Source organism: Echeneis naucrates, chromosome 1, assembly GCF_900963305.1.
Source record: "Echeneis naucrates chromosome 1, fEcheNa1.1, whole genome shotgun sequence".
Lineage (NCBI taxonomy): Eukaryota > Metazoa > Chordata > Actinopteri > Carangiformes > Echeneidae > Echeneis > Echeneis naucrates.
Genome location: NC_042511.1, coordinates 3,916,456 through 3,988,544, shown reverse-complemented (window position 1 = coordinate 3,988,544; position 72,089 = coordinate 3,916,456). Strand labels below are relative to the sequence as shown.

At 39.7% G+C, this 72,089-nt stretch overlaps 1 protein-coding gene across 4 annotated transcripts; it reads left to right on the top strand.

Annotated features, from left to right (window-relative positions):
- The first annotated feature begins 17,547 nt into the window (after positions 1-17,547).
- Positions 17,548-68,724, top strand: mad1l1 (mitotic arrest deficient 1 like 1). Of its 4 annotated transcripts, none has more exons than XM_029504306.1 (18): positions 17,548-17,665; positions 18,111-18,279; positions 18,384-18,524; positions 18,698-18,877; positions 18,972-19,096; positions 19,215-19,296; positions 19,525-19,655; positions 20,491-20,605; positions 21,418-21,479; positions 25,251-25,337; positions 26,053-26,197; positions 29,997-30,137; positions 30,642-30,698; positions 32,199-32,290; positions 32,551-32,641; positions 42,827-43,058; positions 48,164-48,357; positions 66,423-66,572. In XM_029504306.1, the coding sequence occupies exons 2-18, from the start codon at positions 18,136-18,138 to the stop codon at positions 66,570-66,572; spliced, it is 2,169 nt and encodes a 722-aa protein (XP_029360166.1). In that variant the 5' UTR covers positions 17,548-17,665; positions 18,111-18,135. The 4 variants fall into 4 exon arrangements, with proteins under 4 accessions (XP_029360166.1, XP_029360176.1, XP_029360185.1 ...); XM_029504316.1 differs by lacking the exon at positions 17,548-17,665 and adding an exon at positions 17,718-17,814; XM_029504325.1 differs by lacking the exon at positions 17,548-17,665 and adding an exon at positions 17,942-17,952.
- Positions 68,725-72,089: the final 3,365 nt, after the last annotated feature.

The following is a 72,089-nucleotide window of genomic DNA, read 5'->3' as shown; positions in this document are numbered from 1 at the left end:
ATCAGCTGCCTGCCTTCTCTGCTCTCCCTGGGAAAGGCACAGCTTGTGGCCCACAGTTCACTGACATCCCTCAAACTGACTGTGATTATTGCAGGTGACCGGCCTAACTAGCCCTCCCTGGTGCCGGCGTACCAGGAGGATAAGGAAGCTGTCAGTGCCCTCCACGAGCACATTTTGATTCCTTTAGACAGCAGGTGAAGTCTTCATTTGTTCAGGTCTGGTCTGGTTTCAGGAGCTGACTTTCTGACTGAGAGACTTCCATCCCAGCAGCGTCAGGGTTAGCTGTTTTCAAAACTGATGACAGCTGCTCCCCTGTTCTGTATTCTCCTCTCCAGTCTCCCACTCCTCCTCCCAAAGGCACCTTTCAGACCGAAAATAGCACTAATAACAATCACAACAGGATGTGCAGGTGTGTGTGCGTGTTTGTTTTTGCAGATTGGGAAGTCCACGTTCAAAATTTACCAGAGGTGGACACAGTTCATAACAAATGATCGTGTTTTGTGGCAGGATTGAGCGGCTGCCCACTCCAAACTAATCTACTGTAAGTGGCTGATTTTGGCAAACAGGTTAAGAGCAGCTTTAACTGTTGAGCTCTTCCGTGACGGAGCTCCTGCTGTGTCTTTATCAGCTGCGTTTTCTGAATCACTTTTAATGTTTGGACCGTATGAGCTCAACCTTAATCCCCGTTGTTGTTGTTTCACACACTTGGAAAGGAGCTCATCCATCAGCTGCCTGGTGATGGAGGCAGCCAGGTTGTTTGTCTGGCCAGCGCATCACTTCTTTTTCTCCATGTACGTCAGCCTGTGTGTGTTCAGTGAAGTGCCCCCCCCCCCCCCAGCTGTGGTGGACTCAGGCAGTATCATCTTACTGCGGGCTCAGCGTTTCCTCATTAGATACAAAATCCATAAGATGTTATATTACCTTTTTCATGTTTATTGCATTTTTATTTCCTCCCTTCACTTAATATATTCCTTCTCATCTGTTGCTGCAATGCATCTTACTTTTATTATCAAAATATTCATTCATATCTTCATCTTATTACGAACACTGTACGATACGTGTGCAAACATGTTGGTGTAGACATCAAATCAAACACTTTGACAGACACACAGACCAATAAGATGCAGTTGATGTTGTGTATTTTCTCTTCAGTAGTTGTTCTTTGAGCCAGAACTTTGCATTCACTTTTGATTCATGTTGTAATTCTCTGATCTGGTAAATCCCCGTTGAGCAGGAGTAATATATATATATATTGTAGAAGTATTAATATGAATGACAGAGTGTATTGAAAAAGACACGGGTGCTGAATAACAAACAGCTTTAGAGGAAAAAGAGGGCAATGCTACACAACGGGAGACGTGTTAGTTCTGACTGGAAGCAGATTTGTATAACTTGAGAGAAGAAATAAGAAAAGTTAAATACACAAAAGGCTGCTCACTTAAATGAACTCTGGGATTCTGCACCTTCAGCCTTAACACAGCTGCCAATAGCTTCCATTGGCAGCTAAGGTTGGCTAATATTGACAGACTGATGGATGTGCTGACCTTATCACTGTTCTCCAGATGTGCCATTGGATCGTGCCAAAATCTGAAGTTTTAATTTACTTTTAGACCACACAATACATCACCATACGTGTGTGGGTTTTATTTTGTTGCACGCCGCTCAGCGACTTAGCCATCAACTTCCAGCAGGTTATTGATGGAGTGCGTGGAGAAAGGAGGATGAAAACAACTGGGACAAAGCAGAAAAAATCCGATATTAGATTGAGCTAATTTAGGCAATGGCCATCTTGAACTGGAATTTCAAAGAGCAGGCATTGTCTTAAATTGGCTTGAATTCAAACTAATCTTCCTGAAGCTTTTGGCGGCTGGCAGCATGCCCGTTTCCTCATCATTAGATCAGAGAGCATTTTAAAGAATGACTTAAACACAGCATTATTGGTCTCATAATGTCAGAACAAGTCCTCAGTAAAACATTAACTATAATTAATGTGGCGATTGTTTAAATAATAGAATATATAAAATAACGAGTTAAAGGAGAATTCTTTTTTTTTTGGCTCCTGCTAAACAAACAGTGACATAACTACCTTCCTTATTTAGACATCCAGTGCTTACATTTCTATTTCTGGTCAATGATTATTATATGATTATATAATATATGATTATATTGTGGAATTGCATTTTATTTACTTTATTTTAAATCCCCAGACACTCCTGAGGAACGTTGAAAGGACAGCTTAAGCATTACAGTGTGGTGATCATTACACACAGTCATGTGATCCATTGCAGCCATAACAATGCTGATTAGTGGAGCCTCTGATAGCTGATTAAACAAAAACATGCAGGACTACTAAGTAAATTGGAAACAAATCTATACATATCTTTCACTCCTCTTAATGGGATTGCTTTTAACTGCTGGGATGTTGTCCAGAAAAAGCTAAAACACAACAGTTGTCTATTGCCTCGCTCTTGCCTTTAGTATTGTGTTCATGCAGCGTGCGAATCGGACAAAGCTCACCGTGTCGCTGCTTCCTGCTGCTTCCATCTGAATGAGGCTGCTGCCACGTTTCACCTGCCTCATGAGGCTCGAGGTCACAGGGACTGCTCAGAGTCCAGTAAATAGAAGTGTGTTTTTCGCCACAGGTTTGAACTGGTGGCCGTCGTCATGAATCCTGAAATCCGCCACTTTCTCAGCAGTAGAGCTTCTCTCCACAGGTGTACTCAGGAAATCATATTGTGGCCATGAGCCTGATTTTATGCGGAGCACTTCATTTCTAATGTTCTGATGTGGGCTTTTACTAACTTCATATATTAATCCTGACATACTAATGATTAATTCTACTTTCCTGTTCCTGGTCCTCCCTGAGGAACCTCATTTAAAATAAAGGTGACTGGCGTGGCAGGATATGAATATTTGGAGTGTCTGATTGAAAACGTGACCCTTTGTAATAGACTCTGAACCTTTCTGCAACACAATTCTTCTCTTAACCCAGGTAATCCTCCTTGCTGCCCATGCCCACAGAGCGCTCAGCTACATAATACAGCATTCTACCTCAGACTTACTGACTGCAGCCTCTGGGGAAAAGCTACTTTTCTACTCCATACTCTGCACTTTCATCAGGTAGCTACAGATACAGCTGTGATACCAACCAGGCGAAGCAAACACAACTGCAGGTTTCATTCATGTTGTGTGGTTTTTGGCAGTAAAATCCCATTTATATTTACATTTACGCGACACCCTGTCACTCTTTGTGACTTGGCCAAGCGTGTGAGCAGGACGAGTTGGGAATCAGAACTGCAGGGGTCCACATGCTTTAAATGCATTATCATCTTAAGAACCTGTCTTTGTGATGGCTATTGTTGAGGTGAGCTGCGGGCCCCGCCCCTTCCTGTCTGAGTGCGTCAGGTTTCGGCCTGCCTGTCAGCCTGGAGGTGGCAGGCTGTTCAGGGGAACCTGGGGACATACACTCTCACTCACAGGCTTTGGTTTAAACAAGGAAGGAGGAGCAGGTGAGGTTTCATTTACTTCCTGTGTCTCAAATTACAGTTAAATACAAGTTTAAAAGTTTTTCAGCTAAAAGTAATTAGATAATAAATATGATTTATGTGTATTTAAAAGAGTTAAAATCATCACCCAGTCATGGAACAACACTCTATTTTCTTGTTTGAAGATTAATTTTGAGTAGTTAAAAGTCGGGTTTTTAAGTCCAGACTGTATATTTGACTGAATATTTATTCTGGGTTGGACTGGGGTGTCATTCTGGGGAAGTTCTGGATGCTAAAACCTTACAACAGTGAGGAGCAACTTAACAGCTACTGTGTCAAAATCGAGTTTTAACACGATGTGCATTAGCTGATCAATTCCCACCAACTGACCGCTGTGTTGTCAATGCTAAATTTAAGTCAATAAGGTTGGATATGTTAGTAAACAGCAGGTAATTACATGTTCATCCCCAGAGAGCCCCATTAGCATTCATTTAGACGGCCGTTTGTGCCTATCTGATTAATTTAAGTCAGATAGTCACTCTCCTTTTGGCATCATTTCAGCCAGCACTAACTGCTTTACTATATTCATCAGCTCATCACTAATTTTTCAGTCTTCTCTGTTTTCTGCAGAAAACCTGAGCAGCTGCAAGAGGTTAACTGACTCTCACTGGTGTAGCTTCACAAACCTGCCAGAAAACAAACTCATCAGTCATTGTTAAATATATAATCTTTGGAAATACACATTTCTCTCTTCTAAGTTTGCAAGTGTCAACCAGTTCTTTATTATTTCTTCCCATCGGCTGCTGTGATCTTTGTGGTCTTAACTAATGATAGAATCCATTGTGTGTCCAATTTGGTGCATACTCCTCCACTGAAATACTTATTACTACTAATACTTATTTGATTTATTACTTATTTGAACTAATTGATTTCTGAGTTTCACTGCAAATATTTCAGCAGCCCAGTTTCTGAATGACCTGCTGCTGACAGAGCTCCAGGCAGAGGTCTTCATTAAAAAACACATATCTGCTTATGGATGCCAAAAAGTTCAAATAAAACAATGGAACATTGTGAAATGTGTGACCTTTAAAGCTGCTGTCCTGCTGTGTGCACTCCATTGTTTTAATGGGCACTTGGAGGTGACAGGGTACTTAGACAATGCACTGTGTTTGGGAAGTGGAGGTCAGGGGTCAAAAGGGGCCCAACAGGAAACTCATGCCCCAGGGACTCACATCAGGTTGATGCAGCCAGACTCTGCTAAACTCCCAGACTCTGGTTTGGCAGGACATGAATGCAGAATCAATGCCCCTTTCTCTGACAGAAGAAAACAAAAACAGAAGGACAGCGTGAGAAGAGTTGTGAGTGAAAACTGAGGCGTCATGTTTGTTTACTCGCACACTGAGACGGGCATCATCACATTTTCTGCAAACACCAAAATACATTACTTTCACTTAAATTATGAGTTCATTATGAATGTTTTGAGCAAATAAAATGGATGATTGCCTCGCTGTGTATGCACCAACTGCTTATGGGCATCTCCACATTACAGCAGAGCTACAATGGAGCACAAAGCATTTGCACATACATTAGATAGTGACAACACTTAGTGCCAGTGTGTGCATGGCACTGACTATTTATCCCCACTGAGACGAGAGCCTGTTGTTGTTTTTGGAAGTAATCTCATCAGTCTGCCAAAAATGAAGATAAATCTGAAATGAAATAATGTACAGATGGTGCAATTCACAGTTCAGTGCAGCTCATTGGAAAATAAAGACATGAAACAGTTATTTATTCTGGTCATCCTATCCTGCAGCCAGTATTAGAAATGTTTTTTTGGCTGAAGGACACTGGGAATAATTAAGAGATAGAATCTTTAGCGTTCTCAGCCTCTCAAGGGTTTTCAGTAAAATATAAAATGCTTTGAGTGGCCTTTCAGTCCGGCAGTGGAATGCATCATATATTTTGTTGGGCAAGACAGCCTGAAGTAATATGGGCATGCATCGTGCATAGACAGTGGCGGAGGAAATATTTATCTCCTGATAAAAAAGTTACAACACTAAGAGTAAAATGAATTTACAGATCTGATCTAATCAATAGCATTTCAAATTAAAAATAAATTCTCAGTTTGACAAAGATTTTTTTTTTTTTTTTTCAGAGAATTTTTGTGGTGTGTGTGTGTGTGTGTGTGTTTTTGTGGCTTTTACAGTTCTGGGGGAGTCATTATAAACTCTGATAAACTCCCTCTGTATTATCTTCCAGCACCAAGAAAGAAGGAGGCGGCTGGTGAATACAGTGGAGCAGCCTGAAGGTGAATAAAAAACCAGATATTTCCCTCAGCGTTCACCAGGTAATCTAAACATATCGCTAAATAAAGTCTAAAGCTGATACTGCCACCATGTTTATCTTAACTCCACAAGATGATAAATGTCCTACTTTACATCAGCGCCATCACTGTTGTGTTGGCCTGATTGTGTTTAGGTGTTTGTACTTACTTTCCACCGTTGCATCGAATCATTATGTTGTATACTCCCGTGTCAGTGGATGAAACACATATACTGCTTCTCAAATGACAGTTTGGAAAGGCTTCAAACATAAACAGGGTGGATCATACATCTAATTTATTCCCTTTCCAGGTAAAATATTTCTGTCAGGGTTTGAGTCCTTGTAACTTCCTGTTTTATTTTGAAGTCCTGGTTCTGTTGTGTTCCCCGTTACTTTACTTCCTGGTTGCATCCCATGTTGATTGCCTTCTCTGCCCTAATGTGGATCACCTGTGTCTTGCCTAGCACTGTGTTTTTAAGTCCTGTTTTCAGTCTAGTCCTTGTCAGAGTCTGTCCGTGCTTTCTCGTTCAGTTTATGTTGTAATTTTGGTTCAGATAAAAGTTTCTTATCTTTATCTACCTGGTTTCTGGCTCCCGCATTTGGGTCCTCATCCTGCAACACTTTGTCTGCGTTTTTTTCCCGTGACAATTGCACTTTTTTTCCCGTATCAGTCACACTTTGACAGCCTGTCTTTGCTGATTCACCAGCTCCCTTTTGGATATTCATTGGGACAAACAAGCAGCTGAGAAAGTAAGAATAATAAACAGGCCAACGGACCACGTTTTGTCGATTGAGTTCTCACTGCTGCCTTCTGGTCAGTGCCATGACGTGCTCAAACACAAAACAAATCACAATGCAAAGCATTTTATTCCTTCTGCTGTTAAGCTCTTAAAGACAGACCTAGAGTGTAGAAGGCTGAAAACATCATAGGGGCCAGCTTTTGAGTGCTGGCTGCTAAAAATAATCACAAGCAAACTTCAGACTAAAGAGAACCGACATCAGATGATGAGCCGTGTTTGAATCTGTGTGTTTTATAACGAAAGAGAATAATTAAAACAGGAAAAGCTCTAATCTAAAAAAGGAAAAAAACTAAACGTGCCAGGGATAAAATCCACATTTAGACATATTTTAAACTTTCACACACTCAGACACACAGCTCCTAATCTCAGAGGCTGTTTATGCGACCTAGGTCACTCCATCAGACAAGTTTTTTTTTTAATATGCTTTATTTCTCTGATATATTTATATCATGATTCATCTATCTTTTGACCTTTTCATACCATGCATTTCTTTTAACCTACTTAAATAATTGAAGCAAAAGCATTATATATGGCAAATTAGTGTCTCGCTACAGGCCATTTGCTTTGCTAATGTGTGATCCTGGTGTGATGTCCTGATATGTAATAATTAATTCTCAGCAGGCATTACTGCTTTGCATGGATTCACGGAGTGTGAAGTGACAGGAGGTGAAAATGTATAAATCAGTGTCAGAGTAAAAAAAAAAACAAAACCCAAAGGTCTGCTTTTGAAAAAAGTGAGAGTTTCAAATCGGACTGTGATGGGGAAGTGGTTGATGGACTGCTTTAAATTTCAAAGCCAGGCTTTCAAAGATGACTATACTTGTTAACAGGCAAACGTAGGTGAGTGCCTGGGGCCACAAACTGTTGGAGGACCCCCAAAGGGCTGACAAACTTATCTCATCAATGAGACTTTTGTTCATTCCCCATTTATTCCCAACCTGTCACATAGATGTTGGCGTCTTCCACGGGATAATTGGAAACGTCAGAGTACATGCATACACAAATAATTAAGCAATTTTTTACCATTTTTCTATAAATATTTATGTGAGGGCACGTGCACATGCTGGCTTCGAAAATCTCATATTGAATTTGATGTTCAGCCTCCAGGTAAAGCAGAGCTATCTGCACTTAGTGCTTTAATTCTCTTCCCTTTTCACCTTTTTCATATCACAAGAAGATGAAAGAAATGTGAAATTATCACCATTGTGTTGAGAGAAAAGGTGAGTCCAAGGTGCCAAAGGAGGACACATTTATTGAGCTTTTACATCATTTCGCTGGGCTTTTTATTTCACCTTGGCGTTGGAATGTGTAATAAGAGATGAGGAGTGACTGTACCAGGCTGTACTTGAGCTCTTATCAAGCTCTGTAGTGGAGTGCATTGATGGTAAGTGAACTGACTGTTGGGCAGCCAAGTAGTACATCACTCAGAAATAAAACTGCTCTGCCCCCTCACACACAGATTAATTGTTAAACTGGATTTCCTCTGAGACTTCGCCATGCTGATCTGATCAATATGTTTATATTAATAGTGAGTCAAGTGACTATGTAATAAGAGAAGGGGGGTGTCAGTCAGAGTGAATTATAATCCTCTTCTCCAGTTCCCCTTAGTGCTTTAAGCTTCTCAGTCTTGTAGTATCTTTCACCTCAATGTTCTGGTTTTATGATCAGCAGCTCACTATTTTGGTTTGACAACATGGCGAAATAGCCATAAACGCAGATGCTAAAAATTCTCCCCACAAAAGTTGGTGAAAAGCAAAAACAGATGACAGCATATAGGTCAAATGTGTTAAGTAATGTGACACATTACTCTCATGAATACAAACGCTGCTTGAGGCTGCTGGAAGGATAAAATGCTGTGTAAAAAATAATCCAGCTGACAGGGTGATAATAATGTTAATGTGTTTGAGTCATTCCACTGCACATAATGCTGCTTTACGAATTCAAATCACTGTAAATATCTCAGGAAACCCTTAAATTAATGTCTTTTGTAGTTCATCACTATTTCACTATTTTAAAGGGCTTTTTGTCTGTTTTCTCCAGTTTCTGGTTTCCAGGTGAGAGCTGGTGGTGCCGAGGAACTTCGGACAATTAGAATTAGACAATTAGAAGTCAAAACTTTGTCTGTCGTCTGAGCATCTTCAGGGATGGGTGATAAAATCGTTGACCATCACAAAGTAAAGTAAACTAGCCAGTTAGTGCGCTAATTACATTTGAGCAGAGTTGGACAGAGTACCCAACTTCACTACTTCAGTAAGAGTACAGATACTCCTTGTCAAAAATTACTCCAATACAAGTAAAAGTAGCTTTGTCAAAATATTCGTGAAGTAAAACTGCGGGGGTCCGGTCTCTGCTGGTTGTGCTGTGTGTTACTTTGCTGCCTCTGCTGTTCCTTAACAGACTGTCCTGTGTGCTCCATGTCTAGTTCCTCCTCTGCCTCCACTTATGATCGTACGTCATAGATTCAGGATGACGGCAAAATGGAGGCGAGAGTTAGTTCTTTGAATTAGAATTAGAGAATTAGTTAGTGAGTTAGGGTCGCGGCTCCGCACTTTAGCTAGCTCAGATTATGCTACTGTAGCTAGCTATAAAGCTAAGTCTGTTTCACCTTAGCTTGGCTCGTTGACGCTGGTAACCATGGTAACTAGCAGTCCGGGCTGAACACATGGACCACCTTTATTCAGCTCTTTACTTCCTTCAAACATCACAACACAGGACTTTTATGAGTTTCATCACAATGACTACAGCTGGCGTTACTTCTCACACGCAACACAACATGGCTACGTGCTGACTACGTCACACATTACCCACAAGGCCACACACTTAAGGAGGAATGCTCAGGCCGGTCACTGCAGTTTAAAGGTGAGGCAGCATGTCTCTGTGTGTCTTACTGTTTGTCTGTCGAGTGAGTGATGCATATAAGTGAATTTCCCTCAGGATAAATAAAGTAGAACTCTATCATATATATATATATTTATAATAAAAAAATACAATATTCTGTTCGAGATGTAAATGAAAAATAGCATTTTTTCATTCCAGTGCGGGCAGCCGAACACAGGGATGAGTGAGTGATGAGGAGTTGGAGGTATAATGTAGAATGAGCCGATCGTTATGGAGAAATAATCCCAGGTAGGATGAGAATAATACATCGTGGCCATATTCTTACCTGTTTACAAAAACAATGTTAAAGTAATGTTAGACTGGCGCAAAAGTGGCGAGTAAGGAAAACATCAATAGAAATGAAGTGGAATAAAAAGGACAATATTTGTCCTTCAAATGTAGTGAAGTGAAAGTAAAAGTATCCCCCCAAATAATACTACAGTAAAGTACAGATGCTCAAAAACTGTACCTCAGTACAGTACTCTAGTAAATTTACTTCGTTACTGTCCACCCCTGCATTTGAGTGGTCGAGACGAGACACATCACTTTTCAGCAGGTGATAATGTGGAGCTGCTCTGAAATCGATCTCTTCAAAAATTTCTACACCTTAGCTTCATATTTGATAAAAAAGGCTTCAAGGCTTTTACAGAGTTTTAACATGAAACCCAGAATAATGACTGTTCTACGCGACTTCACCTCTCTACTTGTGCTCTATTTAATACCACCTCACTTTAAAGCTTGGAAACCCTTTTCCTCCAGGCCTCACGCCAGATTGTATTTAATTTCAATACGACATGGAAGTGGGACAATGTAATTTTTTCATTTGTACAACCATATATTACTTGATTCATCTATTGATTAATTCATCTTGTGCGCTGCTGTTTTCAGAGGAGAAATCACCAAGCCAATAATGCCATTAACACTGATACGAGTTGGAGGAATACAATATTAATGTCTTTTTCATTCACTCCTCTCTTCTGTGTCATGGAGTGTAATATATTATTTTAACCATCCAGCCATATATTGATTCCATTCTAATAAGCAGTTGAAATCCTCTTGTTGTTACGTGCATCCAATTTCAGATGCTCTTTGAGCCAATTTTTCATTCATGAAGCTTTTTTCTTTAAGGACACTGAAGGTCTTAATATTGAATAGAGGAGAAGATAAGAAAAGAAATCAATAAGCCAAAAGCAGTGACTGATGAAACTTACAGTCGGAGGTATGAAGGTTTTGTCTTCGACAGAACTTGGTCCCTCCCAGTTGTCCCTGTTGTGTGACTCGAACAGACGCTGGCCTCTGTGTGACATAAGCATAATCCGACCAAAGCTATCAGATCTGCAAAGGTCATGGACGAAAGAGTCGTTTCCTACGTGGTGTCACACAGATCACAGAACACAGCCGAAGCAATTTTTAAGGCTTCACTGATTAACAAGCAGGGACCTGGCAAGTCTGCATGTTAAGTGCAGCAATATTAATATTCAGTACAAAGCTGCGCGCCGTAGGACAGGAGAGGAGAGAGTAAATCACACGGAGAAGAGATCTATGATGGGATGTACGTCATGTTGTATCCATGAATTACAGTTTCACATTACTCTAATACAACACACCTTCAGCTGGGGACTCTGTTCCCAACATGCCTGGATACCTAACAGATGACACAGTTTGAACACTGTACAAAAAAAAGGAAAAGTGCATTCAGAAGAAAATATCAAATCCTCAGTTTTCCCAGTTGCAGAGCAGTCGACCTTGTCTGGGATCTGGTAACAATTACGCTGACAATTCCTCTCCTGACACATAAATCAACAGATTTGCACCTAATTGGTGTACAGGATGCACATCATGCATTATAAATTAATTCGTCAATGATATTGATTAAATAAAGGGATTAGAAATGTTGGCTAATGGCCTTTCAGTGTAGCCCGCAGCTTACATGGTGACGGTCACCTGCAGCAGACCTTTACAGGCAGAATTTGGACTTGTTCAAAGTGGATGTGGTATGGTTTGTCAACACTACTCTGCAAGGTTTGATTAGTGTGAATTTATTACCAAACCCCGAGCAGTATTTTTAGTATGTATCATCTATATGTATGAATAACTCTCGTGGCTTTTAGTTTATTTTCTGCTGAATCAGCAGGGCAACTTGCTTAGTGAGGTGGATCACTGAATGATAAACAGCTGCTACCTACCTCTAACGCTCATTAACCAACGAGCATATCATCATTTTTGATTCTGAAGATGGAGCCATTCAAATCAGCTCTTTAAATATTCCAGCAACAGTGAAACCACAGAGTCAGCATTAAATTGCTCTCATTGTTTTTACCACTGCTCAGTGTGTCTGTGTGTTTTGGTGGTTATGCTCTTCCTCTCCTTACCTCCACTGATAACTTGATGCTTCGTATTTCCCCGTGCCAATCAAGCTTCCCTACTGACAAAACACATCTGTGCAATGGACCCATTCCAGCTCACATCAGCGGACTGACAACACAAACAACTGCACACACCGCTGCACAATCTTTCATAACAGAGAAACTGACTCCCAGTGGAACACTCCTGGATGTTGATGGAAAAAAAATATTTTTCAAAAACAATTTGTAAGATACATTTAAGATCATGCAGAAGAGGAGGAATAGTTTTGTGATGTTTTCTTTGCTGACAGTATATCTGATCCGTGGAGGGATGTCCTAAAGACACCAAGGGAGGGGAATTTAGATGATTATGGGATGTACATCATCTCTTCCTCTTCCTGCTCTACTGAGTTTTCATTTTCATTAATTAGCAAACAGAATTTACTTAATCTGTCTTATCTGATAGGTTTATCTTCATGCATCATCGGGTACCCTTGTGTCCGTCTTGCTCCCTCTGTGTGTTATATATGTGCACATGAGTGTGCACTAATATTGTTAAAGTATTCCCTGAGGCACAAGAACAGCTATTGACTCTGTCCTCCTTCATTAGGAGAGTATAAAATCACTACTTTATTGATTGTTCTCTTTAACCTTTGCCTCTCTAACATAGTTTAAGAGACACACACACTCCACCAACCCCTGCCCTGTCTGCCCCTTCAGCCCGCTTTATCGATTTAAAATCCTCCCACATATTGTCCCTTTTCTTGATTCATATTTCCTAAAGTTACAGCAGCAGCTCGTGTCTGATTGTCCACGGGCATGTGATGATTCAAGTAGCTGAAAACGTGCGTCAATCAGAAATATGAATCTGGAATAACGTTAATTCAGCGCGGAGCCACATTTAGAAGATGCAAATGTGAGATTAGTCTGGAAGTGAAATGAGAAAATGTGTTAAAATGCTCCACAGTCTGCAGTAATTATGTGTTCCATGGGTTCAATGACTCGACTTCACAGTGTCAGATGACCTTTGATGCTATGGGCCTTTATCTTTTAATGTCTACTGGAATAACTTCTATTAATCTACACCATCCTGAAGTTAATAGAAAGATCCACCTTTCTGTCAATGAGGTGAAGTAAGAAAACTTCAAGATGTCAGCTGCCTAATATTTTATGATTTACATGAAAACTGGAGTATTTATGTTTGTGGTAATGTTTACACACTGTGAAAGAAAAAGCTACTGAATGCAAGAGTGCTTCCTGTAATCTCCTTTTTTTTTTTTTTTTATAACAGATGGCGATGAAGGGCACATCTGCAGGCACTTCTGCTGATTTACGTCTGTGCACTGTCTACACGTTGTACACCTAAATGCCTTTTCTTTCTTTTTTTTTTTTTTTTTTTTAAATTCATTTGTGCTTTTACGTCATCTTCCAGAGATCGTTTCATTCAGCCCAACCTCAATAAGGCGAGGACAGTCACCGAATACCCAAAAGAGAGAGTGAGAGGGAGACTGGGAGCAACTGAGTCCCCCTGTGACGGATATAAAAAGACAGTGAGGAAAAAAGTGTTATTAGACATTCAGCAAGGAAAGTAGAAGGAGTCTGTTAAAAGAAGACAAGATGGGAGGGAGGGACAGGGAATGTGAGGACAGTGGACAAAAGGAGGTAGGATACTCTTGGGGGACAAATGATTAGAAAGAGAGAGACAGCGACAGAGAGTGCAGTCTCTTGTGTCACTCTGGAGAGGGCAAGTCTTCTGTCTGACCTTTTCAGACAAATTCACACCCCTCCATCTTCTGGCTTTTGGATCTCACCTATCCATTAGGAAAAACAAAAAAACAAAAAAGACCAACTCCCCTTGTGGCTCCCTCTAGCTTTTATTTTATGTCCTGCACTTTTTGTCACATAAAAAATTTGTGAGAAAGGGCAACTGCTGTGCTTCAGTTAGAACTTTTTAATGAAATTTTAAAGCCACGTGAAATGGCATATGAATGCTGTATGCAATTTGGAGTTTCAGAAAAACACAAACAAACAAAAAAGCAAGCTAGCTAAAATGTTAGGTAATGTAATGTTTCCCAGAATAAAATCCCAGTTATATGTTCTTTGCTGACAAAGCCAGGCCAAACTTTACTGATTTCTGTAACACTGTAAATGTCTTGGTTTTATGTCATTTGTGAAATTAGTATTTTCCTGCTTTTCAGTTTTGGTCCTGGCTGTTATTCATGTATTTCATGATTTGAGCCTGGGCTGAACTGTAGTCAAGCTGGTGGCCTGAGTCCAACAACACATAATGTAATCAAAGCTGAAGTACTCAACACTTCTTGTGCAGATATGGCGGTGAACCAGAATGGCTTTTGTTGATTTCCTGCAGTCCCCCCCCCCCACCACACACACAAGGAAGCATATGTCATACTGACCACACTGAACTGTTATGGGCTCTGCTTTAAATTCAAATCATGAAGCTTATTTTGGCTTTTATTTAAATTATTTTGCAAATGAATTTTCCACTGATGTATTTTTTTCTTGGGTCACATTGGACTGGGCTGAATGAATGTAATTAAAAAGATGAGGTCAAAAGGTTAAATTATTATTATTATTAATTAACATTTAGCTACATTAAAGTGTGAGTGGCTCCAGTGGAGTGGTTATATTTACATAAAACAAAACATGCAGGCAAATTCCATCATGTTATCTTAATAACAAATAAACTGAAGTCGAAACGAGCACATCATTTCATCCGCATTTATAACCGTGTCAGAACAAACCAGGGAGATTAGATGTTTGTTTCAACAGTAATTCACACATTATGTGAGAAACTATAATGGATACTCGGGTCAATGAAATGATGGAGGGAACCAGCCTATCTAAAGCAAACAGAATGATCTCAGGGCCGTGTGAGCTGCCAAGTCAGCACTCCTGTTTCCCTGCTGCTTTTCAGTACAGTAAATCATCTGACCCCACTTCCAACAGTATGTAATATTTACGTACAAACTGCATCTTCATTTTCACATACTCATATAGGCTTTTTATGAACCCATTCAAATGAAAATTGGGTTTCAGTAATAATTTCCAGAGATTTAATTTACTTTAAAAGAGTCATGATATAAATACAATAAGTAAACATCACCTTTGGACTGTTGGATTCGAATGAATAGTCATTTTTTTCTGAGGGATTTTAAATCATTTTAATGATTTTGTAACTGTTCTTCACAACATTGGAAGAGAAGCCATTATCAAATAAATGGCTGGGTGCACTTGTTCAGGTAAAGGTATTGTTGCAGAACACTTCCCACCTTCACACATGGAGCCACGTGTTTAGATTCTTAGAAATGGGAGGCAAGAGGATAAATAGAGATGACATAACGTTAGTTTGATATGGGATTACCGAAACAGTGTTCATAACCTAAGAACTTTATGATTCGATTACACAAATTATGGAGTTGAGCTTTTATGATTTTATGATCAATAGTACAAACGCTGTAGTAAAGAATTGAATTTGCAGCAATTGCAGCTTAATGGGTAGATTGAGTCAGAAAAAAAAACCATCACATCAACTCTCATGGCAAAGAAGAGACAGACCGGCACTTAATGCAGCACGGGAAAAAAGGATTATATACCAAAATCTTGCTGAATGTCATGTTTGCTCTGTGTTTTCATTTGGCTGTTACACCAGCTCAATGTCTAGCACTTATACAGGCAAAGGGCTTCTCCTTCCTGAGCCCCTTCTTGCCCTGTTTTTTTTTTTTTTGGTGGCGGGGTTCCTCAGAGTCTCACAGTTTATACAGTTTATTCCCATATCAACAGACACAAATGCTCACCAGGTATGAGTAATGGTCTGGCTGTTGTCTAGCGGTGGGTCATTTGTCACAGAACTACAGTTAGCCCTTGGGTGCTAATCTGTGGCTATCAAAGGCAGAGGATAATTTTCCTCATGGGACGCAGAGAAGCATTCAGAGTGTTTGGTCACTGCCTTTGAATAAATGGCTATGCTATGTGAGTAAATGACTTGCTAAAGCCAATCATGTTGAGTAGCATAATTTGTGCCATTTTGTCAATAAAATATGGATTGTAAAGCTTCAGGCTACAAGATTGTGGCCCATATATTTTCATTTCATGTCCCTCATGGCAATCCTGCTGCCACCAATTAGCCAACACCTTGTGTGCAACCTCTGAAACTATGCCATCACTGCCAACTTGGCCTAATTGACTTTATTCTTAAACAAACTTAATCTGTCATCTGTGCTGAATTAATCAACTATGTGAGTACAATTTCCATACCTGCTTCATCCCATTTAAGAAGACATGTCCGTTGAAATAACAATGAGCCAGTCACAACCTGTTGTTGACCAGTTTCCTCACACTCGCATCTTATATGTTATTGGAAAAGAATGAATCATGCTTTTGGGCTAAATATCTGAGCAGCTCTTAACAGACCAATTTGTCATTCTGTTTAACGTCTGAACTGATAAATGCAGCAATGGTTCTCTCTGTGGGAAAAACTATGTAACTACATTTTATAATTCAATGATATTACAAGTAACAAACAGAAAAATGTGAATTAATTTGAATAAGATTTCGAGGATAGATACAGCTACAGTATTATTTTATATGGGTCCATCTTAAGGTGACCAGATTTCTGAAATGAAAATCTGGGACATTTTCAGCGCAGTGGTCAAAAATCAGATGTTATCATTATGAAATAAATAACAGGGGTAATTACAAGTTCATGCATTTTGACAATTCGGCTCCAATAAGAACTTTGAAATGTGCCACATCAGAGATTCCTCACGATTTCAGACCACGAGCCACTTTGTGACTGATTTAACCATGCAACAACATCAGCAAGAGGCTACCGTATGAAAATTAAGAAAATGAATTAACCATTAGATGTCTCCAACTAAAACAACAACAAAACAGAAGCCAGGGCTGAAGGAGGCTTCTGCCACAAACAGTCAAACCCTTTTCTGCTGAGTGGATTCTAATCTGACTTGTCTTCAAACAAACTGTCCCAAAGCTTTGCCCACACTCAGGTCATCTCACGTCACTTTTCAAAACTTCAAACACAAAAGCGTTGTGGTCTTTGTCCTGTAAGTCTAATCGGTTGTACAAAATACATAGATTCATACAAAACTTACCAAAAACGCGGTCGTCGGTCTGTAGCTTAGCAACCACGAGTAAACAATACTGACGCGATTTCTGTTTCCGGGTGACGCGCATGCTCTCTGACAGCGACGTCACCAGCTTTGTTTAACTGGCTACCGTAATAACTGGACTTTGAGTCTGTGCGCAACTTTTTTTGGCCTCCCCAATTTAACCCGGCGGACACTTTCGGGGCGGGACGCCCAAATCACGGGAAGTCTGGTCACCCTGTTTAAGAAAGAAGCACACCTTTGGGCTAAATGTCTCAGCAGCTTCCTTGTTTGACTCTTGACAGAGTACTTTATCATCCTGTTTAAAGGCTAAACTGATAAATACAGCAATGCTTCTCTCTGTAGGACAAACAATGTAACTACATTTTTTTTTAAATCAATGACATTAATCTCTACATACAAACAAACACCAGACTGACATAAATGTGAAGAAATAATAATGATGTGATGAAGTTACTGTGACAGTTTAATTGAATTTCTCCTCATCCGGCAACATCTCTGCTTCTCACACTCTCGCGAGATCACGAGATGTCTCGCGATGCCACGCGGATATCATTCGAGCGAAACTGGAGGGACTTTTGTGTGTTAGTGTGCGCTTGTTGTGATCGAGCCAAGCTAACGGGCTAGCAGAGTAAAGATAACTTATCTCCTACCGAACTGCTGCTCGTCACAAGCGTTTCAGCTCCGAGGTGAGGACTCTGCCAAGCAGATGCTATCTTTTTCTCTTTGAACGGCGTTAGCTCGATAGCAATTCGCGAGCGTCTGCGTAAACTAACTTTAGATGTAACTCATCCTTCAGATTAATTTGAGTTCAACTGCGCTGTTTAACTGGCCTAAGGTGTGGACAGATGTGAACAAAAAATAACCACCCAAAATAGTTTGAAGCTGGAAAGTGATAACATATTAGCGTTTGTTTTTAGCCTCTGGGCTAGCTTTAGCTATCTCGTTTAATGTGTTTTGTAACACAATGCTTAATGTGAGTTACAAAGCGTTGTGTCTGTCTTACTCATTGAGTTTAAATAATTTAAACTCGGTCCTTCTGATTTTGATTTTACTAAGTGATGTATCTAAGATGTAATGTTTTGTGCTTTACTGGCTCTGCTTGCTGCCTTTCTCCCCTTCTCCCCTAATTAGTGCGCTGCATCCTGCGTCTCTGAAAATGGATTTAGAGGACGACACTACTGTGCTAACAACCTTGAAGTCTTTTAATTCCTTCATCAGCCGTTCTGACCAGCCACAGCGGCCGTCTGATCAGTCCACAGGGACTGGACACCTGCAGAGTCAGTACAAACGCAGCATGGAGGTTTGTAGAAACTGACAGCATCGTTTTTGTGTTTTCTGTCTACTGTGTAGAGGCAGTAATAAAGGGTGGACTTTGCATTGACTAAGTTTCCTTTCCCCTCATAGCTGTTGGAAGCGGCAGATAGGGTGAAATCAAAGAATCGCTACCTTCAGTTGGACCAGGAGAAGAAGCAGATGGAGCTGAGTCACAAGCGAGCTCGATTTGAACTGGAGAAGGCTGCTTCTGAAAGTGCACGAGGCCTGGCGGTACGGGTCATGTATTGCCACATGTTTAGCTAATAGGGGAGAGTCAGTGATGATTAATTCTAATGTTGAGGTATTTAGCAGATTTAAGTTTTTACAAAGAAAACCTCACATAAGCGTACGGACATCAGAGTAAATACTGAGTAAAACGTCTTTGTCAAACTCTGATGTTAAAGCATGAGGTTGACCGGAACCAGGAACTGTTGCAGCGGATTAAAAAGTTGGAGGAGAGAGAGACTGAGGCAGCTAAGAACCTTGCTGAGCAGGTGGAGGCAAATCGCACTCTGCGTAAGAACATGGGGGGCCTGAACAAGAAATTGGAGGAGCGAGATTCTGCACTTAATACTGCTAACCAGGTACAAGCTAACATAGGCTTGCAAATTCACTAACTTTGCTATTCTGTTCATGTCTCCTATCTCATGCTACCTTACTTCTGTAATCTGTTCTCAGAACATCAGTTCATTGAAGGATGAGATCAGAGAGCTCAAACAGAAGATTCAAAGCAAAGACTCAGCAATTTCTGCCCAAACCCTGGAAAACCAGGAACTGCAAGAACAGCTTGATTTACAGCGCAGGTACAGACATGCATTGAGCCTTCCACTTATCTCAGCTTCATGCTAATGCCCAATGAGCTGTACTGCATAAGATAAATGCTGACCACACACGCTTCGATCTGATTGATATGATAATCAGGAAATATCAGGAAGTCTCACAGCTTTGCCAAAGTCTTCAGTCTATGCAGTCCTCCTGCTCGGAGCATGTCATCAAGATTAAGGTACGTTACGATGTTAATCCCTTTACTAAAGTTGCAGATTCAATGCTAATGAGCACTGAAGATATGTTTTTTTTTTTTTTTTTAAATCACTTGACTTTTGATTATTTTTTTTATACACAAATAAGCCGTTGAACTATTTTAATTCCTAAAAGATCACACATTTGTAGGCAAAAACCTGGCTCTAAATGTTTATTGCTGAATACAATGTACTCTTTTTGATAATTTCAGGAGTTAGAGACCCGTCTTGCCCTCCAGGAGCAAGACATTGCCATTGTGAAGACTGTTAAATCAGAAGTGGCAAAGGTTCCAGATCTGGAAAAGGAGTTGAAGCGCCTCAGAGATGATAATGCCTTTCTCAGGTTAAATAAAATGATTTAAATGTTGTCCACAAGGTTTCACTTCACAGTAGAGTAGACGGGTCAGCAGCACACTTTTCCACTAAGTTTAAATGTTTAATTGGAACGTCTTGATATTCCAATATGACTAGGAGGCAATGGGTGAGCGTTGCCTTTTCAGGTATGTTTTTTTTTATGGATTTTCAAAACCAGACACAATTTGTACTGTGTGTATGCCAATGTTGTGAAAAGATGAGAGTGAAGGAGGGGATGAAAAGTTATATCAAGAGGAATCTCTACATCTCAATTGCTGTGTTCTCGACTGTAATTTCTCTTATTTCAGGAATATGTCATATGCAGAATTATCATGCATATAGATTTTGCTGAAGATGCCTGACTGCTTGGTCACAAGCTTTTAGCAGGACACAAAGATGTATTGGAAAGGAACTCAAAAAGGTTATGAGGGAAAATTCATACGCACCATCCATCATGTCTGATAACATCAGAGGTTGTAATTCATCTGGAATAGAGGAAATGGAGGCACATCTTCACCACCCTCTGCCACTTCACCATGTCTGATCCCCTTTTAGACAGAAGCTCTGTTATCTGGGGTTTTAGTGTAATCTGATTAATGCAACACTTTTTAATGTGCTATCCAATTTCCTGGTTTAACCCTATCATTGATGATAATCTAAAATTAGTCACTGTGAAGTCAAAGGATCTGAAATCAAGTTTTAAAATGTGTGAATGTTGACAGGAATCACAGTTAAATCACTGAATCTCAATCCTTGAAGTTAAGATTGAAGAGGATTGAAAGTTTTTTGTTTTTTGTTTTTTTTTCCCCCTGTTTGCTGTTCAGGGAAAACAGAGAGAATTGCAGTCTGCTGAAAGAGGAGGTAGAAGGGCTGAGGAAGAAGCTGGAGCGGATGGAGAAAACCAAAGAAGAACTGGTTAATATGGAATTGGAGAAAGAGGTAAACTAATCCGTTTCACCACTATAAACTGATATCAAAGCATTAAAATACATTATGGTTAGGTTAGAACCTAAGCAAAGCTGCACTTTTTCTATTTATAGCCAACTTTTCTTATTGTAGTTCTATTTTTATTGGTGTTTTTATATATGTATGTATATATTATTCATTTGATTTAAATGTATTTATTTTTTTCAAAATGTTTATTTATCCTGCCTTATATTTTATATTTGTCATTACTAAGATGATGTCAAGGTGGATGCACAGCAGGCTATTTGCATTCTGCCAAATGTTGGCTGGTTTCAGCACTGCATTTGTTCGATTTTCGTCTACGCTCAAGAGGTCACATATCATACGCAAAATATTGCACACACAACAGTGCTTTAATACAGAAGTCCAGAAATGTATCAGTAGCAGCAGGAGTAGACAGCTGATATACTACTCTGTGTGTACACTGCTTTGCTTCATTCTATTTATTTTTCTTCCTAGGTGTCTCAGTTTAAGAGCACATGATCTGTATATGGCAGTGCTAAAATAGAGCAGCAAAAGATGAAAGAAATCTGCAGTGAATTGTGTCTGTCATTTTACATTCGGTGGAAATGATGGCAACATTTTTAATATATGGGTTTATATCGTTGTTGTGGTACGGTCAGAAAACAAAATTCAGTATTCATTTCTTAAAACATTTACATTATGCATGGATAGCTGATCACACTTTAGTCAGTTTTTTTTCTTTCAATGTTGAGACTGTAATTACAGCATTTCTGTCCTCTAGACAGTGCAAACAGGTAACCTCTGTTTTTTTCACGTCTTAGAGGTTGGCTGAGAAGCTCCAAGGCTGGGAGAACCTGGGACAGTACACTGGACTCAACATAAGGTCAGACATGGTGTGAGTGACTGAATGTGTGGCAGATAAAGAGAGTTTACCATTTATTTTTTATTAAATATGAAAACGTACCACAAGGGGGAGCTGTGGTCTCTACAAATTAATGGGCCTTGTTATTGGATCAATTCCACCAGTTTGTGTGAAGGTGTGTGTTTGGTTAATACCTGCATATGTGTGCGCTGAATTTGATTTAATGCATCTAGTCAAAATTGGTAATGAGAGAATGATTGTGGGTTTTCCTTGTGAGCAGCAAAGCAGATCTGACAGATTAAAAACACTGCAGCTTTGTCCAGTGCATGCATGCTTGCGTGCATACACACACGCACCATTTTCTATATGATTAACTCTGGCTCTGAAGTAAACGGAATGTTAAATTGAAAACAGCAACACAGCACAGATTTTTCTGACTGTGTTTGTGTGTGTATGTATGTGTGCAATGTGTGTTACACAATGCTAAAGGGCAAAAAAAAAAAAAGATTGACACATGGTAAATAAAAAACAGAATTTTTTCCTCTTATAAGGCTTTATCTGACCGTATAATGTGTTATGGGACCTGACCTTGTTAAATTTGCAGTTAGCGCATCATATGGATGTACTCCTGAGGAATCCTAGTACAATCATTTTGTGTCCATCATTTCTCTGTATACTAAAGATTGATTAGGTTATCATGCAATTACAATGTAAAAATGAAGAAACAGTTTGGTTTTTTTTTTTTATTACGTAAAACTGCAAAAAGAAACAAACACCCATAAGTATGACAGCCATACTGTTCAAAAGTAAGAGTTAATGCTGGTTGCAAATCATCATTTTGAAAGTACTTGAAGGTGTTAATACTGTTTATTAAGTGTCCAGGTAAATGTTTGGCTGGTTCAGGATGTTTTAGTTTCCTGGCACAGACTGTTGATGCAGAGGCCAATAAATATCCTGTGGATTTTTACTGCCCTCCGTACAACAGTGCGTTATGAGAATTAGCATTCATCTGGATTTATGCATCAGTGAGATGTTGTGATTGCCCTGGAGGGGTTATATTTTCCAAGTATGGACAGCAACTGTTGGGGTTTTTTTTTTTTTTTTGAGGAAGGCTAGAAATTATGAAATTATTAAAGTTTAGTTCAGCAAGTTCCATAAGAAAAGAAAACATGACACTGCGATGACAGAGAGATAATATCATCAGCAGCTGATGTCATGAAAACAGAACTCTTTCTGGTATTTATTTTTATAACATTAAATATCTGAGCTAATGTTTTTGTTGCCATGGAATTGTTATTGTTTTGTTTTTTATGTGCGGGGTCACGGCTACAAGTTAAAGCTGCTGTGGCAATGCAGTTTCTTAGAAAGGATTACTAAAGGATCTGGCTATCTGCCTTTGTACAACACTGTGTAATTTATTTATTTATTTATTTTTGCCAGCCAATAAGTATTTTTCTAAACCACAGGATCCTTGTGGTTTCAACATAATTTTATTTTTTGACACAATGTAACATGTCATTTTGGGGTGGTTGTAGGTCTTGACAAAAAAATGTGTGGTGGTTCTGTTGTATATGAGCAGTAAAATACATTGGTGCTGTTAGTTGGGGAGTTTGTCTCCTGCAGCCCTGGATTTAATTCCTCACCAGCCGTTTGCTACTCAGACAAAAATAACTTAAGGACAGATGTGAATGCAGTACATCAACAATCCATATGGCCGCCTGGTGAAGTAGACTAGCCTCGCTGCTGCTTGAATGGCCAGCAGTTGGCTCATTGTGGTGTGGTGTTTATTTCCTTTCCCTCTGTTTCATAGTGTGATAACATTGTGCTTGTTTATGTGTATGCCCATGTGGTTGACAATTGAAAATTGACTTGAGCAGAAAGAACATTTCTCTTCTTGGAAATTAGGCCATTCGGGACAAAATAGGATGGGGGAGTTTCTGGGAGTAAGTTTCCTTTTTCCTGAGGCTTTTTCCATTTTTGCTCTTCTGGAAGAGTAGTTTTAATGCAAAGATGGCGTCATTTGGGATCATGCTAGCTAGTTGAAATCCACTTCAAGGTGTGTATGTAATTTTGTGTGCTACATGTGTTTTGAGATTTGGTGTATTATTTATCCCTTGCAAAATGTTTTTTTTTTATAAATTTATAAATGCATAGTGTGGCATTGCTCCATAAATTGTAATCTGCTGACATCTGTCTGAGCCCTGTATATTGGTCCCTAAAATACAGAAACAATAAGAATGTTGATTGTCAACAGTTCAAAGCTCAGTTGCTCATTATGCACAAAATATTTGGGTTTGAGACAGCTGAGGAGGGAAAACAGAAATTTAAACTTTTTTTTTTTTTGTGCTGTTAGAATCTGCAATGAACATTTCCCACTTTATTATTGTGATATGTTTATGGAACAAGCAATGAAATGACATAGAAATGATGAATGAATTAAAGGATAATGAAAATAGTTACTGGTTGCAGCCTTGTTATGCGGAGGCTTTACATCAGCAGAGTTAGATTATGTCCATGAGAAATGTTGGACTATGCTGCTCAGGTTTAGTATTCAGGCTATGGCTTAAATTGTTGTGGGAAAAAAATTGTCCCTTTTTATGTCTGACAGCGAAAATAGTGAATATTGTAAGATGGGTTATGAATGTGCTGCTCCTCTCATCTATATATTTTCCAAAGTTGAACTCCCAACATTCAACAAGACTCTGAGTTACCTCCCTCTACTCACTGAAGTGTGTGCTCTTGAGGTGTGACCCTGTCATACCACAAGAGTTGTTCTTGTCACCTTATAACATGTCACCCAATAATATACACCTAACCTGTTATTTGCAACATCACCAAAGAATGACGGGTCCATAGTGTCAGGGGGGAAAAAAAAATAACCAAAAAAGAACCAAAAAACAAAGTCAAAGCCCTCCAGAACCATCTCAGGGCTCTCAGGAAAGGGCTAATCCCTCTGGACTCGGTGCAATGTGGAATCACCTACTGGGAGTACCATAGTTATTCCATCATATGATTCATCAACCCATATTTTAGTCATGAGATTATATCCATACCTGAGGCACAATGTAGGCAAAAAGAAGTGGTGATAAATCCATGCCACCCAAACTTTCACATGGTGTACTCTGGTTTTCTGACCTTGATGTTAACCTTGGCTGCTCAGCACTTTCTGTCCGTGCACCTAATTTGTCATACAACTCAGAGGACTGTCGAATGTTGGTGCAAAACTACCAGGTCAGCCCTCAGGTTACTGCAGACTCTCTCTTGTGAATGCTGAAGTTTATTCTCAGTCAAATAAGTAATGTTGTGCAAACTTCATCCCGTCGATTTGTGTTTCAGAGCAAGGCCTGCGTCAATTTTCAGGTGTGTCAATTTAACAGCTAGGTGGCAGTAGAATTCTTTCAGATCCACAATCACACACACGATTCAAAGTTTGGGGGTCCTGTGGTGCATTTTTGCACGGGGTATGTGATTGTCTGCATTGTTGCCTTCCCTTTGTGTGTTTGTGTGTTCTGTAATCTATCAATCTCTCCCATGGAGTGAGTTTGTTTTGTAGAACTGTGACCAATATTTAGCCCACTATCTTCCAATCATCTCTCCCTCTGCTGCTCATGTCATTTTATTTCCCAGTTCCCACTGGCCAAGTAACAAAAGAATATGGAAACGCTGTCATTTTTGTCTTTTCTCTCTCCTTTCTGCTTTCTCAGTCATTGATTCCCCCCCCCGCCCCCATTGTGTGTATTCAAGTGTACATGAACACGTGAGTATGCTAACTACTCTGCTGTCTGTCTGTAGAAAACCAGAGGATTTGTCCAGGGAGGTGATTCAGATCCAGCAGAGAGAAATTGCTCTGAAAGAGCAGAACTACACACTCAACAGCCGGTAACACGCACACTTCCTGACACACACCCTAGCACAAAACCTCTCTCTCTGCCTTCAAACCTTTTTCCTAACATTCTGTCAGCCTGTATGCCTCTTTCTCCCAGTGTATCTATTAGAGCGTATCTTTGAGAAGTCCTTAATTGTCACAAAGTTAATTAAACTGGTACTGATTCTCATAGCAGTCCTGACAGTAGCCACTGCTGTGTGTGTGAGAAAGAGATTGAGAGGGAATTCACTAATTAAACTTGTCCTGTTTAGGCAGAGGTGATGTCTGTGAGGAGAGCTGGGCACATGCTCTGGTACAGTCATGCTGCAGCTCAGTCCGGCTAAGAAAGCTTTCATTAGCTAACGAGCGTCTTTCTTCTGCTGAGCTTATTGGGCTCATTATGAAATATTAGAAATAGCAGAATGGCTATGAGGGGTGGGCGTAGGAAAGGAATGTGAAGGCAGCTAGTGGCATAATTATCGTCCTCTGGTATGATTATTGCCCCATTGATCAGACCTGGCACAAGTCACTGATGCAAATAATATCTGGACAGTTTTGTAGTGATTATTTGCTGTTAGCCAGGTAAGTTGTTTACTGTGGAGAATTATTCCAAATGACCAATGAATTGCTTATGTCGAAGTGTCGTGAACATTAGCAGCAGTATTCAGCCTGCCTCTGTCATTCCTTGCCAGACTAACTCCAAACTGTTAATTTGTCCTGCTCTGACAGTGTAAGGAGTGTGGAGCGCTCACAGTCCGAGCTCCGCACAGAGGTGTCTCAGCAACGCAGCAAGACCCTGGAGGAGCAGAAGAAGAGGGAGGCACAGGATGCTCTCGTCCGTCGGCTACAGAAGAGAGTGCTGTTGCTAACAAAGGTGCCTGACCATCAAAGATACTCACACACAGAGACACACGTTAGCTGCTATTGACATCTTCGCAACAGATCCTTCACAGAATTTAGCTGTAAGACTTGGAAGCACCTGAATCTCAAAGCCAGCACAGGATTCCTAATCTCCCCTTTTTCTCCAGGCTTGCTCTGTTTGGTCAATGAATGTCATATGACTGCTCTTCCTGTCTGTCTGCAACTCCTCTGCTCTGCAGTTCCTGACTAGACCACCCTATGATATTGATTTCTCAGTGTGTGTAATTCCCTAGGTCAACATGCTCAGTCTCTTAGTGCACAAATCACACACATGCACTCAGTCAGTCACCATCACAACTAAACTGAGCTAAAAACATGATAAGAATCTGACTTTGTCCACAAAAAACCCAACCATTTGCACTGAACATTCATTTGAATTTAGAACATTTGATTAAATGTGATTTCTTTCCACCTGGTCACAGTATATTGAAAATGTCTATTGCTGTGGTTAAAAGCTCTGCTTGCTAAAAATTTGACCCCATAATGCATTCATAGATTATTTTTCAAATGTTCATGCTGTTATCAGCCGATTAAATTTGTTAGTAACTTTTAGTGTTGCTACATAACTAATGCTAATATGACCAGCTGTTTACTTACCAGTCTAGAGGGGGAATTTATTCTTTGCTGATGTTTCTATCCCATTTTCTACTGAAGTGGAAGTACCATCTCTCACTTGTATGAGCCCAGTCGCTACTTTCACCTCTGCAGATCACTGTAGCCTCCATCCAGTCTCCCCCAAAAGACCTAGTCCTGCCCAGAGGTAATGTTATTACCACTTCTATTAAAAATGGCTGGAGCACTGGTCAAGTGCCAATTGCCACCCGCTCCTGACAAGAAATCGTGTTCAGTGGTAGGAAGCATGCAGAAACAACCTCTTTTCAAGCTTAAAGAGCATATTGATACCTCTTACTGAAAGATCTAAAACTATCCAAGTATATCCAGCCTTTTCTACATGATTTCTCATTTATTCTTCTTGTGCATTTAAGAAACCACAGCATATGGATGTATTGGATATGGCTGTGAGGCAACATTTTTTCCTAGTAATTATTATTCTTATTCTTATTATATTATTTTGTTATTAATCAGCTTTAATAGTCTGAGTAATAAGAGGAAGAGATCTTAATATTCATCTTCCACCAGAGGGTATAACTGTAGTCTGGCTTAGCAGTGTGTAATGATTAAATGTATACCATGCAAAGTGTGTGTGAACTTGTGCAAAGTCTTATTTATTTATCAAAGCAGACCTTCCTCTTGGCCTTTTATTTTCTTTTTTTTCTTATTGTGTTGTGTTTTGGATGTTTCTGTGCTGCAGCTTTTGGGCCTGTTGGTGTACCTGCATGCAGCATCTGAGGGGAAAATTTTCGACTCCAGGTTACATGTCGGTCCCCATCTCTCTCCTCGGCTCTCTGTCATAGAAGTGTAAAGAACTGCAGGGCTTATTGTCAGTTTGACAGTTTGACATTCACACAAAATCTGGCAATGCTGCACCTTCCAACAGGGTTGTGCGGAGGTGTGTGTGTGTACTTTATTATTATTATTATTTTCGTACTTTGAAACCGCTGTGTAAGAACATAGTGAAATGATTTTTTTTTTTTTTTTTTCTGATCCACTGCCCAGTCTTCACCAACGCTTCTCCCACTTTTCATTCACTCTCTCCCCCCAGGGCCAGGGAGTAGAGGATGTTTACTGACAGCAGCCAAAAAAAATCTTGCAAATATTATTATACCTATACAAATATTACACATTCAGCTGCCTTTCTCAGCTGCACCTGAACATCATTTCTTAAAGATGTGGATAAGAATAAAATTTCTCACACACATCATGAGTTCTTAAAGTTGTTCGACTGTGATGAATCCTTCCATCTCTGCTAGAATGCTGCAACTCCATTATTTGACTATTGCCTTCTTCAGATGTTTTGTTTCTTACACATTTCAGTCGAACTTTATAGGCACAGTCACATCTTTGCACACTAGATAAAACAGTTGACATAAAAGCAATTTAAAAAAAAATAGCCGATGAAGCACTAATGATAGTTTTATCACTCTGTCCTCCTGCTCCCTGTTTGTCGTTTTTTTTTTTTTTTAAATGAGAGTTTTTATCAAGAGACGAGCTGACAGATTTTTGATTTAGATTGAGTGAATTTTATTGCACAGTAATAGACTGTAAATAGCTGAAGGGCCTGTTTAGGATACGTAGCAAACGCACACAAACACACACTGACCTCTAAATGTGATTGGAACCTTTTTTGTTTTTACTTCTGTTCCCCCTGTCTTCCTGCTTTTGTCATCTTCCTCTTGTCGCCTTTGAAAGCTTCTCACAAGAGATCTGTATTAGGTAGCTGTGTAATTTTGCATGACAAGTGACGGCGCTTCAGTGCTAAGAAAAATTAAGTTAAATTAAGTATGATTTTTAGATATAGGTTTTTTTTTTTTAAGATCCTTGCTCTGTCATCTTGAAATAGATTATTTTATTATTTGATCAACATGCTATGCTTTCTCAACTTAGCCCTGGTCATATAAACTGTTGAGTTTTTAATAACTAATAATACAGAATGAATCTGTGAATTGAAGGCAGAGGAGGAGAATCATCATTTTAACTGTGGTGACTGACGTTGAATTTGTGTTAAATATTGGGATTTTTGCTAGTTTTTGATAGATTCTTCATATTTGTCATTTCGTCTGGCTACCAGTTGGCTTGCCTAACACTACAGATGATTTAAAATGGCTCATCATTGTCCTGTGATTTTTACATGGATTTATCGCTGTACTAGTCAAAGCATGTACAGTAAACGCAGTTTAGTCTCAAAGTTAAGTTGACGTTCATGAAATGAACAAATACTTAAAACTTCAAGACGATTTAGAAGAATTCACGTAATTATGATGTTTGTGGTGCATGTCTGCTACCGTTTGCTTTTTTCTTGCTCCGTCACCTTCAATCATAAACATGTCTTTTTGATGTTTGTTTTTTTTTTGGACCCATTCCAGTCCATGCATTTTTTTCCCCCTCTCTTGTGTGAATGAACATAAAAATGTCAACCAGAAAGACACTGACAAAGACTCGTGAGCTATTTGGAGAAAGCGTGTCAGCCTGAGTGACACTTGTGAAAATGTTGGCTATAGGAGATTTGGATCCTCTCATCTCTAACAGAAACAACTACTTGCTGTGTTGATTTTACTGGACAGAGCGCAGTGTTGAGGGCATGCCTTTCATCCCAGAATTATAGAGAAGAAATAGATGTGAATTTTTAAATTATCTCCTCCCATCTCAGAGAACAGAAATGCAGCAGCATACTGTCATATGCTTTGTTTGCAGAGGCCTTTCTCTGTCGTGACTCTCATTTAATGTTTTGGTTTCTTCTTTATTCTTCAACTACAAAGACATTTGTCTTTGATTTGATTATTACATGAGAAGAAATGCAAATGAGTAAGACCATAACCCAAAACTCATCTTGTCAAAGCTTGGATGTGAAATGTGCTGCTGCTTTATACTTTATTCCTCATTTACAAAGATACTTGTCTTTTTAACACCCAAACAGTCATACATAGGCAACACAGTGAAATCAGAAAAACATGAAAAGCCTACAACACCCCCTATTTATTCATGCATATAAATGCAAATATTACACATCTGATAACACAATACTCTGTAGTGCCATGGCTTTATTTCTTTGTGACATATATGTATGTATGTATGTATACAGCATCATTTCCACTTTGTTGGTTTATTTGTGTGTGTGTGTGTGTGTGTTACAGGAGCGTGATGGAATGCGGGCTATACTGGAGTCTTATGACAGCGAGCTGGCACCTACTGAGTACTCTCCCCAGCTCAGCAAGCGTCTCAGGGAGGCAGAGGACATACTGCAGAAGACGCAGAACCACAATGCAGAGATGGAGGTTTGTGCACAGGCTTGTGACAGGCATACACAAATACCAAAACCTGTATGTACTGTCCCCTCCTCATATAGCCGAGTGTATTATGGATAAAAAATATGCTTGATTCTATTATATTTTTCATTAAATATTAAGAACTATATTACATTAACCAAATTTGCTGGCTGCTTTAGCATGCACGTTGTTAACTGGTAATTTGCATGCTAATGGCACTGCAAATGTGTGTTGTACAGCTCACCCTTGCAATCAGTGCTTCATTTAGTGGGCGAGTGAACAGATATATGTGCCTAAAAGTGATAAAATTGTGAGATACACTAAAATAAAAAGAAGCCTGAGTGTTGTTGAATGAACTGTACACTTTGGTTAATATATAGCAGTTCCCATCTCTGCTCTGTGCACCTGCTCTGCTTCTGCTAATACAGTAAATCAGAAGGTGGACAGAAGGACATTTTTCATTATATTTTGTGTTCTTTAATGTTTCCCCCTTTATCTTGTCTGTCACCTTAGGCCCAGCTGACCAAAGCACAGGAGGAGACGGGGTCACTCAAACTGCAGCTACAAAAAGTTAGTACACATTTGCACACATCCCAGCAGTAGCGTTTTCACACATATTTTGGTATATATCTATACAGCTTTGTCTATGGCTTACAGAGACAAACAACCATAGATTCTCACATATACAAGTCACCAGTGAACCTAACTTGCATGTCTTTGGAGTATGGGTTGAAGCTGGAGTACCTGTACCTTCTCACTGCGAGGCGACAGTCAAGCAACAGCTCCAGTAAACTGAATAAAAAACCACAAATGTGTATCACATTTATAAAATCTACTGCTTAATGATTTTCCAAATGATCACAGGTACTGTAACCTTAGCTGTTAGCATTCAAGGCCGCTATTTGTAAGTTTTTGCTTTTACTAAACAGTATCACAACATCAAACATCATTTGACATCCTCTGCTGTCTCCACCAATGGAAAGCCATTCTAGTGATAACTCTTGTTTTGCTTGTATTTCTATCACTTCTTTTCTCCTACTGAAGTTGGCAGCCTCAATAAAACTTTTTAGTGGTGACTGTCATCTCAGTAGGTGTGCTGTGCCTTCCTGCAAGCCTAAGACACTTCAATGCCACTGTGACTAACATGCTGACCAAAATCATTTCTTCAGCAGCTGGATTGGTATTTACAGTACACGTATGTTTAGCTTTCTTTTGTAGTGTACAGTGACATGAGTAGTCAGCTGATGAGATGTATACTACGAACATTAGATCTCCTTTCTAAACAATTAAAGGACCCTGCTTGGCTGCCAGGCTGCAGAGACCAGATAGTTTGGCCTGTGAATAGCATTAAATAGTCTTAAAATGGGAATTTTGCCATATTAAATCAGTCAGTTTATCTGTTAAATCTCATAAACAAGAAAATACATACAGCTAACTTAAATTCTTTATGTGGAGGTAACGGGAAGGTTACAAAAGAGCTGATTGATTTAAAATAAGATGTAAAACCAGGCTAAATTGAGACACCAAGACGCTCTCATATACGTGTCTGTTTTTGTGTCTTAACTTCTTCTACGTTCTCTGTTTTCATGGCTTCTTGTTGCCAAGGAGACATCAACATAGCCACGGCAATAAGTATTGACGTGTGAAATCCACCTGTCTGCTATAGCAGTAGTTACTTATTCGACTTTGCAAGACCGGGTGTAAGGATGAGCAGAGAGATGGACAGATGCAGTCAGACAGAGAGGATAATGAGCGTGCAAATGGAAATGAGGGATAATTGCGGAGAGGAGAGTGAGATCAGAGAAAGGCTAACTAAGAAACAGTTGGACTTAAAAACAAGTGCTAAGGGAAAAAGTCAGGGCACTGTGAAATGGAAAATGAGTTAGTGTATAGTGTAATGGTGTATAAAGAATATATCTATTTGTCTGGAAATCTGTCTGGAAAAGATATCAGCATGCTGGAATAGAGTCCTCAGGATTTATCTGCAGGCAAAAGGTTTCTGCCAGGAACACGGCCAAAGGAGGTCCGACATTCATGCAACAGGCTCATTTTATTTTCTGTGTTTCCCAGGTGGAGCTGGAGATTGAGGCTCTGAAGAAGCAGCAGGCCTCTGCTGCTGACAGCAGCTCTTTGGCAACCAAAGAAGAGGTCAGCCTACTCAGGTAGTTAGCACACACCTCACATACTCACACACTTGCAAACACCACTAAGTCAAAACATGGCATATGAAAGATTCATGTCTATATGCGGGGCGGATTAACTCAAACCGACATCACGAGCTTGTCTGTGAGCAGCGCCACAGCTCTGGGGATTAACCCGTCGTGTTAACAATATATGGAGTGGCTATTTTGCATGGTAGATATTAATTACAAGTGAGTGAATATGTCTGCATCCATTTTTTTTTTTTTTTACTTTTTTCCAGACAGAAAATTGAGGATTTAGAAGCAGAGCGGCAGCGATTGGAGGAGCAAAACAACGTCTTGGAGATGAGACTGGAGAGACACAACCTTCAGGTAGGCACCGAAACTTTCCTCCAACAGTTTTCTGTGATGGATTTACTCGTCTGGCACATAGGAACCAATTTAATAACCCCAAGGGCAGGAGCCTAGCCCGCGTCACACTGCAGATTGATTCACAAAAATGCTGCCCCTATCTGACAGTTTTTCAAACACAATTGGACCCAGGTGTGATTCAGACACCATCCAATGGAAAAGTTGTACAACCTTTGGCGGATTTAAAATCCTCCTTTATTTGTTGAAAGGATTAAGATGGACAGAACAGTCAGGGAGAGAGAAGATGGGGGATCGTCAAAATAAATGTAGACCTTCCCTGGTGCCGGCTCTGTGTGTGCGCGTGTGCGTGCGTGCGTGTGCGTGCGTGCGTGTGCGTGCGTGCGTGCGTGCGTGCGTGTGTGCGTGTGCGTGTGTGTGTGTGTGTGTGTGTGTGTGTGTGTGTGTGTGTGTGTGTGTGTGTGTGTGTGTGTTTCATCTCAGTCAGGTCCTTTTAACTCCCCTGACTCATGCTGTGCCAAACTAAGTCTTCCAGGGCACTTTAATGAAACGTGTGTGGGCAAGCGTGTTGGTTCCATTTAGCTATGGGGTGAATGAAATCCATGTGCTCTCAAGCATGACCACCACTTTTAAGCCAATTGACAACCCAGTATGAGTAGGTGTGTGTCTGTGTCTGTGTGCGTGCATGCGGGTTTCAAGGTTGCACGGTCAATGGATCAGGTCAGTTCTTAGGAGTTAATTTTTATGACTCCTCCATGGTCTAATACACACCAAGAGACCTTTACATCAGGCTGGGTGCGGAGATGACTGACTGAACGGAGAAGTATTTGTGAGGGGAAATGAATGGCTGAGTGAATGGGCTGGAGGGACTCGAGACTTGAATGTCTGAATAAATTGACAGCAGGATTTTCATTATATCAACTTTTACTTTAGATTACCGTCGTAGAACCCATAATTTCCAGCCCGTCTTTATGTTTAGATCAAACTGACTAGTGTGACTGTCAGCCCCTCAGATTACCAGTGTAATGAAAACGAGCTTTCTGTAGAGTGGAGCACAATCATGCCCACCGACCATCTGTCAGGAGGCGTTCAAGGGAAATTCATATTTTCACACCAGATGTATTTATAACTGACTTCTACATACTCTTATAGTATCTTAACATGTCTTATGATGTTGTCAACACAGTAATGCCTTACTTAGTTTTGATTCTGACAGTGATTAGTATCTTGCTAACTGGTTTAGTGGTGGAAAGTAGCTATCTGCCTCACAAATCCAGGTCTACCACATTTTTTAAAATTACTTTATCATTTAATGATCAAAATAATTTTATTCCCTTTTCCCCCTGAATTCCATTTTCTTCTAAACATTCATTCTTAGTGATGATAAACACAAACACAGCGGTTGACTGTGTTTATCTTTTTCACAATTTTTGTTGTTCACCACAGTAATTATGGAGCCTGTTCAAATTGGGTATAGGTACAGCCAGTTGTCATTTGGCGACAGAAAGATGCAAAACAAAACCTGAAATGAATATTTTATAAAGTAAAAATGGCAACAAGGTAGATTTGAACTCAGTTTACTGGGTGATTTTATTTTTAATTGAAATTTTGACAGTGAGAATATTTGCTCCAAGGCCTTTGACAAGGCCCATCTCCAAGAACTTGTAGAGTTCAATGAAGTCTTAATATTAAGATAAGAATAATAATGCCTTTCTTTTGAGATGTGACATAATCACCATGTCTTCAAAGAACATAATTGAATGGACGCTGTTCTGAAGTTGGCGAATAAAATGATGGAATCAGCCAACTCCTGTCAATCTAATCAATACCCTACTACTACAACCTCCCTGCTGTTTTTTTTTATGCATCGCAGACCATAATAGCTACTTAATAGCTTGTTGCCATGTCAATGTCTAGACAGAGAGATTTGTTCTAGTTGCAAGAAGTTGTCTGTCTTCCTATTGTCTGTGTGCCTACATGGATAAGCATTGTATAACGTGGCCATAGCAACATTATAGTTAAATATTGCTTTCAGGCCTAGTGCTATTGATATTTTATCCTGAGTATGTCGGGCTTCTAATCCTAAGTAAGGGTTTTTTTTTTTTTTTTTTTTTTAATACAGTGTTTCTGTAGGTCTTGAGCTGCAGTAGAGATGTTTTTAAGGGTTTGTGTGTTTGTGGAAGACTTATACAGTTCAGTCAGCAATATATATATGTGCCTCTCCAGCATTGGGACGTTTAATGTAAACCCCATACTGAGTTTCAGGCTTTAGGGAATTATGGAAAATGTTGAGAGTAAAGGTATCCTGCACTCTTTTTAGATATTTTGCCTTTCACAATGTTCAGCAGATGTATGGATGAGGTTATTGACCAGAGGTTGACAACCAAGCCCAAAAAAAGCAACAATACAACAATGTCTTCTGACCTTCACATTTCCCATGATTCCCAATTTCCTTGGGTGAACCTTGTCTATCCTTAGACTTGACTGCTACAAATGAATACACTAATTCATTCATTCATCTTTAATCACTTATTCGTTTCCGGTTCACGGGGGGTGCTGGAGCTAATCCCAGCTCACCCTGGCCGGGGCGCAGGGCCAACACAGAGACAAACAACCACTCACACTCAGGCCTACGGACAATTTAGAGTCACCAGTTAATCCAAACATAATGAAATAAAATTTTTATTTTTTATTTCAAACCCAAAATGTGTAAACCTTAATCGGCTCTTTGTCAAATCAAAAAAGTCGAGAGAAACTCAGGTTGATTCTGGTTGATATTTGCTGAAGGATGGCAGCAGCAGTTGAAGGCAAAAAAGTCAGACTCTCCCACCAGGTTTGATTTAAACATGCTGTTCATACTTTTAAATTTGCTTGAACATCTGAGAAACCTTCCCTTTATCAACATGAAGCTTGTGCTCCATCTTTGTTGCTGTATGCTATTGACTGAGCTGCAGGCTGTGTCTCTTCCCATTACAACCAATGTCTGACATGTAGGGAGCTATGTTCATTGGTAGGAAGGAAAAAAAAAAAATCATGGCATTTCTGTATAAAATTGATGTCAGCTTTCCGACTTTTGAGCAGGAGAGATGATGGCCACACGACTTCGTTTTTTATCCTGTAAATCCGCTAAATGTTTCAGTATGTCAGAGAAGAGTGCCTCTTCTCCGTTCAGAGTGCTCAGTGCAAGATGCAATTTGAGAGAGAAATGTCAGTAATGGCAGTTAGGGTGAATCACATTTGATTGAACATAAAGTATTTTTAGCTTCTTCCAAAGGAGAGATTCTAGCTTATTTTTCTTGTTTTTCCAGACAAAACTTGGAAAATTGTGAAATCTCTATTTAAATTTTAGAATTATAATTTTTACAGTCATGAGCTGTACATAGTATAAACATAAATTCCTTGTGTTATAAATTGAGCTATACATTTCAGACTTGTAGTCTTGTAGTCGACCAACTTTGACAAGCTCACAGGGAGCCCAATTACTACGAAGAAAAGCAAAGAGAGGTCACCACAATTCAGGTGAGATGGTTCGAGCTGACAGATATGTCTGATGATGAAGAGGGCGAGAGATTAAGGGGATCGTCAGCATTGCTGTTGTCTCTTGTGTTGAAAAGGTGTAACTAAGATGAAAGCAGCACACTGAGGAACTCGCTGTTCCATGAAAGATGCTGCCGCAATGAAAACCTTTGTCTTTATGCTCTCCGGGTTCAACCCTCACCCTTTTATGGTAAAGCTCTGCATCTCTCCCAGCTGGCCCTGTTCCTCAGTTGGCATTCAAGCAGGATGAAGTCATTGTAGCAGTTCAGCCAAATTAACATTTTAGCAGACCCTTTAGCTTTAGCAATCGCTCTGTGAGCCCTCACATACCAATCCAATGGAAGACGTGAGCATGAGGCTGCTCAGCAAAGATATGCAGTAAGACATCGTTATCATTGACCTCAATTGTGGTGACATGTTAGTCATAACTGTCCATGCAGATCGCCTGTTTGCTGAGTCTGATTGTGACCTCATAGTGTTTTGCTTTGTATACACGTGCTCAAATCATGATGGCCTGTGGATCTTGATGTCTTCTTACTGTACTTCAGGAAAAGAAACTTATTTAGGCTTCAATGCACATGCTCTTTGTAGGCGTATCTATGTTTAAATTTTTCTTAAAGGATACCAGGTATTTGTATGCTGAAAACTTTCAGTGCTCTCCTCCTCACTGAACCTGCCTGGGCCGTGTAAGTGAATGACTCTTATCATATTGTACTCATGCAGGAAAATAAAAACACTGGTATGCAACTGCCCAGAGTCCACGGTTGCCTTACTGACAAGGATACAGTGTAGCTCAGCAGCTATTCATCACCCCCAGCCAATTGCACAAAAAGCCTCTGTCTACTTGTTGAAAACATTTTCTGAGACACATCTCGTTGCTTTCACCTAGTGGTTATCAGGCCTGCTTGATGGACTTCTGCCATACAGAAGGCAGTGGTCTTACTATGATAGACAAAATATGAGGACAAAGACGTTGCTTTCACAACAGTAATGTCAACTACAAAATTTGTTCAAATCACTATACAGCCCCAAAATAAAAAAAATTACATGAAGGATTGGCATGTTCATATTTGACGGAATTCCAAAGGTCAGTATTATTTTGTTTTTGATGCTCGAAAAGGAAGCAACCAAAGGCTAATTTGAAAAGGGACCTCTAAGGTGAAGGGACTGGGTCATTTAAACTGCTCACCGCCAGTGACATCTCTCTACATTGTTATGAATAAAGAAAAACAAATGGCTACATTTTAGTGTTAAAGAGTGTAACTCAATATACTCTAGATATTTTATTGTCCTTGCTGCCAGAGAAATTCCAATGGAAACTGACACCAATGGTTTTGCATCACCCTGATTAACCAAGACAGTCTTTTTTTAAAAGATCTGTTGTTTTTTTTTTTTAATTTATTTATTTTTTGTTTTTTTTCCTCTCACCCCCCACTATAATTTGTGCTGCACTAATGAAATGTTTTTCACTCCCACTGTGTCGAGCAATGTCCTAGACCACAGCGATGACTATCAAAATCTGAATGGCCTTGATGTGCCATGTTGTTGTAATTTCAGTGAAGCAATCCTTTAAATGCATCTGTTATTAATTCTTTTTTCTTTTTACCTCGCTTCAGGACAGATCCTGCAATTTGTGGAGGAGAAGGGCTAAATAAAGCCAGCCAAGAAATGGTCTGTGGTTGATAACATGCTTCAGTAAAAGAGGTTTCTCTTCAGTGTCTCCGTTCAGCCTCCCTTTATTGGTTCATGTGATTTTAAGGGTGTGCGCATGTCCGTTCTTTCTTTCTTTTTTTTTTTTTTTTTTTTTTTTTTTTGGGAGGGGGGGCGCTTTGTTATCTTTTGATAGTGGCCCTCTGCTCTTGCACTCATGCACATTCGCTCACCAATGGTGTGTCACCTGTTCCATCAGTGACTCATGCGTCCCCTGTGGTCAGTGCTGTGTTGAGTATATAAATGGATGTTTCAGAGCAATTTGTTCAGCTGTGTTAAAAACAGACATTGTTCCCTGGACTTAAACCCCCGCCCCTCCCGTTTTATACTGTCTCTCTATCTCTCTCTGCCCTTCTACCCTCTCTCTCTCTCTTTCTTGTGCTCTTGATCTCCTGCTCGGTTGCTCTCATTCTCTGCCTCCTGCTCTTTTTTTTTTTTTTTTTTTTTAACAGTCTGCTCTCTGGTATTAGATGTGTTGTTATTGTTGTTCTATGAATAAGAGATGTAGCCTTAGGCTCTTAGAATGGCACTTCACCTTGCTGCACTGTAAATACTGTGTCGAATAGTAGGCTGTATATATGCATGTGCAACACACACACAAAAAAAATAGGCCAGCAAAAATATAGTTATAAAGTAGTTTATTTCTCTGTTGTTGCGGCAGTGAACTAAATCCAAACTTGTAACCTTGTAGTGCACCAGCTTCTCTTCTAAAATGCAAATATGTATGTACAGGTAGTAAGTAAATATACCTCTCATCCATTTATAGAGGATCACACCACTTTGTGACACTTGTGATTCTGTGGTTTGTGTTTCAGTGGATAATGTTTATTCAGTTTATAATGATCAACATTTTGTCTGTTGTGCCACAGAACGTAAAAAAGAAGGTACATGTAAGGTGAAATAAATGGAGATGAGGTATAAGGTTTCTTTTATAACCAAATCAAATTTACTTTATTGTCTTACATGTACTATATATAAATGAACATTCATGAGCAGCAAACTGCAGCATTTTTGTTTTGAAGAAATCACTAATAGTTGATGGAAAAACTACAGTTCCTCTATTTACTGCTTGAATCTGACTCCCAAGTGAGTCAGTCCTTTTAGACTCGTATTTCACAGTGGCAATAAACATGTTTACGGTCGATTACAAAATACTGTTTTGGTCACTGCTGTTTTATTTGCCTTGCATGACCGCAGTGCAGAGGGTAAATTTTTTTTTATGTAACTCGCATGTTTATATTTTATTAGGGCTTCCAGTTCAGCATAACTGGGGTTTATGGCCTCTTTAAATAATAGGTGTGTATGTTTGCCACAAGATGGCATGCACCCAAGTCTTGGCTGCATAGTGCACCTCCTTCTTGTCTGCTTTAGGATTAGCTGGATTAGTGCCAAGATGCAGATGATGAAGCAGTTCACTCTGAGCTTCTAAATTTACATCCATCCATCATTAGATACAGCATGCCATTAACGCATGTTTGCATCATAAAGTTGATTCTGAATGTTTTTGTTCTCGGCTGTTGATATATAAACTGTAGGAACGACACTTAAACAACGAGCCAAGCCTTTGTAAACTGCATTTCTCAGTTTTTCTTTGATTGATGTGAGATTGGATTTTTCAAAAGATTGCTGTTGTTTCTGACCTCACATCTAATAGACTTGTGACAACAAGCATAACCAAAAATTTGAATCTCCAGCTCTGTCTGCCATTTTGACTAATACTAGGGTCACTGTTGTGTTTGTGTGTTTCTGCTGTACAGCTCTGCCTCCCTACTCCTCATCCACCTACACTCAGAGAGAGAGAGAGAGAGAGAGAGAGAGAGAGAGTGTTCTTCTAGTCTGGAAATAGTGAAAATACATCAAAGACTCATGTCTTAATCAGAAACAGAGTCGGAGAGATAAAGTGTGCAAGATAAACTTTATGTAGCAGCAACAAATAGAAAACTTATTTTCCAAATTTCTCGGGCACAGATAACATCAGTACTTATCAATACTTCGGTCTTTAATCTTTTAGCACCGTAGCCAAATATTGGGCTTCCGTCACCATCATCCCGAATGTAGAAGATAATTTCCTTTCCATATTCTCATCTCAGTTCAAGTTATAAGGAGGCTTCAACCAATTCAAACAATATGATGCTACTCCTTATCTTGTTATGAAAAGGATGCACTTAATTACCAAAGAAAAAAATATTCCCTTTGTTAGAGAATTAGATCTTGTCAATTAGATCTCCGCCCCTTGGCTAAGTCCAGGCATCCAAAAAAATTAAATATCAGTTCTAAGGCTGAATCATGATAATTTTTGTAGCTTGACCCAATTTTAAGGAACTGCGTTTGAAGGAGTTTTCACAGTTTGACAGAATGTAGCTGTTGAAGCTGTTGGCTGCATTTTGAGGACCTTCCTCTGTTTTTTTTTTTTTTTTTGTTTTTTTTTTGTGTGTGTGTGTGTTGTGGGTTTACAGCTCTAATCTACATATGTCTCACACTATCTGGCTCTTGCTGTTTATCAAAACGCACACACAGGCACATACTTGAATAAATTCTCCATACAGATGTAGAACTTCAAAAGATGTACGCAGGAAGAAAATAAACCACAACTTCTGTTTGGCTGTGATGCGTGCACGGTCCAGTTTAAATGGTTTGATATAAATATACACATCCTCTGTTCCTCATTTTGGAAAGCTCAATCCGTCCTTTCCTTTTGAATTATACAAAGTGTTATTTATAAGCGTGTGAGGCTTTTTCCCCCTCCCCTCTACCCATGCTGCTTTGGGGTATATGGAATCTAATTTAGCCAGTAATCAAGAGCTTACATTGGTGTGTGCATTTGTGTGTGTGTGTGTGTTTGTATGTGCGTATGTCTTCTTATATTGGCATTAAGCAGAGATACACTCTTCTTATTTACCCAAACCTCACAGAGTCAGAAGAAAACAGAGGAAGAAATCATGTTTGCAGGCAACCTTATCAGTTTTGCTCTGGCATTATCTACCAATTCAAAGTTTTGTTGATGACATCTACCTGTATTTATTGCCTATTATAGCTTATGTAATTTTGCGTTGGTGTGCTTTAGAGGCGCTGCTGCAGTTAAATCACATTGAATTCTACTAAACTGTTATAATGACATTGCTAGAATGAAAGATTTGATAAATCTTTCTGCTTGCACCTCTTGTACTACTTAAGAGGGCACATGAGTTTAAGAAGAGTTTTGCAAAAACAAACCAATTGCCTGATATCTATTATGGCCTTATTTATCAGTTTTGTTCTACTTGACTTTGTAATTCCAGGCTTTTAGGAGATTAGCTAATGAATACAGGTTTCAAAAAACGTAGCAGAATTATATTAAATTACAAAGAGAATTTCCACTCATCACTCATACTGTGCCAAATCAAGAACAAAGAATAAAGCTCTCTTCACTGACCTATCAGATGTCCTTCATCTGCTTCATATGGTGTATCAGTGCTGACAGTGCACTGGGAAATAAAGCAGGTACACGGTCTGATGCTCATACCGTCATTGCATTCAACTCAAATCTGTACAATATTGTAAAAAGTTGAAAGTCAAGCCATTTGTTTGAATTCCAAGTTTTGTCTTGGTTCCCTATACTGTTTATTTTTATATTAAAAAAGCCAATTTTGTGTGCTTGGCTATCTTAACTCTACAGGGCTAAGTAAACACGGATGGAAACATGATTATTTATTATGCTCAAAGTCTTCAGCAGCGGTTAAATACACATAATGGAAAAAGAAATATGCCATTAAGTGATAAGCAGCATGGAATATTTAAAATGTGCATGTTTTCTTCAGTTACTGTGTTTGAAAGCAAGAATTAATTTCACAGAAAGTACTTTATACATCAGCCTCCTCTTCTCCCCAATTAGCACACATGCTAATGGTTCTCATAGAAAGCTACCTTGCTTTAAGTTCAGCATTTTCCTCCATTACCATGTTCCTTTGCCGCACACTTCACAGACGCGAATCATGGTTGGTTTCAGTTCATGTTGAGACGTGTCCTGTTTCATGTCTTGTGGCCCCGTAGAGATGATATTAAGGACTGTGAGTGATCTGTGAAAATGCTGTGGGGAGAAGCACAGAGAGAGACTCACTTTCCAGGATGCCAATACTTTATAGCCCCATGTTATTTTTCATCCGGACTTAAACTCATTACAAGATGTGAGGACTCTATAAAGTTAATGCCCCAAGGCCTGCATATATGCAGGCTTTGGGGCATCAAGCTAGCATGAGCTCCAACAATGAACCATTGAGCTGTTCTCACCACACCAACCAGGCCCTTCACCTCCACCATCATTCTGTTTCCCATTTCAGCTAATGCAGGAAATCAGAGCTTGATAGCCAGCGAGTCAGCAATACTGGCATCCTCAGGCAGCTATTTCTAGCTTGAAGCCTCAGAAGTAGTGCTGTGAATCTTCTACAGGGTCACAGCTTGCGCTTCTATTCCTGACTTTGGCCTTCTCTCATTAGGAGTTCAGTCAGTCTGGATCAAAGAAGCATCCACATTATAGCCGATGCGAGTAAAGATGCATCTCTGAATGAAAACTGAACTTGTGTTGTCACTCACAGTTGACACAATCAATTAATCAGTTAGTTGAATGGCAGAACATTAATCTTTATTTTTTCTTTTATCATATATTCAAGCCCAAATAAAATATGATAGATCATATATTTTAACTGCTCTCTAATTCCAGCTTTTCCAATGCTTTTCTTTGGTTTATATCATCGTAAAAATTGAATTTTGTTTCACTTGTTTTGAATCGTTTTTGGTATAGTTCCCAGAATTTTATACCCTGCTATGAAAGAATAAACACAATTTTGTTGTGAAGTTTAATGACTTTAGAATTGGCATTTGGACAAGAAGATTGTACTCATTCCACACAAGAACTACACATGAATGGATATATGAACTTTGTCCTAATGTCTCATTTTATCACAGGGAGACTTTGATCCACTGAAAACCAGAGTTCTTCACCTCAAAATGAACCCCACCAGCGTTGCCAAGCAGGAGCGCCAGCAGGAAGTGGATGCTCTTCGGGAGGAAGTGACAAATCTCAGGGAGCTTATGCGCTCACTGCAAGATGGAGGCGGTCTCGTCAGCTCTCAAGATGACTCCAGTTTGCACAGATCCAGTCTCGGCCTCAGTTTGCCACCGTCAAAGGAGGTGTTAGGTAAGGTCCACAACACAGATGCAAAGAGATTAAATAAATAAATAAAATTATTAATTGAGGTTTGTTGTAGCCTAAAAATAACTGAAACTGGGCAGTTGCATCGACTTTCCCCATTGGCCATCATGTTTCTATCCTTTTTTTTTTTTTTTTTTTTTTTAGATTTTTGTATTTCACAGAGCTGAACGTGGGAGTGGTAACAGAGTTTAGCTGTGGGACACAGTGCACACTGTAAAATCCGTTTTGGCATTCAGTTTGATACAGTTAGGTAAATTGTCTGCATTATGTATGGACACAACTTTGATCACTCTTTCCTTCACTTCTTTCAAATACTGTATTCAGGCACGTTTCTTTAACATACAGTGGCAAGTGAAGTCAACGTTAATTTGTCATGAAGAGTCACAAATGTGGACACCCTGTGTCCCTCAGCTAATGTCACACAAGCAGTTAAAATAGTTTGTGTCTTTCTTGAACCAACCCACTAACCAACCACAGTGCTGGTAGAAAAACTAAGTGAACCCTTGAGTTTAAAAATGTTTTGGCACGGATAACCTTATGTAAACTAGCTACTGTCTGCTGTTAAGAACTACACGATAATCAGGAGGAATCTTGGACAATGCTTCCTGAAGAACTTGGCCATCTTCCCAGGGCAGGCGGTGCGAGCTGCACTCTTCAGGGGTTGCCACAGGATTAGGTCTGAGCTCTGAATGGGCCACCCCAACAGGTGGATTTTCCCTGTTTGAAGTCATTCTGTGGTAGTGACTTTGATGTTTTTGGTCACTGACTGGCTTACCTCCTACCTCCAAATTTATGCTGAGCGCCTTTGTTCAATTATTAAATGTTCTGCCTTGTGCTTTTGGAGCCATCTTACCTCTAGGGAGAGTATCTATAGAACCAAATCATCATCCAGAGACAGTCTGTCTAACTCTGGATTTGTGAGTATTTAAACTCCTTAAAATTATGGTGTGACCTTTTCTGCTATATTTATGCTTCTTATTAATGGTAAATGTTATATACTAAAGTAGTTCTAATCCACAACTCCTCATCACTAGAAAGAGGAAAGGGCAAGAGGAATAATTTGTGTTGTTATTTAAATCAGCTCATGTTTGGTCTTGGATGAAGATGTGGCCATATTTTTCTGCAAAAATGGAGACGGAGGTTGTTCCTGAAGGTTTACTTACTTTTCCTTGCCACTGTCGCTCTAATCCCCATGAAAGATTTAATGACTTCTGTCATATTTATTCCTACAAAAGCAGTAACCTGTCCCCCAACCTAATGTATAAAAATGAAAGGAAAGACACTGTTAACCTAATCCTTAGTAGAAGTAGGTAGAAAGTGGCTTCATTTATATAAAAGGCCTTTGAGGTCTTTGTGCATTTTGGTGTGAGTATGTGACGGATCGAGGGAGGTAGTGTAGTTATGACAGGGTTAAATATTTAATTGGAGTTTAGGGCAGCTCAGCACTCAGTCTTTTGGCTAATTTGTCTTCTGAGGACTACAGTGTGATGCGCACTCTCTAGCTCTCAGTCATTCACTCCATCACCAACGCACTCGCTCATCTCTCTTGTCCTCGCACCTTTCATTTTCCTCTTTACACTTACCTTCACTCTCATCTTCCATCTGATATTTTCCGTTGTCATTAAATTTTGCCTGTTTTTTCCTTTACCCACTGGTCTTCCACACATCTTTTTTTTTTCCCCTGGATGAAATGATTTGAATTTCATCCAGGGGATACTCAATTTAAACTGCAGATGATGTAGACCTAATGTGTGGTATCTGCTGTTATCTTCAGACCAGGGTCAGTTCAGTGGGAGAGTATGAAAAGATGAGTAATTTTCATACATTAATAGATAAGGCTTGATGATATGACTTAAAATCAATAGCATGACTATTTAAATCTTTTACTTCTAATTACTTTGGAGCTACATGTCACTCCTTTTGTTTTTATCCCACCAGTCAGCTGCAGTTTTTACTCTTCCTATCCCATTACTGTAGACGTGATATCTCAGCAACACCATGTCAAAATTTTCCCGATTCACTTGTACTCAAAAAAAAAAAAAAAAAATTGGTTATATTTTGCTGCTAAAGGTCACGGTAACCTCACAAAACACATTTAAGGTAATTGCTTCAAATTTGGCACAAATGTTTACTTGGATTTAAGGACAAATTTATTATTATAACCTTTGCAAGGTTACACTAAACCCTCTTGGTGTTGTCTTTGGTTTTATAGCTGTGTAGGACCAAATTAGTTATAAAACCCACCGCCAGTGACCCTAACATGAGATTAATACAGACAGATGTTTAAAATAACCTTTTAAAAGTTATGTTAGAAAACTAGCTATGCACTTATAAAACTTCCATTTTTCTAAACTGTAGTTCATAAGGAGCTTTTTTAATTAAAGCTAAGCATTTTGAATAGTTAGGCAGCATTTTTTGCATCAGAAGTGAGAATTGCTGGTGGAGACCTTGAAGGTAATTTTTCTCTGCAGTTCGTGGGTTTTGTGTTTTTGTTTTTGTTTTTGTTTTTTTTTTTTCAAATGGGAATTAATACCATCATGATGGCACACACATTTAAAATGAAGTTGAGGCTCATTGTTGCACCGGATTGGAAATCCTCTATTATATTCATCAGGCATTTTCTTTTTTTAAATTCAATTAAACTGGCAAATTGAGCTTCGCATTATTCTAAGCTTTACACATGACTGCATTTTGTGAATGATTTTTTTTTTTTTTTGCGCCATCATCCTCGGGGCTACTTTGCAGTTGGAAATGTAAACATAATTGAACATATTCAGCTTCTGCACTTGCTTCACCTGTTGTTATCCTGCAGGAGGGCTTCATTTTAATCCTGTAAAACATTTTGCCAGGAGTCCACGATGTAGCAGAAAGCAAACACAACCACTCACAGATTACTCTCAGGAGACCATAATCCCTCAATCTACTTTCAGTATTTTTTTCATCTCAAGATAAGAGATTTTTCTTTCAAATGAGACATTTTTTTTATTATTCTCTTCAGTTCTTTATTTTTATTTAGTAGCTCTCACTGAAAAATAATTTCTTCTTTTTATCCTGTTTAATTAAGGAGACTTAAAAAAATCACATTTGTGTTTCATTTGTGGATCGATCACATTTTGTAAGCTTCTGTTGTTAAAGAAAAAAAAAATATATATATATATATTGCTGTTATTACTTTTGTTTATACTTATACTCAGAAGTTCTTCAAGTTGCAAAATTAGTTGGAGAAAAAGTATATAAATATGAAGCGCCGTCAGCGGGGGAATTTTACTGACAGCTTTCAGAAGACCATGTGCCCAGACCCACAGAGACCAATTAAGGGCAAAAGGCAGAAGCCATAAACTTTTTTTTCTCAAAACTTGACAGTTGCTTGAAAGAATTTCTAATTGAAGCACTTTTAATTTCCACACACATGAAGATTATGCGTATGTGAGGAAACAACATTCGATGTCCCTGGGTACGTCTCAGATTCTCCACATGCTACGGTAAATTTAAAAATTGCCTACTTCGTGCTGTCACTTGAGAATTAACAGCCATTTTGAGGGCAGTTTGATAGCTGTCATAGACTGACAGTTTTGTCACAATCTCGAGGTCCTGAAACAGTATTTATCAGCACTGACTGACATTTGAGAGGAGCGCGGTCACCCAGGAGACAGACAGGCTCACAGACAGACACTGACACACTCTTAAGTATATACTGTCTAGCCATCAGTTTGTTTAATGACAGATAAAAGTGTTGAAAGGCTAAGATGTATGAGGGAGAGTGATGTGTAGAAATAATTATCAGTCACAGAAGGCTAAGAAGTCGGCATATAAAAATGCACCACCGTCACTGTTAACTGCCCTTGCAAGTATATACAAGTGTGTGTTTCAAAGAGAGAGATTGAATTATGCACAGGTATAAATTTGAACAACTGAAATGCTTTTGACCTTGAAAAATATAAATCACTGAAACCTTGCTTTTCATTGCTGTTAAATAAGTATTTTATCAGCCTTGGTGATATTGTTTTTCTTTTGTTGTTGTAGTTTTTTGGGGGGGATTTTCAGGCCAGTGTACTGAAACAAGAAACGGTTACAGTAGGATAGGCCTTTTTTGTCATGTAAATAGGAGGAACAAGACTGATGACTATTGTTGATTAAGTAAAGAATACAACTTGCATGAATTTGCACTTTGTTACTCCGATGGTTTAAGTAGATCAATCTTTCCACCTTTTAGTGTTCTGCATATTTCTCAGAAAAGGCTGATAATGGATCTTCGGGTGCAGATAAAAGCTTCTAAGCCTTTTTCTCTTTTTGCTTAAAGTTAGTTTAATAAAGCTCTCTATCACCGTTGGTGCCTCCTGCTAAGTTTGCCTCTGAGACTTGGGTTCAATGTTTCAAAAGCATGTATGCCAATCCATTTAATGGCATTAAATGTGAGCAGTAACATCACAAAAAACAAAAAACACTCTTTGTTGCTGTTCTGTCCCCCCCCCCCCCCCGTTTTCTGAGGTTACATCACATTCATGCATAATTTCTCAGGTACACGTGCATGCATGTGTCTGACTTTGAAAATTTGCTCCAGTGATAACATTGTAAATAGTTCTATCCATAATGACTCATTTCAAACTAATTTCTCTGCCCTATAAAATCAAGCTTTCAAATTAAAGTGATTATTGCAAATTGATTTTCAACAAATTAAAGTCAAGCCCCATTCTGCTTCTCCCTTTTCTCCCAGCGAGGATCCATGGTTGACTGCGTTAGTCACCAATATACTCTGAACATTATAGTGTTTTGTAGACCCTGAGCAAGCAGATGGGGTGCTGCAGGCAGTGTATATTTAATATGGAGCCGTCCATCTATGCTGCATGAGCTCAGTGTGTTGAGCTTGTTCTCAGAGAGCTCCATGGAGAAGTGCAGCAGAATCTTGTTGGGAAATCCCTGAGCTACACGTGTAAAGAAAGAGTGGCTCAAAAAAACCCAACAACAGAAACTAAATGCACAGTTAATTTAGAAGGCTTTAAGATCCGTTGATGTTTCACATTTTGTCATCTTGCACCCCCATGCGAAAACATCGGCCTGATGGGCTTGTCTCCCTTTTGTGTGTGCGTTAGATTTACGTAAGCAGATGGAGAGCTCTGAGCTCAGGAACCAGAGGCTGAAGGAAGTGTTTCAGAAGAAAATCCAGGAGTTCCGCACAGTCTGCTACGTCCTGACGGGTTACCAGATGGACATCACTACGGAGAACCAGTACAGGCTCACCTCGGTGTATGCAGAGCACATGGATGACTCCTTACTTTTCAAGAAGGTACGTACACTTCATACGCATGACATGACAATCAAATATCACACTGTTAGTGGCGGCTTGTCCACCAATCAGATGCTTCATGGTTTGATTCCCAGCCTCTCCAGTCAGCATTTAAGCATTTTTTATGGGAAAGATACCTATATGGAAATTTAGGATATTTTTATTGTACTGATTTTTGTGTGTGTGTGTGAATGTGACTTTTAAGGTATAGCACTTGATTGGTCAATAGGACGAGGAAAGCAGTTTGTTAGTGCCGTACATTTATCTTCTGCGTACTGATATAACAAGACATAACAAGCCCAGAGAAATGTTGAATTGCAATACAGTGAAAAGCACACAGTGAAACCACAGTATAACATGACTGTTTAGGCTTTGCATATATCTCTAACCAGCTAGGTACTAAAATCAGATATCAGGTTGCAGGTAGCCATGAGCTGCTGGCAATGAGTGGTTCTCAAGGAAAATGTGATCACAAATGAAGAAGTTTGAAAGGAAAGGCTCTCAACATCAAAATCCCTACAGGCTGTAGCATCTGTGTGAGAGCGATATGTCTGAGTGTGTGCTTGTACAAAATGCTTCAGGAAGTGCAAATTTGACCTTCCAAGGTGCTTTTTCCCTCCCTCTTTTTACTGTATCCCTCCCACATCCGCGTTCACGCACCATTACACCACATTATAGCTTTGTGCCCAAACTCCAAGCTCCAAGCAGTAAGAGGAACACTAGGCCAACAGAGACTTTCCCCCCTGTTTGTATTGAATTTTTGGAGGAATGAGGGTGTGTATGTGTGTGTGAGTGAGAAAGAGAGTGATGACTCTGCAGTGTCACAGGGCTAGGCCGCATTAATCGATCACCATTCCCCAAACACTCATTCGGTGGGCTAAATAAAAACTGTATTTGTGTGTCCCTTAGCTGTTGAGGACATTTTCTTCTGAAGTAGCTTTGCGGTGAAAACTTGCTTGCATGCTTCTGAACTCTGTGTGCGTTTACCTCTTTGTCGGATTCCTCCTGCCTCCATCCTGTCCTACACCTTCATCTCTCCCTTTTTGTTCTGCCTCCATCCCCTCCCTCCTCTTTGATCTGAGTGTGTAGCAGTAGCTAATCACACTGTTGTTGTGGTGTCATGTTACAATAGGGGGCCTCTGGCTATAAAAGAGACCACAGAGAATCCATACTGGCGATGTAGACACCAACTTTATTATCTTGGCAGGCTAATTATTGTAGTCAAGTGGAAGACGATTGTGACTGTTCATTGCCCTGCTTAAGGACTCACTTGAATGCAGGTGTGAATATCATGAGAACCAGAAAGATTTGAATGAGTATGTGTGCATGTGCATGCTTTTTTTTTTTTTTTCTTTCATGTGTGTCCAATCTGCTCCATCGAACCCACCTGCGACCCTGCCAGAAGAGATAATTCACCGTCAATATTTATTAACCTCAGGCTGCGTCCATAGAACACACACACTCTTGTAGTACCCTCATAGTGCACACTGTCACACTCAAATGCACACATGCTCACTCCATTCGAACCATCTCTGTCACACCACACTTCACCACACAGCAAACTGCTCCCCCCTCCACACTGCACACTCATAGATTTACACACACACACAAACAGATGTAGACACCTCCAGTATTAGTATGCAGGGTGTTGTCTAGTGTCTGACTGTGTATCACACACATGCCTGGTGGCCTATGGGAGCAGGGAGGCCTGTACTACTAATACAATACCACTCTCGCACCACACACACACACACACACACACACACACACAGCTAAAGGAACACGTACACAACAATACAATATATACAACATGCAGCATGAGTGTAATCTGCACTATGAAAATATAAAGTGGACTAATTGTAGGATGAGGCAGGAGTAAGTGGAGAGAAAATGGGGGATTTTGGACAGGAAGCATAGAAGTCTTTACAAATAGGATTCTAATGTTATTCACCTCAGCAACAGGGTTGCCAGATAATCCTGCTAATATCCCCCTCTAGCAGAAGCACCCAAATCCCCCTCCTATGGTGTAAGCTGTTTAACCTGCAGCTGTCATGTTACCTCTCTCTCTCTCTCTCTCTCTCTCTCTCTCTCTGTCTCTCCAACTCTCTCTCCCTTCATGCGTTCATTATGTCACGCTCTCATTCAAATGATGTCATCACTTTTTTTCCCCGTAGCTTTAATTGAGGATTTTAAATGTTCGCAGTTGAATTGCTGTATGCAGATCCTTTTTTGTCCCATATTATTCTTTGAGAGTCTCAAAGAGGGTGAGAGCTTGACAAGATGATAGTGGCAAATACATCTGAAAGAAATGTATTGTTTAGTCAATCCTTGTCACTAACTTCGCTCAGATGTTGTTTAAACTATGTTTTGTGGAAAGCATCAGCCCGATCAACTGCTGCCATTTGAGATATTTAGGGAATATATATATTGATATATTTAGGGAAACGATAAAACAGAAGTTACTTGGCTATCAACTCATAAACTCACACATAAACTTGAGAGAAATTATGGTTTCAACTGTGCGTTTGAAGTAGAAAAACTTCTATTATTTATTATTGATCAACCTGCTAATAATTTATTCACTTATTAGACAGTGTTTTATTCTATAAAATGACAAAGATTGGTCTTAATTTCTTGATTTGTCCGAATTACAATTCAAAACCCAAGTAGTCATTGAATCTTCAAAATGAAGAAGTTTCAACCAAATCATGGTTTACTTTTATCTTTTAATACATTTAAGAGTTTTTTCCACATGAAAGTAACTAGACCTGTAACACATATATTGCTGAGTGTGCACTTACATTATCTTAAATGTTTATATAAATTCTCAAACCTAGCAGTGGTAATGGTGTGTTTCATTTATTCATTGTCACTAATGCTCTATCTCCTCTCTGCATGAGTCAGTATTGTGATTTCTTACCAGAGGTCGAAAATCCAGTTTTGTTTTTGTTTTTATCTACACAAATTTTTTTTTTTAATCACTTACATTTTAACCATATGTTCTTTTGCACATTGATCCTTGTCAAGTATGCATTTTAACCTGATGAAGGTCATTAGATATCTACATCTTGAATGAATTTTAAGCAGCTCGGTTCTTACTCCCCCCAGAGCGTACTGTTTCTGCTGAAAAGCCTCTGTGGATCACTTGTGTTTGTCACATGGCGTCAGCAGAACACTGACTTTAAGTGGAAAAATTGCTTTGCTTAGTGTTTTGACCTGTTGTAATCACTGGATCTGTTTGTTTTGGTGAGAAGACATCATAATTCAGATAATTCAGCTGCTGGTAGAACGGCAGAATATGTTCTGGCACTCTATGCAGTGCCAGAGCATATAGTGGATATCCTACATTGTTCAAAAACCATTTTGAATCCCAGCTTCAAGATGGATCTTTTTTGGGGAGTTGAGTATGATGCTTTGCCTTTCATTTGATGCTACCAGCACACTGTTGTGTTCAGTTGGAGATTTGTATTAATCAATCATTTGAGCTATCTCTTTATTTCCCTGTTCCTTTACTTCCAACTCCCAATCGAGCATGACTGCATCTGTGGTGAAATACAACACCAAACATACAAAATTAAACACAAAGTCCAATTGTATAAAATGGCAGAAGTAGTGAACATATTTTAAAGACTATCAGGTGGATTGCAATGGAATTCGTTAAATATCTTCATTCCGAAGGATGAATCCTTATAACGGGAACCAAACAAAGCCATCAAATAACATAGAGAAGTTCGATTCTCAACCAGATTGTGAGCATCAGTCAACATATTTTGGCAAACATACAAATTGTTTACATGCATGTTAACATTAACATTTGCAACAGTAATTATTTACCTATTTTATTGTTGCTTTAAGTTTCTTCTGAAAAATGAAGATCCTCATCTCTTCAATATTTATTATGAAGCTTGGAATTTTACATCAGTACACTTCAAATACAAAGGGAGTCTTATTATGTTGGCGCTTTTGATGTTTGTGTTTTTGATCAGTTTTACAGAATAAACTCAGAGGCTCAACTGTGGGTTTCTGTTAACAGTAAATCTTTGAGCTGTGGGAGATCAAAAGTTGTGCGTGTCAAACTCAACTCTTAGCTGTGTGCTTCTTTCATAGCGCCGCAAACAAGAACTTCTGCAATGCAAGAGCTACTCAATAGATTAATGCAATGTTATATTAAAAAACCTGTGATGAGAGAATTATTTTGAAAGATAAAATGCTCAGAAAATGATTTTGCTTATTAGCCTATGATCAGCATGTGCATCATTTATATTTTTAGCTCACCCCTAGGTGAGAGGGCTGATTAGCATCAGTGATTAGGTATTTATGAGGCTCTGCTAATCAGCAAGATAAACACCTTAGCTGTGTGTAGGCGACTAAATATCGGAACATTTCTCTTTCCAAAGTTTAAGGGGGTGGGGGGTATTAACACTAGCCCATTAAAGATTCAGATCAACAGAAAATCCCCCTAAAAAAGTCTGACAATGAAAAATAGTTAGATTTGTTTGCACACATCGTGATTTGATCACTGCAGATCCAAAAATGAAGTTGTTTATAATTCCCTTTGCACTTCTTTTATCTTATTTCATTATTAAGTACCACTGAAAAGGGTCAAGCAGCACCTCCAATATAACACAATTAATTTAGAATCACCATGTGTTTGAAATTGTGTTGGTGTTCAGATTTTGCTGAATAATTCTAGTTACAGTTCAGTTGTAAAAAGAAGAGAGGAAAATTGCTAACAAGATTCTTTTCTCAAGTATTCTCAGTGAATAGATCATTGCTGGGTTTACACCTCCACTATTGATTAGCTAATTAACAAATAAACAAATGACACAGCAGCTACTAAAAACTTCTAGATGTTACCTATTGACTCACTTCATTTTTTTCTCTTCTTCATTCACCCCTCATCTTTTTTCTCGTCCTCCTTCCTTCACTTTCTTGACAGCGGGTTCCCCCACCTTCTCCTCCTAATGAAAGGAGAAGATAGAATCTCAGGGCCAGCTCATTAAAACATACTCCCAATTAACTGTCAACTCTCACCAGAGAGCGATGGAAGGAACGGAAAGAATGTATGGAGGGATGGTAGAGGGGAGGCTTTAGAGAAGCGACGAAGTGGTGCCTTTTGAAAAAGCAAAAAATAATCTATGTCTCCGTGTGAGAGTGGGAGAAGGAAGAGGACAGTTAATAAAATACAGTTTATGAACACTGCCGAGTCTTAATGACCTGTCTCTGTTTTATCAGCCACTTGGGGATGATTAGCGTCACAAATGTGTGTTTGCCTGTCAGTGTGTGTGTATGTGTGTGTAAAATACATTGTAGGACATCACTGCTTCAGTGGTTTAGTCATTTGTCTGCTATATCTTCATTTTAAAATAACTTTGGAGCAGAGATTGACTGTCAGGGTCGCTGTTGGCTATGGGGCCAAAAAGGACCAAAGCCACGGGAGCCGTCAGCAGCTGGTGCAGCCAGAAAGGTTTCTGGTGTCATTCTTTCTCGTCCAGCGATAAGCCTGTTATCTGTGCTACTCTCATTTCTGACCAATCAGATTTTAAGTCACTGGAGTGTTGGAACGTTATTTGTAGCAGACAGTGTGGCAGCCATTTACAGTGATAAGGACAGATAAAGGTGTTGCATTTTCTTTCTTAACAAATTTATAATTGATTTTAGATTGAAGTGGAAGGAGAGCGCTCACTTTACAGGGAATGGCAATTACAGAACACTCATTGCTCACAACAACACTATTGACAACTCTCAGTAGGGTGTAAAAATATCAATACAGTTGATTTTAAAAATGAGGACAGTTTGCTAACTCTCCTATCTATAATCAGTACGGTGGAAACATTTTGCTTCTTCTATCTCATCCTACGGTCGTCGTCAGCTGTGCTGCCTGTACCCTACGCATTTCTCCAAACAGTAGCAACGGAGGCAGTAACATCAACAAAGATTAATCTGCTGCCGAAAAGCTTTTACCTTGTTTATGTATTACACAGTAAACTTGCTAATGCACATGTGTTGCCATGATTAGGTCTACTTCATTGATAAAATGATGCCAGACAGTGACCTCGCTGAATAGAGCGACAAATCCTACTATCTTATACTTTCCTTCTTTCAGGTCTTTCCAGTGAGTAGGATGTCTATGCAGCCAAGTAAAAAAAAAAAAAAAAAAGCACCTCCATCAGCTCCGCCTTCTTTGTGCAACCACTACAAGCATTTTAAGTTGAAAATCTCTGAACATTTCAGAATGCCGCTGATGTTTTCACGGTAGTTCCTTTTAAGGCAACCAATCAGAAAAAGCTCTTGGCAGAAGCAATGATTTTTTCACACCCTCCTTGCTCTTCTGCTGTCAGACTGAATAGCAACAAGCGCATCCATACAAAGTAAGGCTGTCTGTCTTGTCTCTGCTTTGTGTCTCAGAGCTTTGTCTAAAAAATATTTCATACAGGTTTTGTTTCTATGCCAACAATTTCTTAATGACATATGGACACCTTTATTCAGCGTCTGGCTGATCAGCTCCCATTATTGGGCTTTTCTGTTATTGTTGCTTTCCATTTGACCAACCATTAAGCTCTGCGCACACAGTAAAGCCCAAAACAAGCTTCTCCAGTTACCACAGAAATGAATATCGCTGCCGTTGTATACGAACTGCAATCTGATTAGTTGTCTGCACAGGCACTGTGTCGACAACACTAGCTGGTTTCAGAAAAGTTCACAGATTTTTAGCCGGACTCACTCGGTCCAGACACAAAAAAAAAAGACAGAGCGGTCTGAAAAGATATTGTTTTGAGCGACACAAAACTCACATGCAATGCTTTTCTGCTCATACAAGAACTTTGACAAATGCCATCCCCCTCCATTTTCATTAAAAATGACCGGCACATTGTTGATTTCACTTTACTATGTTTCAATAATCGAGCTTTAAGTACAGTGAAGATTATTCTCACTTTGGAATATACCTTTTTACAGCCACACCAGATCAAACAGGGTCATGATACAGATGAAGAAATAGTGCAGCAACCATTAGATCTTGCATTTCCTCTCAATCATTTATAGTCCTAGAGTATGCAGTTGCTCGGTGTGTGTGGGCGCACACATGATCCCTTGTTCATGTGTGTGGAATCTTAGAGGAACAAAACAAATACGGAACTAAAAGGATAGATGAGTGGGTGTTTGAAATTTAGTCCAAGCAAGCGTTGTTTCTTTTACCAGAGTATTTCACTTTGCTCACTGACTGGAACGAAACACTCACTGATGTATCACTGATAGCTATGAAGATAAACATGAGCAAAGCAATAACAAACAATAAACACAGCGGCTGGTGGGATTACAAGAGTGAATAAATTAACTGTGTTTTCAATTGATGCAACTTTATGTACTTAACTCTTCAGAAAGAAATCTTGGAGTTAAAATCCCGGAGAGAGAAGAGAATGTTGACTCTGATCTCTCCTGACAGTTTCCTGTCCTGCTTGCCCTCAGGGCGGGAGTGTGTGGTGGTGTGTGTCTGCGTGCACAAATGTTTGTGTGAGCGCACTTGTCGGCATCACTAGTTCCCCTGGTCGATGTTGAAACATATGTCTCCTGTCTCCATGGTAACATGATAGTCGCACAAGTCCACCTGAGGTCATGAATATTCCTGAGCAGGACGACACTCGAGCTCTGTCACCGGCTCACAGCAGTTCGCACTTTAATGCCGTTCCCATAACTTCACGTGCCGCTCCGTTTAGTCCGGAGTTTTATTTTGTTTGCATAATAAGGGGGGAAAAGTAATTTGATTTGTTTAGTGATGTACATGATTACATGGCTTTGGTTAGTTTAATTCTATATGATTTAATTCATGCTTGTTGGGGCAGTTATATTAGATAAATGCCAATTTTACACGAAGTTACTGTCAGAATTTGTCCTGCGTTGTAGCCAGTGATAGCCATGGCATCATTATGTTGAGTTTTCTGTACATCTGTCCATTGTTGTAAACATAATACTTCAGTAAGGCCTTTCTGGAACTTCTCAAATTTGCCACATTTACTTTACGTAAAAATAGTTTTTTGCATTTTGAGCACACCACATCAGCAGGATCCCAAGGGAATGCTGATTACACTTTATCAAACAAAAGTCAAAGTTCAAGGTGACTGAGACTTTGTGTTTTAGTTGCACTGTATCAGGAATTCCCAGAGGAAATTTCACTATACAAATATTGGCTTGGACTCAAGTATATACTGATCAGAATTTGGTCATTAAAGGTCACCATCAACTCATAAATCATGTTTTTGGCCATAACTCACAAATTTATGCACACGTTTTGACATATTTTTACGACAAATATGATAACATTTTGTTTTATTAACTTCACAAAGTCACCTTTAGCCATTATTCAACTCTGTAACTCAGGAGGGAGACACTGATCGTACTTCAGGGCTGATTCTAGATCACTTGAATATAAAACTCTGTGAATGGACACTGTCCTCTTAATTCTAGACACATTTCAGAGTTGCAAAACTCTGGAACAGGGCTTTATTTCTCCTGTCTGATGTAAAACAACTGAGAGAGGATCCATTTATTTTAATGCCTGGAGTGAATTACCAGTGGAATGAACTGAAACTTCAGAATATGTGTGCAATTAAATGAGATTTTCATAATTGATATTGGATCATTTAAATAAAAATCATGATTATCCTGTAAATTAATACTTGTTCATTTATTTTTGTTATCGGCTGTATTTACTTTAAAGCCTTTAAAGGCCCAATAAGAGAAATGCTAAGAGAGCACTCAGGTATCACATTAGCTGAAGTGTTTCCTGCTCTTAATATTGTCTGAGCTGTTGCTCTCCACTGAAAGGTCATCTCATTCCTGACGCTCCCCTAAGTCTCTGTTTGACTTGTAAATAGCCACCTAATCTAATCAAAAACACCACATCATCAGGGTTTGTAGGAAAACATTAACATCTCAATTAATCTGGTAATTTGGTTTGTTTTTTTGTTTCTTCCACCTTTATACTGTACAGGTGTTGTTCTGTACAAAGCGTCTTTGGTCACACAAAAAAAGAAAATTAGGTCGGTAGGACAATTATTATTATTATTATTTTTTTTTTTTTTAAATATAATATGCAAATAATCCAAAGAACAAATCCATGTTGGTTAGGGACAGAATTTTCTAATTGCATTGTGTGACGGTAATGATTTACATTTTTAGTGTGATGCAGTTGCTTTTTATGGATTATTGAACTCCTTCCGGGATCTCCCCCTCCTCAAACCAGTCAATTGAAGAAATGTTTAATTGCAGATGAACTCGACCTGTATTCCATAGGAACATGTTTATCCCACATTTAATGAGCTGTTAACAAACATTTATTGCTGATCTTCAACTTAATCAACAATAATGAAATTTCTCCCCATAACAGCTGCTGCAAATTAAAATGCATTCTGTGGACTGACCGTGTTACAGATTTATACTATCGGCTGTTGTCTAATTAGTGTGATCCTACCAATCCAAGACATTATTAATAAGCAAAGATGTAATTAAAGTTATGGCTCTGGCTAACTGTACATTGTATGCTTTCATACTGTGTTTAGTATAAACATGATTAATTGTAGGTCTAACCTGTGTTATAGTTCATATAGTGATGTTAGCAGTTTATTCCCATTTTCCTAAACTGCATCAGTGACCACGAGGTGCTTTTAATAACCTGAACACAGAATACTTAAGCGGTCTCAACACAGTGAACCCAACAATGATTAGTTCCTTTGATACACCCAAGACTTAGTTTGTTGGAGTTCAGGCCTGTTTTGACTCTTTACTTTTGTCTATGTAGCACAAACAACTTCAGAATGAGGCAAAGAGAGACATTCCTGAGTTTGGTGATACCTGACACATCTTAAACAAAACTATATGTATGACAGTAAATCAATAAATGCTTCTTGGAGCTGCAAATTTCACACCTAAAGTAATTTGAAAAAAACTCACCTGTTGCACCACTTTCACAGATTCTATTAAATACATCTTGTTTACTGGTACTTGTTTGTTTTTGGTCCCATTTGAAACACACACTGCATATAAATACCCCAACTTTCCTCAATTGGCATAAACTGCTTGGAGTTTTAATGAAGAAAAATGGATGTGGTTCTTATGTAAAAGTACAGACTTTTGCACTACGCATTGGTCAGCACACAACTCTCACCTCTGTTTAATGTATTAACAGGTCACCCGTGGGCAGATTGCCTGTTAGGAGCGTACCCTTTGTGCAACAAAATGATTTGCAACAGTAATTAATAAATAAAAGTAAATGTGATTGAAATGGCTGGTAAAAGCCAACAGGAAAGCTGCTGCTGCTGCTGCTGTTGTTGTTGTTGTTGTTTATGACATGTCTGGCAGCAAAGGCCAGCACCACAGTTCACACCTATTTGATTACAAATTCACACATGTTGACTTTCCTCAAGCTATATGGAAATTAGACACGTGAACATCACTTCCACCTAAGTTTTTTTTTTTTTAAGTGCCTTATCCTGACGACTGTAACTACCTCAATGTTTTATGTATTTATGCCACTGAGAATCAAGCTGATCACAGTTGTTCAAAGTATTTATTAACACGGCTCACAAAATACTTCTATTAGATGTACATAGTCATCAGGTGTTCATGATTTAGAGACATGAACAACACTTTAAAAACAGTAAACAAAAAGTTGATTAGAACATAAATATGAATAGAATAGCAGCTGATTTAATTATTATTTTTGCAGAAGCTCCATACCGTCCCACCCCTCTCTCTTTCTCTTTCTCTCTCTCTCTCTCTCTGTCTCTTTGACAGCCTCCTCCCAACTGCAGAAAAATGCCAAAATCTGCATTTAAATTGAAAGCTATTCATCTGCATATTTCAGATTATTCTATTAATTTGTCTCCTGGGTTTTTGCTTTTTTTTTTTTTTCTCACCCCCACCAATCAGCAGCTATGCCATCCACTGGAATTGTTTATTGTTTATTTTTTATGATGCTGCTCATGGTGTGTGTGTGTGTGTGTCAGTGTGTGTAAATAAGAATTTAATATCTTAATTTCACTGCATTACTGGGATGAATTGGACAGCTCTCTGCAGGAGAGGTAGGAGAGAACATGACAGAGAGGGTAAGATGGAGAAGAAATGGCTCCTCATTAGCTGTGGCGAGTGGAGACAGAGGTCAACTGATCTGTGAACTGCGTTTCCCCACCTCCGTATAGAGCCATCTGTCACATCCACACATGCACACACAATCCGAGGCGTCAGTTTGAGCCACAGTCCCAAAGAACTGTGCAAAACCGCATGTCATGTCCACGAGGACGGTGAAGCCGTCTCTAAGCATTTCACTTTGAGTCTGGAAACTGTGACTGACTGAAGAGTATGTTATCATCTGAGTCATAACCAGCCTGCCTGATGTGCGTGTTTGTGTGTGTGTATGTGCGTGTGCATATTTGTGAGATTATTTTGCATCTATCTGGCTTATTTAGCATAATTGCAGTGTGGCACTAAAGATGCACCCCTGACCTGCTCTCTCTGTAAAAACAGCTGACAGCTCTGCAGCGTAGTACAGGCCCATAAATAAAGTTTGGATTTTCTTTTTTGGTGCTGTTGTGGGATTTACTCAGAATAAAGTACAGTGCCCATGTTTATCGTAATGGTGGGAGCATGTTACCCAGAGCAACAGTGTGGCTCAATCATGCATTGGTAATAGCTTGCAGTGGATCTCTACAGCACTGAGAAATAAGCTACAGTTGTCATCATCAGATCATCGTTGGTTTTGGCCTTTCCGTGGAACTAATTGAATCAATCATCACGCTTTCTCTTAAAATTATAGGAGTAGAAAAAAAAAAATTTAAGGCCAAAGTTATTTGCCTGAGCCGTGTCATACAGATGTAGGCTGACTCCAGCTTTTGTGTCATGCTGAGCCAATGCACAACAAATGTTTGCTATTGCAAATTACAAAGTTTCTTTCAAGGTCAAGGAGAAAGAAACACTTTGAAGTGTCGCCTGTTATTTTTTGTCGGTGGTAAAATGGGCACCAGTTGTTTCAGTCTTTCATGTGTTTTTGTCTTAACTGTATGAGGATGTGGGTGTGAACCTTCACTGACTCCTGTCTGCTTTACGAGAGGAGCATGATTGCCATTCAGGGAGCATGCAGCCCCTTGGCTCGATGGGGTCACCATAAAGCCCCACCCTGCATCTCAAGTCGAGAAGTATTGATTTCCTTTAATTGGATATCAAATGGAAAGCAGGGATGAATGGGATCGCACTTCTCTCCATTGTTGAGCTCTGTTCCTCTAACATTTTGCTCGCAAGTAAGTTTGATTGCATTCTTAGCTCTGATTTTGAAACAGAGGTTTTCTTCCATCTGTCCATGTTGGTGTCAGCCTGTAGGACGATTTAAGGAATTCACATTTTCCTTAATGTCAACCTGCACTTTTTTTTTTTTTTTTTTTTTAAATGAAGCTGCAGTCCACCTGCTGAATGAGGGCGATCCACATGCTTTCCAATGTAAACACAACCTTGTTTTGATAAAGGTCAGATATTGTTTAAAAGAATGTTTAGGGAAGAGTGCATATGCAAATACCCATTGATAAGGTCAGTATTTGAATAAAGCTGATTAAAAAAAAAAAAACTCCCTTGACCTTTTATTAACGTTGTTTGGATTTTTCCCTCCACAAAACGTGAGCCTAAATTTAACGAGCGTTGCAACATGTGGCTCTTTGGCTCTCTTTGTTTTGAATATGCTTCAATTTTAAGTGAACAAATAAACAAAGTTCACTCACTGTCTGTACAGCCGTGCGTGATGTTTTTACCAAACATGAATAGAATCACAAAAATATTGCTGCCAAGTACTTAATTATGTAAAGGAGTCGATATGAGTACAGCAACATTAACAAAAACGCCAACAGATCGAATGTGCTGATGTGATGCATTCTCTATCAGTCAGCTGGGGTAACTCAGGCTGCATTCAGCAAGGCTTCCCTTTCCTGTTTTTGGGACTTTCTGACAGTTTGTTTTGTTCAGTATTTTATCACTTTCTCACTGTAGAGTTTTGTTATACCTTTTTTTCTGCCTGGAGTGTGTTGGAGCAATCGATTTAGATATAAGAAGCATTATCCTTTAAAAAAAAAAAAAATCTAGTTAAAAGATCACATTCTTTATTCCTACACTGTTCAGACCCTGAAAGCACGCTAACCTGTACTACAATGGTTTAGAAAATGCAGGTACTGTGATTTCATTATCCGCTGGGTGGGACAAAAGTTGTCTTAATAATCTAAGACCTCCCCAACATGACGATTGCTGCAGTTTTAGAGAGGGAGAGAAGATTCTGTGAAAAGGTAAATAACATCAAAACATAGTTTATCACAAATAAAGGAAGGTAAAAGTTTCATTCAAAACAGTGTAAATATCACATCAAGCAATACAATAATCAGAGACCTCAGCATGAACAGAAGGAGAGTGAACACATTCGTACTTCTTCCAAAGACGTATGATTAAAAATTTGCAAATGGCCGTACCGCCACAATGAGGAAAGTTAAACATTTAAAATGAAATAAATAACTCAAGCTCAGTGTTGGATTTGGAATAAAGACTTGATGACAAGCTGAGTCAAAAAAAAAAAAAAAAAAAAATGGGTTGATTGCATGGAAGTGTCACCCGATGATTACGTTTTTTTTTTTTTTTTGGGCTGTCATCGGGTCACTCCAACGCTTTGTATGGCTCTCAGTTCCTTTTCGTGTTGGGAAGTCTGACCTTAGTGGGAATGCCCTTAAAGAAGCTCAGATTCTTGTGTGTGAGCATCTTCTCATTTCATGAAGTCAGTGACTGCATTTCAAATAGCGCTGCGTTTTCTCCTCTCACAGTCATTCCAATTAATCTAACGCTGACAGTTTTCCAGCACTTTCTAAGCGTCATGACGGTGATTCTGGCTGCATCCAGCACAATAAACATATAGTATTTAATTAAAGATGACAAGTGCATCTGATGCACGTCATCACCCACGCCCCTCATATGTGTGGCTTCAAGCTTTCCCGGGCTTTTTTTTTTGTCAGTTTTTGGGTTTAATGTGACTGACTTATATTCAGGATTTTCTTTTTATATTTCACTATTGAGGAATACTACTTAATCTATTAGTCGCCATCTCATGTAAGAATGCTCTTTTTTTTCTGACATTTAGGTTATTTTTGCATGATGCAGTTTAATGCAGAATTGACATTTGTATTCTACAAAGGTTTCTCTCTAAGGGCTCTCCAGAAATGTTGGCTGTCAGTCCCCCACTGTCACCCCGACTGAAACATCTGAGCAACCGTTGGACACATTTCCTTGTAACTTGGTGACAGGAATCCATAGTTCATAGGAGGGATCATCCAAATAACTTTGATCCCCTGACTTTTCCTGTGGTGACATCAGCAGCTCTGACTTTTAATTTGGCCATTTTTGGACCTCCTTTCTAGTGAAATAGTTGGCATTCCCGTCAGGCTCACTCGTATGTCTTCAATGCAAATTAGCAGATGTTAGTGTCTTGATTGCCATAAATGAGTCACAGCATTGCTAATCAGCGTTAGCCTGCATCTTAGCATTCGGCTCAAGCTACCACTGTTCCTCAGTGCGGCCTCACAGCTCACATAAGTCATATAGATTTGAATCTTAATCTGTTTAAAAAGCCCTCAGTGACTCTCAGTGTAAAGGTTTAATCTGGTGTGTATGGAAAGTATCACCAGTGAATTCTTCCTCGTCTGCCCATCTCCTTGTGATTCAGCTCATTCCTGTATTAATCTTTCATCAGGTCTTCCTCTGGGATTCCCACCCAGAGCATCAGTACTTCAGTTATATGTCCAAAACCTTCGGTAATCTGTGTAAATCTGACGATAACCTTTGCTCAGATGTGTGTGTGTGTGTATGTATGAACATGAAGAACATTTCTGTTCCTCCACAAAATGAGGCTGTTATCTTGGTTTTCCTCTCCTGACTGTGGGAGTCTTCCGTCCTCAGCTCCCATAGGCCTCCAGCAACTTGTCTCGCACACGCGCCCACTCTCTCTCTCGCACGCCGACTGTTCTAACGACAAACTTTGGCAGAAGGTGTTTCAGACGCTTCTATCACCATGGTAACCGGTCGCAGTTTTTCCCCTTGATGTATGCGTTCCATGTTCCCGGAGCACCAGCCGATTCTGAAGTCGTGTGTGCGCGCACGTGTTTTTGCGCCTGTGGAGAGAACAGCAGCCCGAGGATAAGGCATATCGCTCACACAGCCGCGCAGGGAAAGAAGGCGCCAGGGAGAGTTAGAGAAAAGTAAAGCCACGGCGTGAGGCAGTTAAATGGGAAGGCGTCACAGGAAAAGATGGTGTGATCAGAACCTGTCAGTGTCCAGGCCGGTGCGATAAAGATGAATTTAGAGATAAACAAAGATAAAGGAGGGCCGTGTTGCTGTGAGGTGTCCTGATATTAAATGTTTTCTCTCCTAATTACGCAACATGTTTTCGGAGTCCATGTCAGCTTACTGTGCCTGCATGAGATGGTTCTCAGTGCTGAATCTCAGCTGACTTCTACGGCTCCGAGTCGTGATGGTACAGATATTTATACTACCCAGAGAGTATCCAGAGTACCAGTCTGCGGCCAGTGTTGCATTCTCTGATGCGTTTGATATCATCAGCAGCGACCACACACACACACACACACACTTTGGTTGTTGCAAACACAAGAAGGAGCTCTACTTCCCACAACACCCAACAAAAACCACATCACAACAGATAATGGGCTCGTTCTTTTCACTGTTAACCTGACATGATGGATGCTGGACTGAAAAACTATAGATGCTGGTTAGAAATCTCATGCGGCGTTCTTCTTGTGCTGCAGACCGTCGTCATGTCACGTGAAAACCTTGGGCGGCTGCAGTTTTCTGAGTCAGCCTGCTGCAGTCACTCCCCTCAGCTGCGCTGAGCGGGAAATACCTCTGTGATGATATAACTTCGCCCTAATTGGCTGAAGGCTTCAGTGACACTCATGACATGTGGTGCATTTTTATTAAGAACTTCAGATCCGTCATCTGCTGTGGAGATCTCTCCCAGAGGGGATGCAATTTACTTGATCTTCTCCCTCTGGCAGCTCATTTTTTTGCATTCTACTACCAGCACAGTTCAGTTTCAGAGTCTGTGGTTGTAGAAGAAGTTGAAGTCGTATTTTCTTGTTTGAGGACTGTATGTTGAAATTTCTGTATGAATTCTGAGTGTTGGACGGCTCTTCTTTTATCTGATTGAAGTCGAGTAATGTCAACTCCTTACATGAAGATCTTTTCCACTATCTCGTAATGTATTCAAACATTCAAAACAGAATGAGCAACTCCTTTTTTTAATAACACTAAATTATGTTTGACAACTTTTCAATAATGACCCTATTAAAGACAGGTGTACACAGTTAATCTGAGGAAATACAGCTACAGTCGGGTGTCACGGTGGCCTAGTAGTGTAAGATGCTTAGCACATAACCGCGACAAATCCAGCTGGAGACCTCTGTTGCATGTCATCCTTTCCCCTCTCCCTAATTTCCCATCTCCAACTCTTGACTGTAAAACAGAAAAAAATAAAAAGTCTGAGAAATCAGTGTCACTTAGGTCACCCGACTTAAGTGAAGAAATGTGATGACATTAAATGTCAAGACTTTGGTTTCAACACACGCACTGAAGCCCGGCAGATGAACTCGTACAGCTCAGTTTTTATATCAGTGGTGGCTTTACCTACATCGCAGTGTCTTACACTCTTGGGCTGGAATAAAAGCCAGCCTCACAGATTTATGTTTTTGGTCTAAAGTGTAGAAAAAATCTCTCTGCACTTTTGCAACAACAACAACAACAACAAAAAACAAAGGATAAACAAATATCACCGCAATGAAGACAGCAGGCTGCTTGCAATCAGTGGATAATTTAACACTGATTTAGTAAGTGAGGCCCAGAAGTACAATAAATCAACTACTAGGAAGGCTCGGATGTAATGTATTTAATTGCAGATAAACACAGAAGTCCTTCAGCCCTGTAACAGTAAACGTGCCTTTGCAGATTACTAAAGAACATTGAAAGCCAGTCGCTTCGCGTCTCAAGCACTCTCCAAACTGCGTTTAGCCTCAGTTTAGCATTGTGCAGTCAGTTAGCAAATGTCATTAGTTTGGTTATCCTCTCCTCTCATCCATCAGGGATTTGTGGCGTTTCACACAGAAATGAACAGCTGAGTTCACCTCAGCCCGTTGTGTTTGAGGAAGCACACTAATTGGTTTCTCAAGTGCGATTTCCTGTTTTTGGTGTTTAATTACATAATCATTCACCAACAGCTGCACTTCTTCTCCGTTTCTCATAGCTTTAATTCTCTTTAATTCTGACAAAAAACACAGAGTTCAACCAGAATCAGCTTTTAAAATCACATTTTATCACATGAAATAAATAAACATTTAGCTCCTGCTCTATCTGGGTTAAAATTAATTGGCCCTCAGTGATAAAATGCTGCTCTTATAAATTATAAATAATTCTCTGTTCATCATCATTCATTCTTTTCATATTCTGCTCTTCTGATCATTCTGTTCATTTCATTTCTCAATATTGTCTTTACTTTTTTTTTTTTTTTGTTTTGTTTAGTTTCCCCCTCTCTCCAAACTTTCTCCTGATGCTTGTCAAATAATATGATCTGTGTTTCTTCCTCACATGGATGCAGGGCGTTTCTTAGACGTCTCAATATCTTCCCAGCATGCCGTGGGACTCTGCTCCTCGCTACCTTCCTCCCTCTCTGCAATGCTTTAATTACTTTATCCCTCGTTTCCCTCATCCCTTTCTCCTTCACTCCATCGCCCCAAGCTGCTCCTCATTCCTTTTAATTAATCCACACAGATTTAGACACCTTCACCCTGCTGTGAGTGCACACACATACACACACCACGTATACACACTTGACAATTCCCAGCAGACAATAACAACTTTATGTGATCTTGCCTCACTTTGAAAGTTTTTCTCTGGAGATAAATGTAGTGGAAAACCCTCATCCTGATGTTTGGTATTGTGTATTGTTTTTAATTTGTGTGCGTTTATGTTTGTGTGTCTGTGTGTAGGGCTCCAACGGAAGCATGCAGCTCATGGAGACAGAGTTCTCAAAGACTCTTGGAGAGATGGTGGCTCTTCATCTGCACCACCAGAAGAGCATCCCAGCGTTCCTCTCTGCAGTGACCCTCGACCTCTTCAGCAGGCAAACCACTATTTGAGAAAAACGCCAGACACGCAGCTGTAAAGTCTGAAACTGGGATTAGTTTGGATTTTAACTGTCTCAATATATTTTCTTCTCTTCCTTTTTTTACGGCCTCATAAGATATTCCCAAAGTGTTCCAAACAGCTTGGTTTTCTTCATCAGCCCTGACACACGAATTGTGTGCTCAGCGCTCCCCTATAGAGGAAAGACTCTTTGTTTGATGGAGTACTTCCATTTTGAGTTTCCAAAGGCTTAGAAAACCAATTTGTACACGAAATATTTCATCAATAAATCTTTTAGCCATTTTTCCCCACCTAAGAGGCACAGTTGTCATGAAAATGACACACAAAAGTCATTGATGTTTGGATGGGGAGGTCATTCCTACTGTGGGAGTTTGACGTAGACTTCACGTCAAGCTTAATACACACTGTAATGAGAAAAAAAAACATTTTTTTGGTTCTGAGTATCTGCAGTAGATATTTTTCTTTATTTTGAATTTTTTCAGTCTTTGCCAAGGCTGAGTCTTTGTTGACTCTTACTTTTGCCTTTTGCGTCCCCTCTCCGCGGGCCTCATATGAACGCTTGTTGCTGCAGCTTGTGTGATTCAATCTGAAATCTGTTTGAATACAAGATCACTGGGTTTTTTCTTTTTTCTTTTTTCCTCAGTTGTGTTCTCAGATATATCACATTCTGAAGCCAGTTTTCATCAGCATCTGGTTCAGTTACGCTGCTGATATTGTTTGTGACTTGTCTCCCTCTGGTTCCTCTTTTAGAGGAAACAGTGATGCACAAGGTCATTGGAGCAAAATACAGAGGCTTGACTTCCCCTGATCAGATTTAAAATTCATCATCGGGAAAAATGAATAATTAATGTGAAATAGCCAAAGTTAATCAAAGTTCACAGTAGGCCCATCGGCCTCTGCTGCATTACTGTTCCTTCATGCTCTTCCATAAAATCCATAAAATGAATAAAATCATGATGCAGAGCCGTTTAAAACGTAACAAGAAGCCTAATTTTTAAAAATCCCTGGCATAAATAATAGTTTCTAAGCGGATTGCTGCCTTTACGCTGAGGTCCATCCAACAACAAATTTCAGTCAGGTTTCACCTTGTCACTCGACGGAGGCAGTGAAGGCTGTATAAATAATGTTCATTTTGCGACACAATGTGAATTGAAGACAAGGCTGTTGTCTGAATGAATTCCAATAAATTGTGTATTTATTGAGCGAGACTGACAGGAAAACAGGAAAGAGAGGGAGTTGAGGTCCGAGTACAAAGGCCTCCTGGGTAAGAACTGAGCCATTAAGTGGTTTGTGTGTTTGCCTCATGTTTTTAAAATTAGATTTTTTTTTATTTTTATTTTTTTTTTCAAAGAAAAAGGTGCAGTCCCAATGACAGAATATTTTTTTTTTTAATTGGAGGAGTTTTATTCTGTAAACACTCTTCTGCTTCATAAACATGTTATTAGACATCAGAGTGTTATGAAGTACAAATGGGACAAATAAAGCCCACACACGGATCAGGGATGCTTTAATGATTTAAAAATTTAAATGTTTCTCTTTTAAATTTAGGTAAAATTGGGTTTTATCGCGAGTGGGTGCTGTATGGGTATGACTGTTATTTTGACAAACTATAGATTATTTTTGTTTTGAACGAAGTTAATAATCGTGGCTGTGAGTACAAAGCACGAGACAAGTGGAAGGAAATTTCTTGGCAGTAATAAAGAGAAATGGCAGAAATAAACATGGCGTGAAGAGGGAAGCAAGGGAGCACTCCAATAAAGCTGAAACGAAGTGAACTGAGAATAAAACCACTTATCACAGTAACGATATAAGGACTCCAGCTGGTGCAGCCATATGTCTCATGAGGAAACATATTCTCCTGTACGGTACACGCCATGTACCGTCTCTGGGGTTGCTGTAGTTTCTTTTTTTTTTTTTTTTTCCCCCACCAACAACATGGCTGCAACACAGCCTGCATTCACCTATAAGTCATATTGTAAATGGTTTCAATGAAGATGGCCAACACACACTCGTGTTGTGTGTAGTGTTTCTACCGTCAGCAGTGTGTGATGCTCTTTGGCTTTATCAAACCCCCATCCTGCAAAATAGTGACCTTTTCTGTTTGAAAACTGAAATGCAAATGATGATCAATAAAACAGATGACTGTGACTGTCCAAAGGCTGAGTCCACTTCAATGAGTATTTATTTTGCAGCAAAGTTTCGCTCGGGGGAAGCTCAAATCCTGACTGGTGAGAAACGGGTAGATTTAATTGAGCCAAATAAGTTGACAACTCGCACCACTTTGTTGTCGAACGCCTCTGTGAACCTGGATGCTGCGTTGTCAGGTGTAACGGCTCCGGTGAGCTCTCCAAAGGCTTTTAGTCGCAGCTCAGCAGCTGAGCTAAATGCTATTCAAAGAGCAGTGTCATCTGAGGAAGAGATATTGGGGGACGGGGGGGCAACTGAAAGGGAAGATTACAGGATTTGTGACTGGGTGTTTACCCAAGGGCAGGATTGACAGAGGTGCCCAATAGATGCGGGGGTGCAATGCAAAACTATTTTATCAAATCAAGGTTTATCTGGTGATCGTTGTTGGTGCTTTCATTATGATCCATTCTGGGGTGTCTGAAAAAGCCTGCATTTCTCCGACCTCAACACGAAGAGGCCAAAATATGCAAATCCAATGCATGGCCGTTTCAATGGCAGGGACCTTATAAAGAGCTCATCAGATGTGGAATATCACGTCTTTGTCAGCTCTGTGGAAGCTGAAACAACCAGATAAAGGCAGAGTGTTGCCAACTCAATATAGCTGCACTCACCCTATTTCTTTTTCCAAATGTTTTTTGTTTGGCCTCCTCTGTAGTTGCCAAGGGTGAAAAGAGGCTGGAAGATGCAGCCGTGGCCAGAAGATTGTTGTTGTCTGTACGAGTGACAACCCAATAAAGAAGCTGAAAGAGCCTGTCACGCTGGCAGAGGTGGTGTTTAGGTCTCGGTGTGCTCGTTAAGTCTGGAGGGGGGTGCGGGTGCTCCTGAGGGGGCGAGTATCACAGGGCTGCTGGGGTTTTTGGAAAAGAGTTCAAAGAGGTCGTGCAGAAACTGTCAGTCCACACAGGAACGAGGATTTGTCTTACCCAAGCGGTTCTTCACCTGGGGAGTGTGAGGAGGGTCCGGGGGTGGGGGAGGGTGAGCTCCTTGGTAGAGATTGTTGCCTGATGGAGGAGGCACTGTGAGACACTTCAGAACCTGACCGGCTCTCTCTTACACACACACACACACAAACACGGGAGGAAGTGAAGCTGGATTTTGCTTTGATTGTAATTCTTGTTTACCTCAGTGAGACCTTTAGGTCAGACTCAATGGGACAGATGCTGCAGGCAAAGAGAGACGCTGTATTTAAATTTTCATAAAAAAAGGTTGAGCCTGATGTTAGTTTAGCACAACTTTAGCTTTATTTCACCAGTTCCAATTATCTGAAGCATGAGAAAATAAAAGCATTTAGTGGGCGCGGTGAAGATTAAACATGAGTCAGCCACAGGTGCCGATTTAAGTTTCAGCTGTTGGACTAAATCTGCATCCCTCCTGACATTTCAGAGGGCCTGGCTGCTTTATGATTAACAGATTGCACCAGATACAGAAACCTTCTGGTCAGGATAGCGCACACAGGAAGTCAGATCCTCCTCCTGCTACATTAAAAGTCAGAGATGGTACAGCGCTGCGTTGAATCAATCGAAGAGCCAAACAACCACAATCCAACCCCGTACCATCACCTGGAGTTTGCTGTCAAATCAAAGTAAATTTTTCGCCCTGACAACACAATCCCACTCATGGGTGCTCTGCATACTGCGGCGGTAAACAACAGGAGCTGAAGCTGTGGGTGCTTCCAGGCCCCACCACCCACAGTCTCTGCGCCGGTGTTTAAAGCTGCAATATTAAAGACTGGAAGGATCTGCGTTGATAACAGAAGCTTCACCACTGTACTCTTTCTACGCCTCTGTGACTTTAATGCTGCGCCACGTGAGTTCTTCTAGCTTCAGCATTCATCTGTGTTATTTCCATTTCTGTCTTTCATTATCTGTTAACCCCCCAATTTTATTCATCCTCTCTGCTTTTCACCGGCTTCTTTCCGTTCCTTTATTCATTCCTCTATCTTTATTTCATCAGCCCATCATCTCTGAAGTTGAAAACAATTAGCACACCCCCTGATATCTCATTACGTTTAAATGAGGTGGTAGAGTGAGGTTGAGAAATGCCAGGGCTGAGCTTCGTACCTCGGCAGCACACATCAGATTTCATAGATCCATAAACACAGCAGTCCTCGTCAGGCGATAAACAATAAATTTTGAAAGGTGTGTTCTTGAAATGCACAGCAGAAATCATTTCAAGGCAGCACTAAATCTTTAAAGGCAATTCTCATACATGATTCATTTATGAAAAAGTGTAGGTGTGGCATTTCAACTTATCATTCAGCTTTTTTTTTTTTTCCCATTTTTCTCCATCACAGAATAATATTGCTAAATGACATTCCATTCACAGAGGAGAGTCTCAGCTGGAAGCCGGAGGACACGGGACAGGAGGAGAGGACCTGTCGCTCCTTCCCTTCATGTCTCATCCCTCCTTTCTACCTTCCTCGCTAATATCTTCATCTGCATGGCTTCAAGAAGCTCAGTATCTGTCTCTGAAGCGAGTCTCTCACCCATCTCTCCCTGCAGCCTCCCGCTCTCTCCTTCTCCAAAGTCCCAACAGAGAGAGACGGAGCAGCTGTCATGCTTTGGCTCAGATCTGAATCTCTCTTCCTTGGATTCCCCCTCAGACAACAAACTGCATGGTACTGTACTCACCGAGGCAGGTGTGCGAAACAGAAGTGCAGCCATGTGTGCATACAGTAACTGTGGTGGGGCTGCACTGGAGATTTACTGCTTTATGCGAACTCACCTGAATTCAGTCGTTTCACTCACATCGCTCCTTTTCAGCCAGATTGCTACAAAGACATCCAGCAGGGCAGTCAGATGTTCTTTAAGGCTTTAAAACATCTAATCACAAACGAGCTGCTGGTCAATCCTGCGTAATGAAGGATTATTACTGAGAGCAGCAACATTTAAGATAGTTGATTATCGCTGGAAAGAAAAAGAAATGCAATCAGAGGAAAGCTGTGATGTAAAGCTTGCAGTTGACTTCCTCCTCCAGCTTTGACCGAGTGTACTGTTATTCAGTAGGTTTGCACAGTATGTAAAAAAAAACAAAAAAAACAACCATAACTCATATTGGAAGTATTTAGGCAAATTAGGAACTCACAATTTCAGGTTTTTGCATTTCATTCTCACTGAAAAACACACAAAACGAGGACGAAGCTGTGTCCTTGGGTTCGTACCAAACAAAAGGCATCATGTGAAATGACTGTTTGCTTCCTTTGTCTTTCTTTTTTTTTTTTTACCTTTGAAGCACTTTGTGTTAACTTCTTGCGTGAAAGTTTAATTTGATTCGATTTGACTTCCGAAATTTAAGATAAGAAAAATGCTGTAATTCAACTCTCT

Excerpts from the sequence above, each read along its gene's own strand:
- mad1l1 (XM_029504333.1), top strand. The coding sequence starts at position 18,136 with ATGGATTTAGAGGACGACACTACTGTGCTAACAACCTTGAAGTCTTTT. Across the intron at positions 19,656-20,490 it reads GATGATAATGCCTTTCTCAG|GGAAAACAGAGAGAATTGCA; the intron begins GTTAAATAAAAT and ends TTTGCTGTTCAG. Across the intron at positions 26,198-29,996 it reads GAGTGCTGTTGCTAACAAAG|GAGCGTGATGGAATGCGGGC; the intron begins GTGCCTGACCAT and ends TGTGTGTTACAG.